This window comes from Nelumbo nucifera, chromosome 6 (assembly GCF_055504915.1).
Source record: "Nelumbo nucifera cultivar China Antique chromosome 6, China Antique-T2T, whole genome shotgun sequence".
In the NCBI taxonomy this organism is placed as follows: domain Eukaryota; kingdom Viridiplantae; phylum Streptophyta; class Magnoliopsida; order Proteales; family Nelumbonaceae; genus Nelumbo; species Nelumbo nucifera.
The window spans coordinates 66,349,053-66,420,625 of NC_142654.1; the positions used below are offsets into that span (position 1 = coordinate 66,349,053).

The 71,573-nt window shown below is 38.6% G+C and overlaps 5 protein-coding genes and 1 pseudogene across 7 annotated transcripts in view; 2 read left to right on the forward strand and 4 right to left on the reverse strand.

Moving 5' to 3' along the window:
* The window catches only part of LOC104606843 (LOB domain-containing protein 4-like), a 7,199-nt gene extending 2,865 nt beyond the window's left edge, over positions 1 to 4,334 (reverse strand). The window contains exons 1-4 of one of the 2 annotated variants that reach the window (XM_010272239.3): positions 4,154 to 4,334; positions 3,960 to 4,055; positions 3,655 to 3,785; positions 2,939 to 3,245 (exon numbers count right to left, since the gene is read on the reverse strand). In XM_010272239.3, coding sequence (XP_010270541.1) covers positions 2,939 to 3,245; positions 3,655 to 3,785; positions 3,960 to 4,055; positions 4,154 to 4,253 — 634 coding nt within the window. In that variant the 5' untranslated portion in view covers positions 4,254 to 4,334. The remainder of the gene's footprint in view (positions 1 to 2,938; positions 3,246 to 3,654; positions 3,786 to 3,959; positions 4,056 to 4,153) is intronic. The other variant, XM_010272240.3, reaches the window with a different exon arrangement.
* A 12,303-nt stretch (positions 4,335 to 16,637) lies between these two features.
* On the forward strand, positions 16,638 to 30,452 carry LOC104606844 (CMP-sialic acid transporter 2). Its single transcript, XM_010272241.3, has 15 exons — positions 16,638 to 17,058; positions 17,863 to 17,923; positions 18,057 to 18,117; positions 18,187 to 18,298; positions 18,398 to 18,477; positions 20,413 to 20,488; positions 20,582 to 20,682; positions 21,314 to 21,385; positions 21,821 to 21,869; positions 21,981 to 22,022; positions 22,290 to 22,411; positions 27,655 to 27,714; positions 27,806 to 27,854; positions 29,691 to 29,785; positions 30,151 to 30,452. The coding sequence occupies exons 1-15, from the start codon at positions 17,032 to 17,034 to the stop codon at positions 30,200 to 30,202; spliced, it is 1,059 nt and encodes a 352-aa protein (XP_010270543.1). The 5' UTR covers positions 16,638 to 17,031; the 3' UTR covers positions 30,203 to 30,452.
* A 3,526-nt stretch (positions 30,453 to 33,978) lies between these two features.
* Positions 33,979 to 35,843, forward strand: LOC104606845 (cysteine protease XCP1). The gene is made up of 4 exons (XM_010272243.2): positions 33,979 to 34,513; positions 34,610 to 34,845; positions 35,170 to 35,310; positions 35,444 to 35,843. Exons 1-4 carry the CDS (start codon positions 34,042 to 34,044, stop codon positions 35,654 to 35,656), a joined length of 1,062 nt encoding a protein of 353 aa, XP_010270545.1. The 5' UTR covers positions 33,979 to 34,041; the 3' UTR covers positions 35,657 to 35,843.
* A 921-nt stretch (positions 35,844 to 36,764) lies between these two features.
* Positions 36,765 to 52,051, reverse strand: LOC104606846 (pantothenate kinase). The gene is made up of 12 exons (XM_010272244.3): positions 51,745 to 52,051; positions 49,545 to 49,610; positions 48,624 to 48,690; positions 48,409 to 48,477; positions 48,176 to 48,316; positions 47,072 to 47,200; positions 46,858 to 46,944; positions 45,685 to 45,759; positions 45,519 to 45,596; positions 38,304 to 38,381; positions 37,219 to 37,281; positions 36,765 to 37,080 (listed from the first exon to the last, which is right to left on the reverse strand). Exons 1-12 carry the CDS (start codon positions 51,912 to 51,914, stop codon positions 37,000 to 37,002), a joined length of 1,104 nt encoding a protein of 367 aa, XP_010270546.1. The 5' UTR covers positions 51,915 to 52,051; the 3' UTR covers positions 36,765 to 36,999.
* A 17,545-nt stretch (positions 52,052 to 69,596) lies between these two features.
* Positions 69,597 to 70,745, reverse strand: LOC104606847 (putative inorganic phosphate transporter 1-9). Its single transcript, XM_010272245.3, is given in 2 exon segments — positions 69,597 to 70,621; positions 70,623 to 70,745. Coding segments are annotated over 2 exon segments (939 nt in total). The 3' UTR covers positions 69,597 to 69,805.
* Positions 69,597 to 71,573, reverse strand: part of LOC148791156 (putative inorganic phosphate transporter 1-10) — a 3,719-nt pseudogene continuing 1,742 nt past the window's right edge. The window contains exon 1 of the transcript XR_016077207.1: positions 69,597 to 71,573. This exon is cut by the window's right edge and continues 1,742 nt beyond it. The product of XR_016077207.1 is annotated as a putative inorganic phosphate transporter 1-10 (transcript).

A 71,573-nucleotide genomic window follows, 5' to 3' on the forward strand; every position in this document is an offset into this window, starting at 1 on the left:
ACCCAGGTTGGACACTTGGCAAGAAGGTTCAATTTCTTGTCTACACAGAGAAATGGTTTTTCTTTTTAGTGAGTGAATTTTACAGGTCAAAACCTAGGTGGCCCTTGTGTAAAATTGCAAAAAGAAGTAGATGACTAGTACTATCCATCAAATGGACAAAATGCATTAAAAGATACAAAACCTGCAACTTAATTGTCCAATTATATGGCAGTTTTACATAATAAGAAAAAACAAATTGTGAGCTTGGGGAATGGCCTGGGAGCACAATTCATGTCCTATTCAAAGAACATCAATGGTCCCCCCAAGCCAATATCCTTAGTGTTGCAAATCAAAAATATTGTAACTTGTAACAATTTAATAGAAAGGGTTAAGAGGGAACTTACTATCCACTCCTTGCGATCAGGGTCATAAGTCTCACCACTGTTTGGATAAATAAGTATCGGTTTAGATGTCACTTGTGGGGTTAGCCAGTCAAACAATGAGAGTTTATTCTTTCTGTTAAAGGAAAATGTTTTATTAAAAAAGAAAAAGGTGATAAGGTGTCACCCCCAACACAACACACAGAAACAAACAAGTATTTATTATTTCTGTTAAAGGAAAATGTTTTATTAAAAGAGAAAAAGGTAATACAAAGAAGAGGTGATAAGGTGTCACCCCCAACACAACACACAGAGACAAACAAGTATTCAGCATAGTGCTATCTGGTGAACAATAACAGAGCTTTGGCTTTTTTGCGAAAAATACATGCATTGTTCAATGAATTCACACATTGATTGCAAAGTCATCTAAGATGAAAAGGAAAATAGCCACATCTAGGCCAACACTTTTTGTGGCTGCTGGCTCTAAACCGCTGGCCTAGCCCTTTTTCTTGTAGTGTTTATGCTGAGAACTAAGCTACAAGATTTCTCATATTTTCTTAAAAATTTCCTGATATTTTCAATTATGAAGAACAAAATTTCCTTGAAACTGAAATTGCAAAATTCAAACCTTAATTAGATGAAAATAAATTTTAGGTTTTTAGCCAGTCTGTGTGCTCAATTGGTTCCACAAGCCAAGAAAGAGAAGGGATTAATAAACATATGGCTACATTAAGGGTCACTGAAACAGGTACCGGTGGAAAGGGAAAACTGGATAATTCATAGGGTTGTCATCATGGTTGTAAGCTATGGGCATTGGCATTGCATTGATGCTTTTTAATGCATGATTAGGGTTATGTGAAGGTTGTCATCTATGTTTTAGAGACCAGACAGTTTTTGGATAACTGCTACTCTCGTTGCCCATGTTATTGCTCAAAGGGCTTTTTTTTTTTTTGTAGCTGATAAATGCTGGTGGTATTCACCATCATCTTGGTTGGAACATCTAATTTGTACTATTTTTATTTGATTAGTGTTTCTCTGGTTTATCTTTCAAAAAAAAGGCAGCTTGTGGATTCTTTTTCCCTTTTTTCTAGATGGGATAACACTTCAGGACCTGATGCTTTTTGTCTTTGGTTTTATACTTCTGGGAAGAGATTTGGCTCAATTGAAGGATTTTGAATTTTATTGTGGGAAAGGATTTGTACTTAATGGTGCATGGGGAATTTTTGGTTGTGGTCAGTCATATTTCTCTCTTCCTAGACATTGTATGGCCTTTTACTTATATAATCTGTATACTTTTCATTTTTTCTTGTTTTAAACTTTTAATATAGTATCCTTCATTGATCAAAATATGTGGAACCAAAACCTGGTTTAAACAAGTCTATATGAACCCAGCCAATTACTGTGGTTCTAATTCTAATCTACCTAATACATTATTATTTATTAATCATACAGATGCCACATGGTATTTAGAAGATTCAATCAATCATGACTTGAGTGGACTCCAAGGACTTTTTATCTTTAAAGATCAAAGAGTTACTGCACGTTGTTCTCTATATGTACCCACTCAATATTCTATTGTATGAGCAATGAAATAAAAAATAAAATGCTTCAGTGTTACTGTTTGATATTTTTAATGCCAAGCCCATGAAGGTGCAGATATTTTTAATGCTTCAGTGTAACTAACTGCATTAGCCAAAACAGAACACTGTGCATGTGGGTGTGCTCATGCAGCCCAATACTCTAACAAAAGCATTCATCTTTTGCTACATAAGAATGCCCTCTTCATAGCTGGTTTGGTAAGACATCTGCCAATACTGTACTCATTGCCCTTCAGATCCATCTAATTAACCACTACTGAAAATGATGCCAAAATTCCTTAATTTCATTGAGATAATGAAGTATTTATCTTGGTCTAGAACAATATTGTACTAATTTGCAGTTAATTTCAAATCTATAGTAATCCTCTAGTTCCTTGTTTCGCTAATCTATCATTCATAGCAGTATTAATGATAGACCCACCAGAATTCTGACCTTCCCCTCTATCCTTTACACCTATTTTTCATGCAAGCACTATTTTTTATTGATATTTTTCATGCATGAACAATTATTTGTTCAAAAAAGAAAATCCATGTAACAGCCTTCATTTCTTCTTTACTTACACCTTCTAAGGAATCCAATTTATCCTACTAAATTTCAGATCATTTTCTCTTTAAATCCTCAAGGCTTATTAGCAAACATATTTATATTTGTTCAGACCCATGGCAATCTTTTCTTGAACCATTTTCCCAGATATACTTTCCTTGATTTTTGTCAACATTTAAAATTCACATTCTAGCCTCTTTTCTCTTCTTTTTCTTTAAGCAGCACTGTCCAGCCTGTGTTATTTGCTGATTTTATGACATTCACAATCAGATCACTTAAGACTTATTTGTCCATTACTAAAGACATTCATATAAAAATAACTAAGCTTATTAACACTTGTAACCAAGGCTTTACAAGACAAGTAAATTATGGAAGAATGGACATTTGGAGCTCAAACCCAACACTTATTAGTAAACAAGAAACAAATTACAGAAGACCTGGTGCTCGATAAAAGTCTAGCATGGACTGGTCTAAGTGAAGGGAGTCTTGTTGGCTTGCATTGAAGCACATGGTTTCATTGTACTGAATTCGGCTCTGGGTCTTCTGCTTTAGATCTTGGACTTGTTGTGCACCATAGAAGGCAATTTGGCCCTGTGTCTCCGCAAGCTCACGTTGAGTGATGATTATTTGTTGATGTAATTGAGATATAATTGCAACACAGCCATAAACTGGGTCTCGGACCCTTGTGCCTGCCTCAAAGGACATACAATCAGCTGCCACAGCACGTTGATGGACTGGTAGTTGCTGCTCCAACCAAAGAAGAAACAAATGCCATCTATCAAAATTGATGAAATAAGCATTTCTAGAAAAGTTCAAAATGGGTTTGTAACTCTATCGAAACATTAGGTCACTATGATGAAGAGAGCATCAACTCTGAAAATGTAAACTAGTTCTTTTAAGGAGCCAACTACAGATAAAAAAACTTGGCAGTAGTTGCTTATTTCACCTCCAATAAGTATTGGTATTGTGACTAACTAGTTAACTACAATGATAGGGACGCGTTATTTCAAAATCAAATATATAGATCAAAAAAAGTATTTATAAAACCATCAAATACGAAAATATTTTCCTCTTAATCTTATATTTCCCACTAAATATAAAAAAAAAGAAATAAAAAAATCATTAACTCATTAATGGTTAAATATCTGCTTACCTGTAGCATCTTAGTAATGTTACTGGCTCCAAAGATTTTGTGAACACAAGCAAATCTTTCTGGATTGGTTGAAGGGAAATAAGGGGCGAGAATGCAATCATGTAAGCACCTCCTACGAAGATATTTGCAAGCTGCACAACGAGTAGATTTGGCCATTATAGATTCGGTAGAATCTTCAGTATTTTCTTACTCTTTTTTATTTTTTTAAATTAAGATTTGGGATTTTGAAATTGGAAAGCCTATAACGGCTACATTTTAAAACGTTTACTAGAAAGAAAAAAAAAAAAAAGTAAGTCTCGACTTACCTGTTAGAGAGGGAAAACACATTGAGAGAGAGGGGGGGGGGGGAATTCCAGATACATTGGCGGTGAACCAAGCGGCAGGGCGACTGAGGGAGCGTACTGGATCATCACTTGGTTAAGTGGTTTTTGAAGGGAGGAAACAGAGAACCGAAAAAATCGAGGGATGTCAACCCGTAGGAAAGCAAGTCTCGACTTACCTGTTAGAGACGGAAAACACATTGAGAGAGAGAGGGAAGAGTTCCAGATACATTGGCGGTGACCAAGCGGCAGGACGACTGGGCGAGCGTATTGGATCATCACTTGGTTAAGTGGTTTTTGGAGGGAGGAAACAGAGGACCGAAAAAATCAGGGATGTCAATCGGTCGGGTCTGAGCCGGCCAGCCGGGTACCAATTTCGAACAGATTATTAATCGAACCAAAAATTCAAAATCATAAACCCATAACCGTGCCGTGGTTAATACTGGGGTCCATTTAGACCCCATAGACCCAATTATGCTGAAAACAATATTTAGTTATTTATAAGAACTTAAATTTTAAATTTTGATAAAATAACATTAATAAAAATTATAAGAATATTAAATTATTAATATGTTAATACATTAAACATTTTTAACTAATATTATCTAGGGGTGAGCAAAAACATCGAAAAACCAAAACCGAACCAATTGGTTCGGTGTTTTTAAAAAACTGAAGGTACTGGTTTGGTTTCGGTTAACCAATATAAAAAACCAGCATTTAACCAAACCAACCGATATACATATATTTTTATATTATATATATATTATAAATTAATAAATATGTTTTATATATATTTATAATTTTTTATTATATATTTTTATATATATATTGTAAAAACTAAAAAACTGAAAAACCGACAAACTGAATCGATGGTTAACCGAACCGGTTAACCAATTGGCTTCAATTCAGTTTCGGCTATCAGTTTGGTTAAAGAAAAAGGTCCACGGTTCGATTAACCGAACGATGAGCACCCCTAATATTATCTTATTTATTATCTATCAAATTTACCATTTTAAACTTAAAATATAATAAAAAGTATAAATAAAATAAAATATCATATATATTTGATAAAATAATTGATTCCAAGTATGAATTGGTTCGAGATAAACAAAAACTAGAACAGACCCAATTGTTAATCGGGACAACACTTGAGCAAGCCCAACCCATTGACAGTCCTAGAAAAAAGTTAACTTGATGGTGAGTGTCATTTTGACTCCAACTAAGATATGCCATGGATATTTTTTGGTTAAAAATATGCCACGTAGAGAGCAAGGTAAACAGAGGACCTAAACCTTACTGACGTCTTCACTCTTGATTGGTCCCATAAGCTTTTTATCATGTTAGATGTTGGTTGTTGGATTGGAAGATTTTATACATGACCTAAAACCAAGGTTCAAAATTTTGTTATGATACATATCATTGTATCTTTGAGGTTCCAGCACTGGGAACAGTACCAAATCCTTAGTACCATTCATTTTCATCGTGCCGAAAAGCGTATCATGCCCGTATTGGTAGCATATTGATTAATACAATGTGATATAATTTACTGTTGCGGAAAAAGTAATCTTCATTCGAAAAAGGGTTTCTAAACCCATTTCAAAAGTCCTCTTTCTTCCCCAAACCCTCTAAAAATCTTCATACCATTCCTAGATATTGAAATCAAGCTAAATTCCACCAAAACATCTACAAATTTGCAAGATCCAACAATTTTTTCAAGACTGTTAAAAAATGAGCGAAAATATGTATTTTTTCAGTTTTTTTTTTACAATCTCAGCTAATGTTTTTGTGTTTTTTTAGTTTGGATGCTTAAAAACATCTTTGTGTATGTTGATATGTTATTCTTGTGCAAAAGATCCCACTTATTTTGCTCCTACATTTAGATCTTTGTGAATATTTGAAGAAATTCCAAAATAGTAAAAAATCTGAAAGAAATGAATATTTTAGGTTTTTTCTTGTGATCTACCTCTAAAAATTGATTATGTTGTAGACCTATGGATGATCTACCATGTCCATAGATCAATTGAAATTTTTTCTAAATAATTGATTTTTTTTTTAATTTTTGAAATAATATATAAATAATTTCTTCGATTTTACATGATCTAACCCTATAGGTTGAGTATGTTGTAGAGGTAAGACTGACATCAATATACTGAAATATCATGTGAAAACTTTAATTTGTTTCTTTTTTAATTTTTTAATTTTTAGATTATAAATACTTACTTATTTCTCTATTTTTTTTTGCTATGATTTAAATTCTAATAATAAATATTTATAGTAAATATATGGATGATGTATCATGTCCATAAACCCATTCAATTTTTTTTGCTATACATTTACATTTTAAATTTTAGTTTAATTTTTAGAATAAAACATGCAAAATAATTATTTGAATAAAATAAATAATTATTTAGTTTTTAGAATGAAACATGCAAAATAAGTATTTCATCTATTATGTCCATAAATCCATTCAATTTTTTTGTTACATATTTACTTTTTTTAATTTTAATTTAATTTTTAGGATAAAAGTGCAAAATAATTATTTAGTTTTTATAATGAAACATGAAAAATAATTATTAATTTTAGAATAAAAATAATAGATGTCCATGAAGTCATTCAAAAAAAATATTTGTTTAATTTTTAAAATAAAACATGCAAAATAATTATTTGAATAAAAATAAATAATAATTTAAAAATACAGAAAAAAATTTTATTCAATAATTACAAATTTTACATAATTATTTGATTCAATAATTGTTTAATTGGATTAGATAACACTTGGCAAAACGTTTAAAACAATTAAAAAGAATTTTTAGTAATATTTAAAGATATACAAAATAAAAGTTATTGATATATTTCATGTGATAATCTATAATTTGAATGTGAATATAATTGTGGCCTCAAAAATATGAAAACAATTATTATTTGTTTAATTGAATATTTGTATTAGATGATCATTGAAAAAATAATTATTTTTTTATTTCATAATAACAATTGAAATTTAGTTTACTAACATATTAACACTTAAAATTGAGTAATTTATATAATAATTGTATTTTTATGTGATTCATGTAAAGTTGTAAATATCATATTGGGATTCAAATGTTGAACTTGTAAATTATAATAGATTTAAAATTTGAAGTTGGAACATGAAGATTGGAATTGAATTAAGTACTTTATTAGATAGTATGTTTTTGTTCCCGTTTGTTGATTATAATATGTTTTTTCACAAAACCCATTAAAACATGTGATGCTTATGTATAAATAGTTCATTTAAGCATTATATTTATTGATAGTGATGTTTATTTATGATTTATTAAAGTATTTATATCATTTTCATGTGTTTTCATGCGTATCTTAATTTTTCATCCATATCCAAAGCATATCCCGATACATCTTTTAAATTTACCTTTCCGATACGCATAGCATTTCTGGTACTTTAAACCTTGCCTGAAACTAAAAGTCTCATGTTTACATGTATAAAGTCGTCTATTTCTTCTTGGAATATATGAAGTCATTTGTTTTCTTCTTTGGTCATTACTTTCTTGTATTCCCATTTGCACTTGACAAATTTTTAGGCTCAGTTTGGAAGGAGTATAAATTACAAATATGTAGAGTGCAAAATCTTATATTTTGTATGTATTTGTATCGTACATATTTGCATTTGTACTCTTTCCAAACTGAATAGCTACAAAAGTATTTATAAATATGTAAAGTGCAAAATCTTATATTTTGTATGTATTTGTATCGTACATATTTTCATTTGTACTCTTTCCAAACTAAATAACTGTAAAAATGTTTACAAATATGTAGAATACAAAATCTTATATTATATTTGCATTTGTATTGTTTTCAAATTGAATAACTACAAAAGTGTTTACAAATATGTAGAATGCAAAATCTAAAATATATGTATTTATACCGTACATATTTGCACTTGTACTCTTTCCAAACTGAATAGCTACAAAAGTGTTGAAATGCCCATTTGGAACGGTTGAGTTTATAGCTTTGTAAGGTGGACCCCTTTGGGAGGTCTGCAGGGACTTATAACTTTGTAAAGTGGACCCCACATGAAAAGGTTAAAAGGTTTATTTAGTGAAGAACCCCGAAAGCCCAAGTACACATTAATTCAGCTAAGAAATTGACGTTTTAGTAAAGCTAGTTTCAGTAGCGTCTTCCATGTGGCACACTCAACACAGCTCAATCAAAATTGAAGCCCTCTCAATCAGGCACTAGTGCCCATTTGGGAGGGCTGAAGTGAAGTGTCTTCTAGCTTTCCAAGCTAGGCCCTACATGGACAATCTATAAGCTTATGTTTGATGAAATTTCAAAAAGCCCAAATCAATTGTTCACTCGTTGTCTGCTTCACCTCTCTGAATAGCTTCATCAAAGCACCTCAAAGTAGGGGTGCAGTAGAACTGAGCCAAGCTGAACTGCTTGTCATGTCTCAGTTTGGTTAAAATACTATTAGGTTCGACTTCAAGTTTGAGCTCAATCTTCGAAATCTATTTCCTGGTTTGAGCTCTATTGGATTAAATATTCAATGAGCTCTAGTTCAACTTGAAAGTTCACAAATACATATATTTTTATATTTTATAAATATAAATAATATATTTTAATAATATATAACACATTCTTATATTTTTATATTATATGTAGAATGTAAAAATATATTTTTATATAATATATGTATGTATATACATACATACGTGTGTATGTATGTATTAATCGATCTAGGCTCACAAGCTTTTAAGTTGAACTTCTTATTGGCCAAGTTCAAGTTCGAATAACTAATTAAAACTTAACTCGAGACTCGAACATGATTATATTCCAACTTTATTCAAGTCTAATCGAACTCTAGCCCAAACTAACCGGTTAGAGCTTAGTTAGATTGTAATTCTACCTCAAAGCAACAAACTAATTTAGATGAATTTTCAACTCAAACCCTCCCAAATGGAGCCTAAAGAGGCTGAAGCAAACAACCCTAAAAATGACTACATGTCAATTTGGGAGGGCTGAGGAAAAATAGCTTCTGGATGTTTGTGTCCACTTTAGCCTCTTTGAATAGTTTACTTGGAGCCCTTCAAAGCAACTAATTAAGCCAGCTTAGAGCCTGTTTCGGAGGGCTACTATGCTGATTGAATTGTGTTGACTAAGCAGCTTTAGAGAAGCTATCCAAACTAGCTTCACTTAAAAGTGGATTTCTTACCTCAATGATAAAGTTCTTTTGACTTTTTGGCTGTGTTTAGTTGCAATACAATTTTATTTGTACTAATACAAATGTATGGGAATGCAAATTCTGGTTTAATTTTGTTTTAGATTTTACTTTATTTTGCTTTAGGTCTTATTTTATTTCATTTGTACTACAATCAAACAAAAATGTGATAAATTTTGAAACAAAAATAAATCATAATTTGCACCGAGATCATTTGTACTATCATGGTTTTGCATAAGTGCAAATAAATTTGCCTTGCAAACAAACACAGCCTTAGGGTTTTCACCAAACACATATTCCTGGCTTTTCATGTGGGGCCTACCTTGAATAATTCCGATTTGGTCCCAACAACTTGTCCCAATAGCCATTGCAAACAACGTACATGGGGAACATCTTACCACATGAATGACTAGATATATGTTCCCAATGCATGGCTGCAATGGCTGTGGGACTAGATCTGAACTATACCTTGCAATGCCACTATGCTAGAAACCATTGTAGGAATGCCCTACCAAATGGGAACTTAATTGAAACATCAGCTCAGCCCTCCCAAAAAACCCAGACTAATAGCATTTTTTTTTGGTATTCGGTGCCATTCACCATTAATAATTTCCCCTTTACCCCCTTTTCCCCAAAATGCTGGTTGCAGGATTCGATTCTACATTATCGTTGGAATAAACCAACTAACACACCAACGAGCAAGCCCTTGATTGGTTAACTAATAGCTTATTTGGGTTGTTCAAAATTTTCCCAGAAATAGTTATGCTTTAATTTTCCCAAATGAGTATTTAATTATAATCTCCTACTAGGGACCCATGAAAAGTACACACTTTGTCAAGTAAAATTGGTGCAGTAAGAGTCTTATGACAATTAAAATTGGGCTGAACTAGTCTAAATCTAATAAAATTAGCTCACTTGAATATTAATTTCATTTTTAATTAATTACTTTTAAAGTTTTATTAATGTCATTAACTTTATATGAATTTTAATTAGCAATTATTATTATTATTATTATTATTATTATTATTATTATTATTATTATTATTATTATTATTATCGACGTATCAAGTGAATCGATACACATTTTCAAGCCCTTTTTTTATTTTTATTTTTTTTGCAATCAGTTCAAGGGGCCGGTTTAAGTCTCCTCTACCCCCTGAACCAGTCAAACCTCCGATATACCCATTGTAGAGATATATCAAAGGGTCCCAAAATGATACATATCGACCAATATGGATCAATACGTATCGATACTTTGAACCTTGATTATTATTATTATCCAAAACATACATATAAATACATGAAGTGACTTCTTCCTCCATGCATGGCATCTTGTAACCCACCAACATATGTAGTGGGCTCTTCTTCTAGTGTAGTTCATGGTCCTACTAGGCTTAGGCTTAGTAGTATGAGTAGGGGGACTAGTAATTCCCACAGGGGAGGTAAAGGGAGTATGGTTAACCCAAACATGCGATGCAAGATCCCCCACCAGATATACAGGTTTCCCCACTCATCTAATATTATTTTATATGCTAAATTAAGACTTGTAATATACATTAATCTCTTTGTATTGTTTACAGGATGAACAACCTATGAGGGGTGATAGAGGGAGGTTGCATTATCCATGTGGTCCCTCAAGCTAATTTTATGCTATATATCAAGTTAAGGCTTAAACTTTACAATAACTAATTCTATTTTTAATATGTGTAGGTCGAAGAATAATCCAAGCAAGAAATTAGATAATGTCAGCCATGGCCCAAAAGTGAAGAACATTGATTTTTTCAGGTTACATATGGTTTATAGTTGACAGACTTAGTAAGTATGTAGATTTAGGCCCTATGGAAAATGCACCAAAAACCCTCAATCAAGTAACCACAATGCACGCTCATTGCATCTATAAATTGCTAATAACTCTCACTGCAACTAATATATAACTTGAAGCCCCCCACAGTGCAATTCTACTTTCACCCTTGAACTACAACAGGTGGAGGTGGGAACAACTATGATAAAATGCGTTGACTAGCGCAGCATAACCGGGCCTAACCTGGACATTACCTAGTCCACAACTTAATACATTAGTGCAGTAATCTTCTACACTACAAATCAGCACCACTAAACCATTGCAACATAGTAACCTACCATTACCGAGAGAGATGCGATGACAAACCAATGTGTCAACACTTCAACTACATATCTAAGGTAGGAGAGGCTTCCAGAAGCAGGGCTGTAGGCCTATAGCTAAGTCCATGCTCACATGCGGACCCAAGAGAAAGGGCGGGAGCTTTGATCTGGGGATCCCCATAGTGACATGTGGTAAAACCTTACTTGTGAACCTTTTGTGGTAGATTTAACCAATTAACAAACTTTCTCCCTTTGGGGAAAGTCTCTTTTCTTATTACGTGACTTCCTATTTGATTAAGTGGTTCTTCTCTATAAATACAAGAGGCTTGAAGCTCACCTCATGTGTTACATATCACCCTATCATAATCTTTGCCATACTCTACTCTTAGCCTCCGGTCATTTGCAACTTCTCTTTTCCTCCCTTCTTCCCAAGGCCATCTATCATCTTTTAGTTAGACCTTAAGGCTCCGTTTGATTTGTGGGAAGATTTGGGTGGGATGAGATGGGAAAGTGTAAAGATTTACACTTCCATTGTTTGATTTTATATATGGGAAAATAATGAGAAAAGTGTTGTTTCACCAAGAGGAAGACAAACAATTGTTCGTGGGCGAAAAGCGAAGACAATGTACAGTGCCGCTAGTCACCATTGGAAAGCGAACAATGCCATCGGAGGCAGTAGTTTGCTGGCGGAAAGCCAAGATGATGAACAGAGAGGTACTAGAGGGTAAATGATCCTGGTCATCGCCGCCGCTGCTCTACTTCTAGGTTCGAACGAGGAAGAAGAAGAACGGAAGGGAGTGGTTGAGAGGGAGGAAGGGAGTGGCTGAGAGGGGGTGCCGCCGCTGCTCTGCTTCTGGTTTCGAACGGGGAAGGGGAGGTACTAGACAATGAACGAAAGAAGAAGAAAGAGAAGAAGAAGAGAAGAAGAAGAGAAGAAGAAAGGAAAGAGGGAGGAAGGGAGTGGCTGAGAGGGGGTGCCGCCGCTGCTGCTTTGGTTCCGGGTTCGAAATGGGGAAGGGGAGGTAGTAGATCGCCGCTGCTCCTCGCACAGGTTTTTTTGCCACCGCTACCTCCTCTGCCCCTTGCACAGAGCGCCGATGGTAACAGGGAAGGCACTAGTTCTCTCCCTCCTTTGTTCGGCGTCACTGGTACCTGTAATAGTGATTTCTCAAAATTTTCCACCGGGGCTGCACAGTTTTGATGCGACCCCAAATCCACGATGTTGAGATCTGACATTCCACATTTTTCTCATCCCATTCCTTTATTTCTCTCAAAATAAAAGAAAGAAAAAAAATATATTTTCAAAATATTCCCTTTTTCTCATCCCCATCCCACAAACCAAACGAAGCCTAATTATTGCCTTACCCCCTACCCACCTACACTTACATTGAGAACATTTTATCATTGAGTAAATTTTAATGTTGATGGTCTTACATTATCCCCTATACTTTTTTGGACAATTATTATTATTTTTTTGCATAGTTGACAGTTCCATGGACACAATCTTAGGCTAATTATCGTGTATTCGACAATGCCATGGATTGACAAAACCATACTTTTTTTCGTATAGCTATTTGATAAATCCACACCCCCATACTTTTAGTATATAATGACAACCCACTCAATACTTTTTTCTTTTTTTTTTCTTTTTTTTCTGAATGACCCTTTCGTGACTGGATTACTTTAAGATGGTGTGTAAATTGCATACTTTAGCTAGTTGATAGACCCATGCTCTAGTTGTTTATATACAGGTAAGTTGATGTTTATATTGTGTACTCTACTGTGGTTCAATGTGTACACTATGTTTTATGGATAATATGGAAATTTTCCAATTTTTAGTGAAGTTTACAACATTGAAAAGATTTCACTAATGTGGAAATTTTCCATTTTTTAGTGAAGTTTACAACATTGAAAAGATTTCACTAGATTTTTTTTTTATGCTACATGGATGCATACATGTATCTAACATAATATACTTGTGTAGGTTTTCTTATGGGATATTAATGTTTGAGCTGATTTAATTGAGTGATATACTTATACAATTTCCCTATGAGACTTGGGTGCATACATGTATCCAACATGATCTACTTGTGTAGATTTTCTTATGGGATATTAGTCATTGAGCTTAATTGTTTGATTGATATAGTGGGTAGAGCCTACTTGTGTAGGTTCTCTAATGGGATATCAGTGATAGAGCTTAATTATTTTATTAATATAATGAGTAGAGCCTACTTATGCAGGTTTTCTAATGGGATATTGGTGAATAAGCTTAATTATTTGATTGATATAGTGAGTGAAGCTTACTTGTCTAGGTTTTCTTATGGGATATTAGTGGTTGAGATTATTTATTTGAGTGATATATTCAATGGAGTTTTTGTTTAACTGATAATATATTTGACTAAGTAGAGTTTTCTTGTGGGATACTAGGTCTTCATATGCTTTTATTATCAAGGATAATATACAATAAGGTTTTACATATGATTTTTTATTAGTGATAATATATTTAGTAAGGTTTTATTTGGATGATATATTCAATAAGGTTTCTTAAGGCAATGGCCAAAAACTTATGGGATATTAGTAGAGTTTTACTTGAATGACAATATATTCAGTGGGGTTTCTTATGCGATGTCATTTTCTTATCAAGCCAAGGAATTTTGATATATCCAATAGAGTTTAGCTGATTGATATATTTAGATCCATGCATCACAATAGAATTAGTCTTTTGGTTTTCTTATCAAGTCAAGGAATGTTGATATTCAAAAGACCATTGCTGATATTCATACAGGTGTAAACAGACATTGAAACTACTTGTTTTAACTTTGGTGTCTGTCAACAAATGATACTTCACTAGGTTATTGGTTGTTCTTACTGATGAAAGGATAGCGATGATGCTTTTTGAAGACTTTCTTTCTGAAAAGAGAGCTCTAAAGGTAGGAACAATAGTTGTGGCACCCATAACTTCTCCCCGGAAAGGTCTGTTGTTAAGTTCCCCATTTCTCATACACATTTCATTCTAAATATTCAACACCATGAAAGGTTTATTCTTGGAATATTCTTTGTTCCTATAGCCTACATTCTGTGAGGCTTAATTGTAAGGACTCTATTTGTAATCAAATTAGCAAACTGGGGTTACAACTTGGGTACCCAATTTGATGATTTTCTAAGAGGACCCCACTAGTTATTCCAAGAGGACCTCATTGGCCCCCCACAAGGGTGCCCTCTATTAACTCCTTATTTTGCCAGGGCAATGACAGTGTGCACCCACGTGGCCTTAATCCTTTGATTCTATAGATTTCCATGCTTTACTACACATTTTTGTGGGATTAAAGTAATGAAAAGGAAATAATTATTAATTGGGTGTCCCAATTTATTTATTGTGGATGATTTTCCGAACTCCAAATCAAGTTTAATGGTTTAAAGGGAACGTAAATAGTCTAAGAGGAATTGTAAGCTCTAAATCCAAGCTCAATGATTTAAGGGAATTTAACTTGCATGTAGGTAAGATAGAGGTGTAAAACGAGCTGTGCTGGGCTGACATGGCATGGTCTATGGGCCGTGCCTCCCTCCCTTGTGATATTTTGGTGGTCGGTCCGAGCCCATGTCAGATCGGGTTAGGCTGGTCTGTGGGTTGAACCTTGGGCTAGACTGGGCCAAAGTTATTTAGTTAAAAAAAATTGAAAAAAACTTAATTTTATATGAAATTTAATGTATACAATTACTTATATACAATAATAAAATAAAATAGTATAATAAAATTAAAACATTTATTTATTAATATATATATATATATATAACCACGGCCGCTAAATATAGAAACATTAAACTGAAAGCCCAGACAAAATGTGCACATAGGAAGAAAAGGCCATATGCAGATAATGAAGAACCATAAGACTGAATTACCTAGGATGGAACTCTGCACAAAGTTTCCGCCCGTGATATGAGTTACCACCCCTTATCATTTATACTACCCCAAACATCCGACTGCATTTTCCAAATGAAATGGAATATATATATCCATGGGCCACGGGTGGCACGACATGATAGTGCGGGCCATGTCGATCTAGCCCATTGACCTGAAATCCCAAACCCAACACATTCCATCGGCCCATACAATTGTATCAGGCTGTGGCATAGCCCATGGACCACTACACGGCCTGATTTACACCTTTAAGGTCAGAGTTCAAATGTTATACACTATGTAACACAGGAGCTCTAAAAGAACTTAACAAACCAACCACAACAATACACTTAAAAGCTAAAGAGTTCAAATGTTATTTGTTAACCAGTTTTTACAACAATAACAAAACATATTAGGGTGTCCAACATATTATACATCTTTGATGTACACAATTTTTATATGCTTTAGCAATTTATCATAAAATTCAGACATTCTATCTAAGTTGTCATTCTCAAAAATATTGTTATAACTTTATTTAGTATATGTTTAGAGGACTTGTCATTAATTGCTTCCAAAAGGTCCAAATCCATCTCCTTTAATCCTTTAATGATTACTCTCCCTACACTACAATGTGTTGCATAATAGGCTTCTCCATTGAAGGTGTTTATGAAAAGAACTTACATCCATCTTACTCCTAGATAATAAAATGGGATTTGGTAGGTTGATTGATCTAAGTTAATAATAGTTTTGTACAAGTTATCTTACCTGAGGCATGACACAAACCCAAAACTGTTTGCCTTTTGTGCTAGCCTGTTTGGATGTGAACATTCCATAAGCCCCAATTCTACATAGACAAATCTTGTCTTCATCTTTCCACACAAGAAGAAGTTATATCTTCTATTCAGACGTACTACGTACCAAGAACGAAACACATGTTATCAATTTTCCTCCTAACCCCGAGAAATTATGTATATATCCCCTAAATTTAACTTACATAATAAAGACAATCACAAAATTCATGTCCAAAGTTCTCATCCTTTTCATCTCGAGAAACAATTATTATGCACTCTCTAAGTCTACATGGACATAAAATCTTTATAGTGCCAGTCCTAACCCTTGGTCTCTGACATTAATAGAATTTCACTGGGAAATTTTATCAAACATATTATCAAATTATCAAATCGTATTACCAAACATACTATCAAACATATGCCCTTGGATTTTTGGGAAACAAAAAAGATAACATTAGAGATATTTTATCAAACATATTAACTTCAGTCAGGCAGGGTGGTTGGGCTAGAAGCTGGGTAGGGGAATTGGGATTTATTCCTCGTAGAGCGTGCCTCACACTAATTTTATGGTCACATCCCACCTTTTATTGAGAACATCTTTCCATAAATAATAAATATAAGTACGGGAAATATCCCGGCTAAGACATAAAGTGAGGTCGGTGTGAGGCACACTTTGTGAGAAAATCCGGACTCTGGGCTGGGGGGCTGGGCGTGTGGGGTTGTCATGCGAGCGGGTAAGATTTGAAGTTTATCAAAACACTGGGAGGCTTAATGTAATTATGAGAATACCCGTTATACTTTAAGAAAATTTGTAGACATAGGACCCATTTCCTACAACTTAAAGGGTAAGATTTGGCATTAATCAAAATACAAAGGTCCTTGATATCATTTTTCATAAAATAAAGAAGTGTCGATGACAATTGCGAATTGCGAAAGCATCTGCATCACTGGAGAAGCACACAAGAAGAACTAACAAGAAGAGAATAAGAATAGGAGATCTTCGCTGAGGTTGCATTTTCGCCTTTTGGATTCACAATGGAGTACAGGAAAATCAAGGATCAGGTGTTAATTTCGATATTTTCCTTTCTGTGCGTTGATTTAAAACTTAGTTTAGTTACAATTTTTATTTCGTTTTATCCATCCTGTTTTTTTTTTTTTTTTTTTTTTTTCGCAATTTGTGCGCTATTCAAATCGACTTTGCATTTCCTAAAAAAATCGACTTTGCACTGTATACATCTTTGTGCATTTTTAAAAACAGTGAAGCTCTGAGTTGATCAGTTTTTTGGACTGTATACTTCATTGCACTGTATACTTTCTACGGAGCATGCTGTCGCCGGGGTATTGTTGAATTGGAACTTGATTTAGCAAACAACGCAAGGGGTGAAACTTAGCTTAAATTAACTATAAAGTTGTTTTCCACTTTCTTGGCAAGGCATGGAGTCCTTATTCCTAACTTATGGCTATTGATTTAGTCTACATCTGGGTTCATTTGATTAATTTCAAATCTAACCCTGCTTATACAGCTTTCCTTTTCAATCTGGCTTCCTTTGGTTAGTTTATTTCTATTGAATCTGCAGTACCGGCACTGAGATTTGGTTGGAATTAGAAAATTTTAAATCTCATCTGACCTTTTATTAACATTCTTCATTTTCAGTTTAAATTCTGTCTTCATTAATTTGATTTAGTCATATTATGAATTTAAAGCTGTGAAGTTGCATGGAACTCTATGTTGCATGCTGGTCGTTGATTTTATCCATTCCAATCAGTTTAACTGGGTTGAAGCTTTAGTATGCTTAAATCTTGCGAGGCTGTTCTGGAGTTTGTGAATTGTGATTGACTTCGGTTTTCCAATGATGTAACTTGTAGGATAAAGATGGGGATGCAGGTGAAGCCGATATAGAAATTTTGCGTGGCAAGCCTCTTTCAGGTGGTGTGCTTTATCTTTACAGTTCAACCTTGAACTTGAGACAGCATGAACTGACTAAATTGTTTATATTATTGTGGCTTTGATGCACCAGTCTGTCTTCTAGTAATTGTTATAGTATTTATTGATCATGCAGTTCCAGTGCATAACATGGCTGCCTTGGTGAGCTCAAGTGATCGGTCTAAATGGAAGATTAAGTAAGAGCTACCGAGAAGTCTCGAATGACATTTCATTTTGATTTCTTATTTCCATTTCTATTGCTATAGGTCAATGGTTACAATTGCATTAACTGTTCTTACGAGTTCACAGGCAATATTAATTGCCTGGTCTAAAAGAGCTGGAAAGTATGAGTACAGTGTGACTACTGCAAACTTCTCGGTGAGTGGATAATGAACCTTGTTGAAAATGTTATCAAAGCATTTAAATCCATGTGCATCTATTTGACCCTTGGATGCCTGCCTTCCTGTTTCAAATTAGGTGGAGGCTTTGAAATGTGCAATTTCACTTGCTGTCTTGTTAAGAATTTGGAGAACTGAGGGTGTTACTGAAGATAACAAGTAAATTTCTTCCACCACCACTCACCAACCTCCCTTTTATTTCAATATTTCTTTAATGCTGTGATAATTGTAATGTGGTTTTAGTTTTAACTGCAGTTTTGTAAATAACAATGGAAAATATGCACTTTGTCATACTTATGTTTGTGACCTTTTTTTTTCAAATTTGAAAAATAAATTGTCTATTTATTGAAACTTCATGTTGAGGTGGCATTAAACATACAACTTTTCCTCCTACATTAAACTTGGATAAATGATACACACCAGGGAAAATGTGAATGTTAACTTCTTTCTCATAACACCTTAGTCTAAACATTTGTTGTTGACTTCTGCTTGGAACATCATCAACATGTTATCTCAAACCATGCAGAGGGTATATCTTCATCAAATGAAATTGATGTACAATTAACAGGTCATATATATTTGCTGATAAAAAAAATTAACAGGCATAGCAGCTTATATGGTCATGGTTACATGGTGCTAACTCAAAGTGTAAGAACATATGTTCAACAATGTTTCAAAGCCTTATGATATATGATGTGATTCAGATCATGAACCCGACAGGTTTTAATTCGAATCTTATGATTGAACCAATTTCTGAAGAATCATAAAAATAACAAGTCCTGATAGAGCTAATGTGGTCCTGAACTGACAAGAAAATACACAGACCAATAAGCTCCATTATAATTATACTGCTCGATATCAACTATAAATCTCTTCGATCCTTGTCATTTTTTGATTAAAGAACATTATGATGAAAAACCAAAGTAACTAATAACTGATCAAAAGAAAAGGCAAACAGTAAACAAACTAAAACAAACAAAAATATATTGGTAGAATTGAATTTGAATTTTCATAACCTGAGAAGATGAAATAAATAAAGGGAGAAAATTGCATTGAACTTATAATATGACATCTTTATGACTTTTATTCTTAGGTCATATGCTGATCAAAAAATAAGATGAAATAAATAGCCAGTAACAGATTAATACAGATTGTTTTGAGTGTTTGGTTGATTCAGCGCATTAAAAGATGCAAATGTGAGGGTAACTCAAAGTTGGGATATATTTGCTCCAGTCCTGATGGTGATACACACCACAATGTCATCATTCTTTCCCTTTTTTCCCTATAGCTTAGCCCTTTGTTCATCATCTTTTTTTTCCCCTAATTTCCTAAAACATCATCAATCACAATAGAAACCTACTAAACAACAGTAACAATATATCCTAAAGATATTTTTAGAAATGCCAATTCAACTCAACACAACTTACCCTTAATCCCAGCTATTAAGGGTTGGTTATTTTTCATTGTCTATGGCCCTGCTTGGCACATCTTTCTGAGTTTCCGTGTGGGCCGTTGGCTGTTTAGAAGCGCAGCAGCCCGCGTTTTCATCTTTAACCATTTGGCTGGGAAAAGATCTAGCCGCCCTGAAAAGACGCGTGAAGCCCGTCTTGGGCTATTTTCGGGAAGCTCCAAATGGAGCTTTTCGACTTTTTTCATCGAGTCTTCGTGCGAAAAGACATGCAGAAAGACATGCCTTAACCAAACGGTATTCAGGCTGCTAAGATCTTAATGCAAAAGCTCACATCGTCTTTTGGCTGTTGGGTCTGCCAGAAGATCTTTCAAAAAAGACTTGCCAAACGGCCCCTATGTAAATCTAAAGAAATCCTCAAAGATACTAGAATGTTCCAAATATCTTATTGGGTCCATGGCAGCATGAGCAACCTCTGTCTTTTTGTTGGGCTATCTGGATTTGGGCTTATAGCAGTCTAAGTGTGAGTCTCATCAGCAGGCTGAACATCAGGTCCATCCTAGACCCATGTAGGCATCCAAAAGATGGCTATTGTTTTATTTTCATTGTTTTGCTAACTGGTGATGAATTGAAGTTGGCTTCTGGATATTTCTTTCTCTTATGCATCTCATAATGTTTTTATTCAGATTGAGCACATCATTGGATGAGGTTATTGTTTACCCTATTCCTGCAGCACTTTACCTTGTTAAGAACTTACTTCAGGTAGGTTTTCGGTAGGTCATGGTATCCGTCTATTATTTTGGATTGTTATAGTTTCAATTTTTATGAACTAAAAGATTTTGAATTTTATTGCAGTATTACATCTTTGCATATGTGAATGCTCCAGGATACCAGATACTGAAGAACTTGAATATCATCAGCACTGGTGTGTTATACCGTATTATTCTAAAGAAAAAGTAAGAGTGTTAGTCCATCTGATTTTATGATGGATGTTTTTCATTGCATTCTGGAATCTGAGTACTATGAGTTTTTCCTTCTTTTAATTATTTTTCATTTTCTATTTTTAGCATCATTCAATTCATTGTTATTGGTCAAGTAAGAGAGAATCAGAGTTGTTCTGGGTCATGATAATATGACAGGGCAATATATGTGATTCTTAAATCAAAACAAAATAAATATTTTGACAATTTATCAGAATGTTGCAAAATAAAAGTCATTTATGAACAACATGGAGAAGATTAACAAATAGAACTTAGTTGAGTATGAAGTGTGAATGACTGCTGAAAGTTTGATAATAATTTGCTTAGATGTGGTCTTGAAGGGAAAAAATAGTAACTCAGAAAACAAATAAGAATATCTGAAACTGAAATTAACTTGACTAGAGCTGAAGGCAAGATATAGGAGTAGGGGCTGTTAGCATAACTTCATTGCTAGTTACTGTGTCTGAGTAATCAAACAAAGTTTTGTCTATTATTCATATTTGGATACTTTGGTTGAACACAATAAATAACAACCAGATTATATAAAGAAAATTTAAACAAAAAAACTAATTCAATTTACTTTCCATGGCTTATTATTTCTTTTCAGGTTAAGTGAGATTCAGTGGGCAGCTTTTATTCTGTTATGTGCTGGATGCACCACAGCACAACTTGATTCTTCGTAAGTGTTACATAAATTTGGTTTAAGCTTCATTGGTGTCTGCAATACTTAAACTTTCTTGTGTCAAATGTATTAGTTGATCCCCAAGATCAGTCTGGAGCAATATCTTGGCTTCTGGTTATGGCATGTATCACTCCACAGCTTGACTTTTAAACCTTTTCTTATTTTTGATTGGTGAACTTCAAAACATTTTCTTTTTAACAATGAAAATTGCCTTTGATAGAGTTAAATGTCCAAACAGGTTCATGTAACAAATTGAGTTGAATAGAACTAGAGTAGTAATATACTTAAGCTCATTCAAACGATGAAATGAATGAACAATTTAATATAGGAAGAGAAAACTTGAATAACAAATGACCTAAATGTTTCACCAATCTCCAATAACATTTTCTGTTTTGGTTACCTGTGCCTTATAAGATAACATTGCTTGTGCAGTTCTGATCGTGTTCTTCAAACTCCTTTTCAAGGTTGGATGATGGCCATTGTGAGTTGTTGATATGTTTGATTTTCTATAAGCTTGAAGTAAGATAAAAAGATCTCCTTTAAGCTGATTCTTATAATTATAACAGTTGCTCAAAGTTCTTGGTTTTTTCAGGTAATGGCACTTCTAAGTGGCCTTGCAGGAGTGTACACAGAGGTATTTTAACAAATGATGATCTTTTGTGGCATGGGATTGGGTTAGGTGTAAATGTAGTCTTTTTGTGATCCGTAAGAACTTAAAATGGGAGAAGTATCACATCCTGACATCACTGCACTGCAAGTATTTCTCTTAAGTTGCAGTAGAAAATATCAACTGTGATAAATTTGATTAAGAAAAGTCACATACTGTCTTAGATTTTTGATAGTGATTAACACTTGCTTGACTATTTGTTTTTTACTAATTAGTTAAATTTTGGCATTACAGGCTATAATGAAAAAGCGTTTGTCAAGAAATGTCAACGTGCAGAACTTCTGGTTATATATCTTTGGGATGTTGTTCAATGCTATTGCAATATTAGTTCAAGATTTTGATGCAGTCATGAACAAGTAAGTTGGAGAATACATCTCCTTGTGATGTCAAAAATGGATGTGCCAGATAACAAATTCTTGAATTCAAGTAAACATTCAGATTGGCACCAGGTATACCATAAATTGTAAACATGAAAGGCTTCCTGTTTCTTAGGGTACAACTTGGGTAGGTTTGGATTGAGAATTTGTTAAAATTTGAATGGGCCTGGCCCAAGGGCCTAAGCCCGATGCAGTGTAAATTGTTCAAATTAGGTGCCTGATTTGCATCCTTAACATTTCCCCTTGCTTTTAATATCTGAGATGCACCGGTTTTCTTATATTTCATGGATTCTTTATGATAGACAACATATCAACAGGTTCTATTGCTGTCAGATTGCCATGCAAGTTAGGACTGCTCTAGGGTTAGATTAATAGCTATTAATTGAAATTTAAGGGGAGCTCATATACTGTTAAAACTAGGCTTGAGGACTGGAATTGATAAAATAGCAAACTAATTGGTGCACAAAGAGGTTCAACTACAGGGTAAACATGGTATCATGAACTGCTAGTTGTAAGAAATAGTGTTATATGTTGGGTATTGTGTAAGAGGCATCAATTAAAGGTTTCAGGGGGTTGTATGGGCTGAGAAGTGAGTTAGAAGATGGGTAAATTGTTCAAATCAGGTGCCTGATTTGCATCCTTAACATTTCCCCTTGCTTTTAATATCTGAGATGCACCGGTTTTCTTATACTTCATGGATTCTTTATGATAGACAACATATCAACAGGTTCTATTGCTGTCAGATTGCTATGCAAGTTAGGACTGCTCTAGGGTTAGATTAATAGCTATTAATTGAAATTTAAGGGGAGCTCATATACTGTTAAAACTAGGCTTGAGGACTGGAATTGATAAAATAGCAAACTAATTGGTGCACAAAGAGGTTCAACTACAAGGTAAACATGGTATCATGAACTGCTAGTTGTAAGAAATAGTGTTATATGTTGGGTATTGTGTAAGAGGCATCAATTAAAGGTTTCAGGGGGTTGTATGGGCTGAGAAGTGAGTTAGAAGATGGGCCATTTGAACCATGTTTAATGCATACAGAAATTCAAAATGACATGGAGAAGAGAATATGGGTTATTAAAGAAAACAAGATAAAGTAGAGAAGGACAAACTGTGTGAATTATCACCACTAGGCTGCTCTAGGCATCAATACCTAGATCTAAAGGCATCGCACTCACACCTCCAGGCTTGGGATCTTAAAAACAAGCAAAAGCTTAAAATGGAATTCTACCTTTCCATTAAAAACTCATAGGATATCCTTTCTACATGTTCTACCCTCTTTCCCAGCCCTACGTTAGGTAGGGATTCAAGTTCAAATAAAAAGATGTCAGACTCTAAAATAATCCCCCTCCATGCATGTGTGTGTAAATTGGTTACTTGCCATGCAGTTATTGTCCAAAATCATATTGTCTAGGGCTTTCATATAGGTCATTGAGCTACCTCTATAATGACATTAAGATGCAACCAAATGGTCAAGTGTGGGCTCAATAATAGTGACAAAATTGCTATCATCTTTTTTCTACTTGACATTGAAGTATGTAACTGACTTATTCTATTTACCTGCTCCCCTTCCCTGGCGGTGGGTGTGAGGTAGCAAATAAATCTTATTGATTTCTCTCAAAGGAGAATCTAACTTGAATTCTGTTTGAGTTTGGTCTAATAAAATGGGTTTAAGCTTATTGACCTTGGGTCTCACTGAAATACTTCTTGATTTGTCTTCACAGATACATTACCTTAGACCTATTTGCTCACCTAAATAATTCCCCCAACTTCTGAAAGCTAGAACTTATCAAGTTAGGAGCTTGATGTCGCTTATTATGTCTAAGCCTTTAGAAATCCTCCTTTGAAATTCAAGTAAAATTCTGAAGCAGTGGATTCTCCCTTCAACCATAGTTGTCAAAGGGATGTCGTCGCCTAGGCGTGTAGGCGCTTTTTGGGCATCACCTCACCCAAGCACCATATATTTATATATATAACCTCTTCAAAGTACACCAAATCATTATTTTTAGTTTTTTCATAAGATAATAATTTTTTTTATCAGTTTCTTATTTTGTTAGGGTTTCTGATAGATAGATATTCAAATATCCTGAAGAAGAAACGAGTTCGACACATATCCTTGTCAGGGTTCCAAGTGATATGCGTTCTATGTCTTTGAAGAAGCAAGGGAAATCAACCAATTGCAGAAGGTATGCTATCCTTCTTCTTCTGGAACAAAAACAGGAGCTCCGTCCCCTTCTTTTTCTTTTTCTGAACAAAAGCAGGGGCTGCCCCCCTTCTTGTTCTTTCTTTGGAAGAAAAATTCTTCTTCATCCTTTTCTGGAACTATAACAGGGGCTCTGCCCCTTCTTCTCCATCGTTTTTGAGATTTTTCTTTCATGTTTTCTTTCTTCTAAGACAAGAACAAGGGCTCTGCCCTTCTTTTACTTCTATTTCAATGGCAAAAATAGGGCTAACCCTTTTGTTTTGTTCTTTTTTGATACATTAAGCGATGCCTAGACGACCAGGTGACTAAGCGCTCCACTGTTGCCCAGGTTTGCCCTGGCGCCTTGAAAACTATGCTTTCTACTGTTGGCATATAATCTATACAAGGTTCCTTGGAAATGGATTTTGGACTCAGGTGCCCCCTCCAAGTTTGTGTTCTTTTGGGCTGCAATTCTTAACAGGATTCAGACCATAGATTACTTATGGCCAGAGGTATGGTGTTGGTGAACTGTTTCTCTCTTTTTAACAATGGCTGGGAATCAGTCAGTCACCTTTTGCTTCACATTGCCCATTCTCCTTCTCTGTGTGGATTCACTCCATCTGCCTATTTGGCAATGTCTGGGTCCCTCTGGATATCTGAACTTTGTTCTCCATTTGGCTTCAAATTGATCTCAGTAAAAAGGCCAAGTTTTTGTGGTACTCCTCCCCCTTAGTAATCTGCTGGGTGCTGTGGGGGGAGAGAAATGGTCGTATCTTCAGAGGTTCAGCATTGCCAGTTGAAGCAGTGATATGCAAAATGGAGAGTATCCTAGTTAAATGGTCTTATATTAAAAAGGAGTTCGAAGGCCTTTCATTTCAGCAGTTCTGCTCACAGTGGAGCCAAATTATTGGCAGTTGATTTTACATTTTCGAGCTTCCTTTATATGTTGTGAATAGCTTATACTTCCAGCCTGTTTTTCTTGAAGGGGTTTATATTGTAATTTTTGGGGTCTTTCCCCTTGTTTTATAATACACTCTTACTTTGAAAAGAAAAAGAAAATAGGAAAAAGAAAAGGAATCTAACAAGTCTTCAAGATGCTTGTTTGTCTTCAATACTTGCGGAAGTTTAATGGCTATCAAGTCAAAATTGAAGGCCACAATATTGATAGGCTGTCAAGTCAAAATTAAAGGTCACAATAACCTATACACCCAATGGTAACTACAGGTAGGAGCATAAAAATCCATCTTTAACAGTTCAGAAGGGCCACTTATCCACACATATTTTCCATCTCCCATCTCTTCTAGAAATCAAGTGTGTTTGGTGCCAATACATTTCACAAGTGTTCCGTTTCACCAAGAATCAGCAACGCTATCCCCTGTTTTTTTTTTAATAAACACATAAATGACTTGTTTGGTGGAGATGCATGCTAATTGTGTGTCTAAAGTGATTTGACTTTGTTTTTATAATAATTTCATTATAACAACTGTTTGATATCTCAGAAAAGCTGTCAGATTTTTCAAATTTCAATGTGTCACATCACTGGTGATTCAAGATTACCAAGGTGATTCAAGAAACATCAATTTGATGATTCAAGAAACTCCTCTCACAAATCCCAAGACTAGTCATTGCTGCAATGTTTAAAAAATGGCTTGTCAAATGTGATTAAATAGCATTTCGGGGTTTGGGGACTTATTGCTGCCTCATCATATACGAGACAACAGTTTTTTGAGGCTTGGTCTCCTCCAACAGAAGGTTGGAAGTAGCTGAACTTTGATGGGAGTAGTGTGGGTAACCCAGGTCCGTCAGGCATTGGGGGGGGCATTAGAGATGAAAATGGTCTCATTATTGCTCTGTACTCCGGTGCTGTGGAGGAGGGTGATGTGGCAAGGGCAGAGTTTCTAGCTGCAGCATATGGGGTTGAGAAGGCTAAAGAGTTGGGTATTAATAGACTGATCATCGAGGGGGACTCAAAAACTGTGATAAAATGGTTGCAGAAAGGGGAAGGGGTGACATGGCAGTTGAAGAATGATTTCCCAAGATTTAAATGGGTGTCAAGGAACATGTCAATTCAGGTGGGATGGGTTAGGAGATCTGCCAACAGTTTGGCAGATAGCTTAGCAAAGCAAGGGGTTCAAAGAACACATGTTTTGGGCACATTTGTAATTCTGTCCTGGGTCAGCTTATTAAGCTGATTTCTTTCACAACTTCTTGTTGTATCCTAAAGTTTTCTAATTTAATGAAATTCTTTCAAAGTTATTGATAAAAAAAATGTGATTAAATAGCATTTTTCTGATGTGGCAAGCTGGTATAACGGAACACTAGTGAAGTGCATCAGTGCCAAACACACTAAATGTATGGATGTGCCACAAAGGCTTTTTTGAGCAACTCTTTTTTTTTGAAGAAAAATAACAATTTCATTAAAAGCAAGGCACATGGTACATGAGGAGATGTACAATTGCAACAAGGACTTGCCAATAGAATAACATTGGTAACATGCAGTCACTAAACAGGGCGTTCCGGCTCTACTATTTATATTAGGGTGTCCCAACAAATAAAATAAAATGTGTACAAAGACAAAAAAATCTCCTGCGGCTCTAAGTATAAGTACTGTTAACAAATTTCCTCCTGAAAATCTCTTTCCAACCACACTTTCTTCTCTTCTGACAAGATAGGGCCACCCCAACTGCTAAGAAAAGGCCTTCTTTGCTTTTCTTTTGTATACAGCATCTTAAAATAATTTAGGATAGTCTCAGTGATCTCTTATATTATGATATGTTTGCTTATATATTCACCAAATTCTTTCTTTCTCTCTACATACACACATATTGTGGTATATATGCATGTATATGTGTGTGTGTGTGTGTGTGTGCTTAAGTTGATAGATGAAACTTCCCCTTGGAAATAAACTTGTTTTGTTTAGTATTTTTTGAAGTACAGTTATTTCTTTAATAGTACTTGGAATACTTTCATTAGCTAAAACAGTTTATTCCTTGTTCCACCTTCTCTTTCTTATGAGTTTGCATTTTCTTGTGCTTAGGGGATTCTTCCATGGGTACTCATTAATTACAACTTGCATGATTATCAATCATGCATTGAGGTATTTTTATTCTAGAAGCTTATTTGCTTGCTCCACATCTTTTCCTGAGTTGAATATTTTGCATGATTATTTACACAGGATTGTTTTGCAGTGGTATTGCTGTATCAATGGTACTGAAATATGCAGATAATATTGTGAAGGTAAGACAATGGTTGCATTTGGTCATTCATCAATTGAATAGAAAAATAGATAGTCTAAAATGCAATGAGACATGAGCTGGAACACTGCTGAAACTAAACGAGGTCCAAGTTGACCAGATGGAACCAAATCTAGTTTTCGAATTGCTCTGTTTTCTATACTGTAGAGTTGCTCTGTTCATAAAAAAAATTGTATCCTGTAGAATTTGCTCTGTTCATATAATTTCCAATGCCAACATCAGGATAGGATATTTGCATAACCAAGTCTAGTTTTCGAATTGCTCTGTTTTCTATACTGTAGAGTTGCTCTGTTCATATAATTTCCAATGCCAACATCAGGATAGGATATTTGCATCAGTAACTCAGGTTGTTATTTTATTATACTTAGACAGGTTAGCAGGTATTGACATTGTATCTACTTCCCCTTTATTTTTTATTTTTTGATAAATGAATGGTAATTTATTCAAAGATAATAAAGTGATGTTACAAAACAGACTGCCCGAGGAGAGGCATGAGCTAGTTCCTCTCCTCAACAACAACAAAGTTTACATTAGGCTTGGAAAAAAAAAAAGATTATAGAGCTGCCCAGAATAGAAGTTCCCTTGATACCCCTTGCTTAGCTAATCCATCCCGCTATGGCATTAGCTGTTCTGCCCACCCCTTGATACCCCAAGGAGAGGCATGAGCTACTTTCCCTTTCTTTTCTTGATTAAGGAAGTTAATACTCTTATACATATTGAAACCCTGAATGAAAGCGGAATTTTAAATACTGCCAAATGCTTGATGGTATCAAAATCTTGTCAATAATTGTTCTTGTTTCATTGGAAAAAACATAGCTTCTATAAGCTGTATCAATTCAAACTTTCATTTTCCAGAAGGAAACAAGTTGAATCCTTTTTATCAATTCATCCTGATGTTTTTTACATTATTTATTCAGGAAGTTATGGTGTTTGGACCTTGTTAAAGAATCTAAAATATGTAGGTCGTCACCAAACCTATGGATTTGTGGTCTTCATTTTGGAGATTGCACATGACTATTTAACATGTTGATGTGCATATTGGATGGAATCTATATTCTTAGATGGCTGCTCTGTGTAATCCCTAGGCAATCAGGTATAGGGGATGCATCCAGGAATGTCAATGTTGAATTCTCAAAGTCTTCTCCTACTTATTGATCATTTGGGGACTCTTACTAGAGAAGAAATAACAGTATTATGATTTATCAAAAAAAAAGAAATAACAGTATTATTGAAGGGCTTGAAGGTGGGGGTTGCAATGAACAGTTTTTTTTTCTTTTTTTTTTTTTTTTTGAAGGGGTTCTCAAATTATTACTAGCTGGATAGGTTCTCAATCAGAAGATCCATGAGTCATTAGACACCTCTTGGAGGAAGCAAGTCTTTTGGCTACCAGGTTGAACTCGTTCAGGTGGATACCAAGATTAGCTAGTATCAGTGGACAGTCTATGGTAGCATTATATGGTCTGTAAAGGTGGTTGGTGTTTCAGTCTTTGGAATGTGGTACCCTTCCTCCTTAAAGAGTGCAAGGGCTTGTATTCATTTTGTTCACTTTCATGAGAATCAACAAAATTATTTCTGGTCTTGTTGATTTATGAATTAAAAAAAAAAAACTAGGATGTAGTTCAGATTAGGAACCATGAAGCTCCATGGTATACCATATTACCATATTGCCAGTGTCTCCTTTTTTTTTAAAAAGAAAAAGATAGCATATATTGTATTAATAAGAAACACAAAATATATGCATGGTCCTCTGTACAAAGAGATTCTGTAAACCTAAATTAATTTTTGGTGATGAAATTCATTTTTATACCATTCTTTACAGGTCTATTCTACTTCGGTGGCTATGCTTTTCACCGCTGTCGTATCCGTCTTTCTTTTTGGGTTTCATCTTTCCCTTGCCTTCTTCCTTGGCTCAACGTAAGTTCCTGTAGTTCTATATAATGCCTGTTTTAGTGTAATTACTGATTCAGCTTAGGGAGTTCATTATTCCCGGCGGTTACTATGCATTTCACGTGGGGGCTTGACCAGACCCACACCGCTTGAGGAGCCCTGAATTGGTCCAAAATCAATCTGATTTTGTGTTCTTTAACTTTCCACTATATTGTTTGGATGGATATAATCATCCCACTTTAGGACTACCATAACTAATCATATTCTCTGTGCATTTATTGCACACATGACAGACATGGAGGGCAAGTTATTTAGTTGATGCCATTTTATGAGTTCTATTTTGTTCTCCAGAGTTCTTAGTCAAAGCTAACTAACTAGATATTATGCTTCAGGGTTGCATCTGTGTCAGTATATCTGCACTCTATTGGGAAGCTGCAAAGATAGTGTTATCACCACTTTTTTTCTGCCCAAGTCAATCTTTTGCTATCTGTATTCAAAGTTTTTACATTATACCTGTATTTTTCTTAGTCTTTTTTTTTTTCTCTTTCCATTGGTTTTCTCATCATAACCATTTGAGGTGCCTGTTTACATGGTCATTGGTGCAATTTTTATTAAAAGTAATTCAAGGATGATAAAATCTGCCTGTTTAGGTATTCTAATCCAATATGAAGCAACTTATAATTGCTGAACTAAATCACTTAAATTATTATGGACAATGGGTACTTCTGACTGGACTCGTACATTAATTCTTAAACTAGACCTACATTCGAGATTCAAAATATCGATACGATATGCTCCGTATTGTATCTTTTGGGTCTCGAGATACACCTGGGGATCCACTGCTTTTTAATGAAAAATATGGGTATTAAACTACCCAAAAAAACAAATTTTGAAAAAAAAAGTTATTTCCGCATGGTTCAAAGTACCGATATGCGATACTTTGAACCTTGATTCTATTCATAAAATACGATGAGAATCGGACATTATTGAGTGTGGTGTGTTGAAAATCCATATGAGAAAAAGGAATTTAAGAGAGACATCTTAGGCTGCAATTGGCATCTGTTTGTCTGACTTTGAGTCCAAATTGAATAAATGTGATCAGAATTTGATCGTTTATTGGATCAAGAGTCCGATATGATATCAGAAAGGCGTGATAACCAAAATACTTACAACCAATCAACCGGTATCATAAAATTGGTACCAATCAGTTTGGTTTTTATCAAATCTACTGGGGGTGAGGGAGGTTTGATTGGTCAAAGTTATTCCCTAATATCATACAATTCCCACATCATACATACTGTCTAGGATCAAATATGATCCACAACAATCAGATCCAATCTGATAATATTTAAGAATATATGTTTATATCTACCAATCTAGGTAAAATTAATGTGTATCTATTTGTATAGTTAGTTTTAGAGTTGCGTGTTTCCTAAGGCTTAGTTTTGAAGGAGTACAAATACAAATATATACAGTACAAATCCATACAAAATAATATACAATATAAGGTTCTGCGCTCTACATATTTGTATTTATACTCCTTCCAAATGAAGCTTAAAGAATAATACTTTTCCCTGGACCCCGTGGCTGATTCAGTAAAGCACTAACATTGTGGAGCATGCCCGAGGCATGTTCCAGGAGGTTTTGGAGTTGTAGGCTCCTGAGATTGGTTGGGACTTGGGGAGGGGGACCAGGAGAATAGGCCTAATGTTACTTTGTGATGTGAGAAGTGAGCTATGCAAGGTGTAGAGTATTGCGTATGTATTGGTTTTCAGGAATCAAGATTATGTTAAATACTTTGATTTGGGTGATTTTAAAAATTAAAATATTAGTAATTCTGTGTAGGTAGATGTCTGTAAATTGTCAGATAAAAAGGGTAAACCTCACTGAAAGCCACCTCACAAATTTTAATTCCATCCTACACCCACAACAATTCAACCCCACTTTGAACCTTTGATGCTATATCCTCTCGTATTGGCATTAATTCCTCGTTGTTATGAAGTTAAAATTTGTTAGACTGGGATAAGTGAAGATTCAAAAAAAAAAAAAAAAAAAAGAAAGAAAGATGGTATCATACTGTTTTCATGCTAGAACCTATCTTTACTTTAAAGTTTGATAATAATTCACAGAATTCGAAACCTTAGAGCTATGACGTCTACTGCAAATCAGGAGTCGTAGCTTATGTGAGTGTGATAATATTTCACAGAGGTGAATTTACGATGGCAAAAGGGAAGGTGGAGCATTGTGCTTTTGTGGCGGGGGCGGAGCCACGAGCAATCCGGATGGGTTCTGATGAAGCTAGAAGAATGAGGATCCAACAGGTGGAGATAAGATCTGACGCCCAACGGCCCAAGTGATCATCGCTTTAGTCATTAAGACTTACATCCACTGTTGCCTATTCTGGAGGACATTGATCGACACTGGACCTTCATGAGGCATTGCTCGTTTCGTTTTATTCCTCGTGATCGAAATCAGGTGGACCACGCCATTAGCCCTTTACTCAATGGAGATTGGAACTGATCCATTGCATCCCCCTTTTCATCATGGTTTTGAAAACCAGACCGGATCAGATGATCGGACAGATTGATTCGGTAACGGTCAGACAATCGGTTCTGTTTCACCCTAAAACTAAAAATCATTGATTTAGTCGGCGATTCACTGACTCAGGCGGTCGAACCATCGAACAATCAACCCAGACAATGGTTTTTGGTTGATTTTTTATTTTTTATTTTTTTATTTTTAATCAGAACTGACTGTTTGTTCGAACCGAACAGTCAAACTGTTTGACCCAGGAACCAGTAGCCAAAATGGTTCCATGTCCGACCCAGTTTTTAAAACCTTGCTTTTCATAGTACTGACCCAGTGACCCTTTCCTCAATGCCCTTTGTGTATGCTATCATACTTTTACTCCGCATTATGGACAATTGGGGCCATGTTGGGCTTCAGTCGTTTTCATTGTGGAATAAATTCTCAGTTCACCAAAAAAAAGTCTTTCACAAGTTAATTTTAAGTCATTTTATTCATGATATACAACATTATGATAATTTTTTATTAGTTTAATTAAATCAATGATAGCCAATATCAGAATCTGATCCGAGTTCAATCCAAATCTGATGGATCATCTGGAGTGGGTCTATCTCTTCATGGTTCCCCATCTGGGACTCTGATGGCTATTGTTTTTATTTTCTAATTTTTTGTCAGAGATCCCTATTGTTTTAGGGCTCTTATAATGAGTCTCCTCTCAGCAAAGTCAGGTGATAAAGTGGCCCAGGTGGCCAAACCATCCGTTATATGGGCTAGGCAAACCCTCTGCAGGTCTGCACGCGTTTTACTGACTCATTCTATGCCCTGCGTTCCCCCTGTCCAAGGGTGCAATTTTACATAGATTGAGCTTGGATTTTAGGAGTTTGGACTGGACCTGGACTCAAAAGTTCAGGCTTTTTTATTTTTGAGGTGGGTCCGAGTCTAACCCTTAGATAACTTGAACCCAGTCTGAGCCTGATTCTACCTTATCTTAACCCAAGCCCATCCTACCTATGTACATACATAAATGCATATTTTTTTTATAAACCATACATATATGCATATATACATACATTTATGTATATATAAAAGCCTTTATATTAAATTTTAATGTGAGCTGATTGATCAACCTGAACTCAACCCGAATGTATCAAATTTCAGTTCAAGCTCAGTCTGGATTGAAAAGTACAGACTTGACCTCAGACTCGGGCCTTATAACCAATTCTTAAGATTGGGCTTGGGTTAAGCTTAAACCCGGCCCAGTCCACCTGACTTGCACTCCTACCCTTGTCAATCACCAAAAAGACCCGATAATAATTAATAAGGTTTTGGTGCATGGACTAGACTTACGTTGGATAATGGATATACTTCACATTCAGTTGGAGGTTGGATCCATATTGGGCTTGGGCGTCACGCCCGTCACCATGGACTTCTGGTCTGGGGGGTATTTCCTCAATTCCTCGTCTACATTTTGCCTCCAGAAGTCCAGGTTACGTTTCAGCAATTAATATAAAATAAACAAAAGATGGAGGAAGGAAGCTCGCTTGGAATTAAAGCCTCTTTCAGAGGACTATGCTTAAAGATAAAGACTGGGTATTCTCGGTAGTAGAGAGTAAAAAGAAAGTTCAACGACCTTACTTGAAAGCAACATCAATGCATTACCAAACAATACCTATAAAAAGACCACCCATTCCTCCCTCTATGTCATACCCTTCTGTAATTTCCTCTGTAAACTAAATCAGTTTGAATCCCAAAAAAAGATGGCTCTTCCCTCACTCCTTAAGCTCTTCCTTCTTCTCTCGTCCTTTTCTTTCCTTGCCTGTGCTAACTCTGTTCTTGCTGGTGATCGGGATTTTTCCATCGTGGGCTATTCGCCTGATGATCTAACGTCCATCAATAAACTCATTGATCTATTTGAGTCCTGGATGGCGAAACATGGAAAAAGCTACGAGAACATTGAAGAGAAGCTGCACAAATTTGAAGTCTTCAAGGATAACTTGAAGCACATAGATGATACAAATAAGAAAGTTAGCAGCTATTGGCTTGGACTCAACGAATTTGCAGACCTGAGCCACGAAGAGTTCAAGAAGATGTATCTTGGTTTGAAGGCCGAGTTGCCCAGGACAGAATCCTCCAAAGACTTCAGCTATAGAGATGTTGTTGATTTGCCCAAGTATGTGGACTGGAGAAAAAGGGGTGCTGTTACTGATGTCAAGAACCAAGGTGCATGTGGTAAGTACATTACACAAACCTCTCTCTCTCTCTCTCTCTCTCTCTCTCTCTTCTCTGTGCCAATATAATTCAAGTGGGGTATATGCAACTATGCAGGTAGCTGTTGGGCATTTTCCACGGTAGCTGCAGTTGAGGGCATAAACCAGATAGTGACAGGAAATCTGACTTCCTTGTCGGAGCAAGAGCTCATTGACTGTGACAAACCCTACAACAATGGGTGCAATGGCGGTCTTATGGATTACGCATTTTCTTTCATTGTCTCTAATGGTGGACTTCACAAGGAAGATGATTACCCATACCTCATGGAGGAAGGCACATGCGAGGAGAAAAAGGTAAATCCATATCAAGGACTATACATGAGCAGGGCTTTGGAGTTTAGAGCCACTAGGCCTGGGATCTATGATTCTCTCTGTTGTTCTATATGGCAAGCTCAAGTTTTTAAAAAATGAAAAAAAAAAAAGGATTTTTATCATTATTCTTGGGCAAGTTATGACTTTGTTAGCTTGTAGCTGTTAATGCCAAGTGAAGTCCATATCTTGGTCCAGCCATGTTCCATATGGCCCATTGGCCTTTGCTACGAAACAGAAATTAAAGCAGAATACTACTTTGAGATGCTGTTGAACTATTATCATACACATTTATTTTATTTTCTTCAGGAAGATTTGGAAGTAGTGACCATTAGTGGTTACGAAGATGTGCCTGAGAATGATGAGGGAAGCCTCTTAAAAGCACTTGCTCACCAACCTCTTAGCGTTGCTATTGAGGCCTCTGGCAGAGATTTCCAATTTTACAGTGGGGTATGCTTTTTCAACTTCCCTTTGTTTTGGCTTCTTTTTCATTACTACATTTACATCTGAAGTTAAACCAGAAAACAAATTAAGAAATTGGGTACTGAGGATGGAGTAGTGATGCTGATGCTTGCTTTTACAGGGAGTTTTCGATGGGCACTGTGGAACTGAGCTAGATCATGGAGTTGCAGCTGTGGGATATGGTACATCCAAGGGATTGGATTACATCATTGTGAAGAACTCTTGGGGACCAAAATGGGGAGAAAAGGGATATATAAGGATGAAGAGGAACACAGGGAAATCTGCAGGGCTATGTGGAATCAACAAAATGGCTTCTTATCCTACCAAGAAGTGATTTGGTTGATGAAGCTAAGCGCCATGGGTTGGTTATGGCTATTCACCTTTCAACATTACCTACCTCTCTACCTGCGTTGTACTTTCTACTTTGACTTCTTGTGAACCTATTGTGGATTAACATAGCTCTCAAGTGATGTAAAATCTCATATATTACTAATACTTTTCAATAAAGGTTTAAACAAAAACGTCTATACTACTTTTTGGATGCAGGACCAGATTTAATTGTCAGGAACTCATGATACATTAGTCCAGTCTGACCAAATTGGACCGATTCACCCTCGCCAGAATGATCTACAGTCTGACCAAACATTTTTAGCCTAAGGCATCACGGACTACTGCATACAATATATTTCTCCCATTAATGAATGAATATAATAATCGATCCAACATAACATTCCTTTCTGCCATTTGAAAGCTCACAACCTAATTACCATGTCGACTTATCAAACAGCCCCGGAGGAGGGAATGTTTGATCGAGTTGCTTTCGTTGAATTGCTTTGGAGCAGCCATTTGGTTTGGTAGAAAATATCAAAATAAGAGAGAAACGAAAGGTAGGAACAAAGTTCTTGAACAAATATTGTAAAATTCCTTTAAAGAACATTCTCTCGACTTTCTGTTTCTCTCTTCTTGTTTTCATCAAGCCAAACACAGCCCAAAAGATGCTTCTTTTTATTTTTTAACTTTTTATTTCTTTCGCAGGCAAATGGGCTTGCGATGACTGATGAGGGCATGGTTTTGAAAATCGGACCGGACTGGACGGTCGGACCAGAAAAACCGGGAACCAGTCAGGTGATTGGTTCTGTTTTCCCCAAAAACTAGATTTCCCCCCAAAACCGTTGATTTTGGTCAGCGAACCACTGAACCGGGCGGTTAACCGTTCGAACAGTTTTGACCTTATTTATTTTTTTTGAATTTTTTTTTGTCAGAACAGTCTGAGCATTCGGCTCGAACCATCGGACCATTTGACCCGGTAACCGGACCCCTGACCGGTTCGGTCACCGAGTCGGTTTTAAAAACCATGGATGAGGGGTAGCCTTCCCCCACACCCCTAAATCCCCCAAATCTTCGGGTGAAGGCAGGAATCGATCAAAGATCTCCACAACCAGTTACAGCTGAGACTTCACCAGCTACATGATCATTAGTATAAATTAATACTGTTCAGGTTTTCATTTATTTAACTACCAAAACCCATCAATACTCTAGCACATTTAAAAAGTTACAGTCAAAGAGATGGATGAGGAATCCTCCTCCCCAACCTCAAACCAAAGTTTGACATAATAGTACTACAATGGGCTTGCTTACAGTTACAGGTGGAATTATAAGATAAAATAGTAGTAATAATCAACTCAAAACTTCGTTGTATTTGAAGACACAATCATAGAGCCTCCCTCCTAAGAACTGTGCAACTTCTGGATGTTTCACCTTCAAATAGAAAAAAAAAAAAAAAGAAATAAAGAGACAATATAAGAAATTAGGAAAAAAACGAACCAAGAGAACAAGGGAAAGTAAATGATAAATTATAAATTTGCACCAATAATAAAGTATGAGTAGTTCTATTACCATGCCAATCTTGAGGGAATCACATTTAAATTGGGCATAAAGGTTTGTCTCTATTCCACGACCCTGCAGGGAGAATAAGTATTAGAACTACAGCATGTTGAAAGACTTCAATTGGCACTGAACCAAATATTCAGTTCATTTCAGCTTTAGGCAATGCCATACCTGGCACACACGGATACCTGTACTTGCTAACATTTTCTAATATGGAGCCAATATAGAATTTATAGGGTATAATACACACATAAATAGTATATCCTTGGCATTTTTTTTATTTTTTTCTTTGTTCTTTTTGTGTGTGTGAGATCTTAGGATACATTTATCTTTCTATGATTTCTGCAAAGGCTTTGTAGATATTAAAGGCTTAGGACTAAAAACTGACAGAATTAGCTAAAGTAACAAGTTGTTCATCTGTATCAGCAACCTAGGTCCAAACTGACATGGCCAAAGGTTCAATCCAAATCCAATGGTCATCTTCATACAAGTGATGGAGTGCATAGAGTAAAATGACAAATCCCAGTTATGCATTGTAATTAGAAAACTCTGTTTGAAATTCTCTGATCTATTTGGCACGTGTTTTTATTGTTCTGAGAAAAATGCATATGATTTTTCCAACTTAATTAGAAATAAATTATTATGTTTTTTTGCAAAATATCTTAAGGCTTTGTGAATTTGGTGAAAGTTTTCTCTTGTTTGCATTGTTTTTTTTTTTTTTCTTTTGAAAAGGTTAAGTGAAGTATTGTATTCAGTATGAGATGTATAAAGTCTGTACAGCTCATACAGTCATACTGTTTGCATTGTTTCTTTTCTTGCTATTTGAAAATAATTAATATAATAATTAGAATTTGTTTTTTTTTTCCATTAGTTGCATCATAAAACACTTTTGCAGCTCAGCTCAACTCAGGATCCCTTTGGCAAAAATTTATTCTAATTGCAAACCCCTCTGAAAGCCCTCCTTTATCTAGGCTTAGGACGGCAGTGTAAGACAAACTCAACATTAGTGGAATTATTATGAAATACTTTAAACACACACACACACACACACACACACACACACACATATATATATATGAGATTGGATAATTTACCATCCCTTCCAAGATAACTAGGTCAGCATCACTTGCCAGGTAAGCAAGTTCCTGTGATACTCTTGAAAGATCAATGACCTGTAGAAAGTAAGAAAGAAAATTGCCTTAGTAGCAGAAAACCCAAATAAATTCAGAAACTTTTTCTTGAAGGTAAGGAGGTCATGGTGGTACAACATATATAAATGTACTAAATACTAATAGCCAAGAGTTGAAGGGTGACCACCTGAGTAAACTGACTCACCCATCCAAAGTACACAAAGTCTCCTACAGCCTATCCCAGAAGTGCAGACCCCCAATACAACTCAACCCAATGGACTCCCCCTCATGCAAGTAGGTCTTACAATATAGAATTTTGACAAAGTTTCACTGCCAAGTGAAATCTAGTTTCACCACCCAATAATTGTGTCACACGACCTACACTTCAATGCACAAGAAACGGGGGTTTCATCACAAATAATGGTGAAGTTGCAGAATAAGAGGGACCAACAAAACAATATTGCTATTTGCAGGCAGACCATAGGCAGAGTGGTTTCCCTCAGTTGCCATTACAATTTGCAGACTGGAGATTCGGAGAAGAGAAATATTGGATGATACTTAAAAAAATGAAGAAAAGAATGCAGCAATAAAGAACTGTTTGGTTAGATTTACCCAGTTTGACCTCCCATGTGTCTATCATTTATTGGGCTATCTTTACAGCAGCAGTGCAGATAGCATTATTGACCAAAGTACTTACCAATCTCTTAACACAGCTAAATGAGCTGTACATTCTAAGGCCTAAGATCTAGCCTGCCCCCAACTTCATATTAACATCTAAAATAAGAAGACAGTCTGACCATAGTCCACATAATTCAACTGACAGATCACACTGTGCTTTGATCTAGGATGTCATAAATATAATTTAATACTAATGGTTGTTCCCATTTTAACGGAAGCTATCCTATCATCTGTTAACAATATAGTAAATAATAAACATATAAGTGTGTTGTGTGAATCCCACTTAAGAGATGTGAATCCCTGAGGGATGTAATGCTGAAGAAACAGATTTGCAGTTGTGCAAATAACAGAACACACTGCAGATTCACAGTTGCCAAAAACAGTACAATCACAGAGCGCTCAAGGGTGCCAGCTTCACAGTACACAAAAAGCAGGTTTGCCAAGTGAATCCAAGCAACACAGATTATGGAGTTAAACCCCAGAAAAGCTCCAAGTTCTACAGACAACCAAGAGACAAAAATACAGAGATACTGAGAACATACAAAATAAGAAAGAAAAACAACCACAAGATTTATGTGGTTCAGCCTTTGGCCTACATCCACAGGCGATGGCAGGGCAGATAATCCACTATACATACAAACAAATGTGGAGATACAAAGATGAGTAGCTTCCTCATACACAAACTCTATCTCTTACAAGGCCTCACAGAAAATCCTTGCACTGAGAATACACCCAGAGATCCAACCTAACCCACTCCCACACTCTCACCTAATTTTTTCTTCATGCACACAAGAAGCATATAGTGCAAGATATGAAGTGTGTATTTATATGAGTGAGAATGACCCCTAGGAACATAACATGTCAGGTCAGATCTGTAAATTGAATTTTTTTTTGAAGATAAAAAAGAAATTTCATTAAAAAAAGAAAAAGATACATCCTCATAGGTGATAAGGCATCACCCTCATACAACCAGAACAAAAGCTAAACAGAACAGCATACTACAAACCATCCAAGTTACAAATTTGATATTTCAAAATATCCCCTAATCTGTCACTTAAATCTTTAGAGACTTGACTAAAAGCTGGAGAGACCAGAATCCAATCTGCAACCGAGTTACTGATAGCTGCCACAATCTTTTCCATATTCCAATGTTTGTCTTCAAAAGACTCTTCTATTTCCCTCTTTCCAGATGTTCCATAAAATAGTGAAAGGTAAGCAGCTCCAAAGAATTCTTGCTTTTTTATTTCCTCTTAACTTTGGCCAAGAAGAAAAAAAAATTCCACGGCATTTCCTGGTTGAGAATTTGGAAATCCAAACATTGACGTGAAGAATCTCCACAAGAAACCAGCAACCTTACAATGAATAAAAAGATGTGTAACAGTTTCCTCCTTTTATTTGTAGAGAAAGCACATATTGGTCATGCAACAACCTCTGGACTTCAGGTGATCCACTGTCAAATACTGTCCATAGCCACAAGCCATGCAAAAGCCTCAATCCTTGGGGGGATTGGATTTCCCCAAACACCACCTATCTGAGTTTGATCTGAGTCGCCCTTAACAATTTCCATATAAAAGGATTTAACAAAGAACTTCCCATTTGACCACTCCTTCCACCACAGTTCATCCCTTGTTTGTGAAGATAACTTCATCTCCTCTAATTTCTCCAGAAGGTGCAAACATTCCTCCACCTCTCTATGTAGTAGAGGCCTTCTAAACTTTGGACACAAAATCAGTTGATCCCCCCTTCTTTCATAGCAATCCTTTATAGAAACTTCTGCCTCAGCCAGCCTATACAACCTTGGACACGTATCACATAATTTGCCTATCCCGCATCACTCATCTTCCCAAAACCTCACCCTTGAACCATCTCCAACTGAAAAACTAGTTAGACTTCTGAACTCTTTGTTAAAAGTCATGATTCCCTTCCAGACACTCACCCCGTAAGAAGCTCTCACCTTTTTGGGTTCCCACCTGAACCTCACTATCCCATACTTACCCACCACCACTCTTCTCCATAATGCATTCTCCTGCTTTTTTAAACCAAATCTCCATAACCACTTGCCTACTAGAGCCTTATTAAAATCCTTCAATTTCCTAAAACCCAGCCTACCCTTGTCCTTTGGTTTACAAACTCTCCCCCATTTCACCAAGTGAAACTTCTGCACCCCACCCTCCCCACACCCCTTCCCACAAAAAATCCCTCTGAATTTTTTCAGGGTCCGTTTGGTTCATAGACGGAATCGGAATCAGAATGGCCTATTCCCATAGTCTGTTTGGTTCAGACAGGAATGGGAATGGGAATTAGAATCAGCAGGAATGGGATTTCATTCCCAAGGGAGGGGCAGGGAATGGCCATTCCCTCAAATGGGGGAATGCCATTCCAGTAGGAATGGGAATGGGATTCCGATTCCGCTCAACCAAACAATTGGAATCGGAATAGCCCATTCTGTTTCTGATTCCAGACCCCTATTCCCATGAACCAAACAGGGCCTAATTCTTTCAGCCACTTGAGAAGGAATCCTAAGTAAAGATAAGTAATATGTTGGTAAGCTTGATAATACACTTTTAATCAAAGTTATCCGGCCTCCCAAAGATAAGTATCTTGCTTTCCAACCATCCAGTCTCCTTTACACCCTGTCCACTATTGGTTTCCATAAAACTTCTGAAGCTGAAACACCCCCAACTGGCATCCCTAGGTAAGTGAAAGGCAATACCCCAATTCTGCACTCAAAGGCCTCAGCGCACTCTAGTAATAACTCCCTGTCCACTTCCCCTACTCCAATTATCACACTCTTTGAGAGATTGACTTTCAGCCCTGTCATCAACTCAAAATTCGCCACAACAGCTCTTAGATTTAAAATCTGCTCTGCTGATGCATCCAAAAAATTGAAGTATCGTCTATGTATTGCAGATGAGAAATACAAGGACCTTCTCTTCCTACCTTAAAGCCTTCAATTAGACCCAACTGCCCGCTTCTCTCCAATAACAGATTCAGCACTTCCATTACAATCACAAAAAGCATAGGGGATAGTGGATCTCCCTGTCTTAAGCCTCTAGAGGCTGGAAAGGACTCCACAGAAATGCCATTTATTAGAATTGAATATGAAATTGAGGAGATGCAAGCATACATCCAGCTCCTGCACCTCTCACCGAAACCCATCAATCTTTGAATCTCTTCCAGGAATCCCCATTCCACATGGTCATAGGCTTTCTCTATATCTATCTTACAGACCAAACCAGCTGTTCCACTCCTTAATCTGGAATCTACACACTCACTTGCCACTAGAACTCCATCCAGAATTTGTCTCCCTTCCACGAAAGCCATCTAAGACTCCCCCACTATTTCATGGAGAACACTCCTCAATCTTTTTGATAAAATCTTCACTAACAATTTGTATAGACTGCTGATCGGAACAAGGCACAGGAGAAGGTGCCCGAGGGAGAGGGGATCCAAAATCTAATGTCTTCCTTAGAGGGATCCAAAAAAACATTTTCAAGAGTATATAACAAAGTTATCAAAGAATCCATATCTGTATCCCTAATGGCCCTCCTCAATCCTAGGTTCAACCCAAACCCAGAAGAAGAAGTCTGATGGAACAAGAAAAGAAGAGATAGGTTCATTATTGAGGCTTGGTAGAGCATACAGAGAAGGGAACTGTTCCATTAGAGGGGAATCCCCAACCCAAGTTTGTTCCTAAAACTATATTAGCTTACTTGAGTTCAAGCCATACCTAATATAAGGGGAGAAAGCTAGAAGGATGTCATGGATGGCTCTCCAAGGAGATGCACCTGTAGACCTTGCCAGAATTCCAAGATCCCAGCCATTGTCCTCAAAACCATGAATGCTAACCACAATCTTTGTCCATAATTTATCCTTTTCCAAAGGAAACCTCCACAACCAATTTCCCAACAAAGCCATATTTCTTTTCCTGACACCCCTAGCCCAAGACCTCCTAACTTCTTACTCTTAGTCACCACTTCCCAACCCACTCTATGGTCCCTTTTCTCATCGTGTGGCTCACACAAGAAGTCCCTCATCAACTTTTCCAACCTATTGGAGACCTTAGTGGGGATCTTAAGCACAAACAAGAAATAAATAGGTAAATTAGCTAGGGTAAACCTAATCAGAGTTATCCTCCTCCCCCCCTCCAAAAAAAGAAAGACAGTTTTTCCTCCAAGAAGCAAGTCTTTTTTCGAATCTTTCCACCACCAAGTTCCAAAAGCTTTCTTTCTTGGGGTTATCTCCTAAGGGGAGGCCTAAATAAGTTAAAGGCCAATCCAAAACTTCACAACCTAGCAAACTTGCACATTCTCTTACCACCCTCTCCTCCATGTTTACCCCCACAGTGCAACTCTTATCAAAATTCACTTTGAGATTAGACATTTGCTCAAAGAGTTGTATTATCAATTTTAAACTTCTAATTCAATTTATGTCCCCACCTTCATAAAAAATGATAGTATCATCTACAAATTGCAAGTGGGTGCATGGAACTTCCTCCCTTCCTACTCTCCAACTTCTCAATAAGTTTCTTGAATCAGCTCTTTGAATTAGTCTTCCAAGGACATCTGCAATCAGGGTGAACAAAAAAGGGGAGAGAGGGTCACCTTGTCTTATCCCTCTCAAGATAGGGAAGAAGTCAACCACAGTTCCATTAACCAAAATAGAATAAAGGCAGCTTCTAACACAGCCCCAAATCCATTTGCACCATTTGTTCCTAAAACCAAAACATCTCAACACCTCTAGAAAAAAAGACTAATCCACTAGGTCATAGGCCTTCTCTACATCTAGTTTGCAAATTACACCCTTCTTCTTTGATTTCTAAAGCTCTCTAGACTCTCATTTGCAATCAGGATTTGATCAGTGATCTGTCTTCCTTCCACAAACGCACCTTGGTTGGGTGCAATAATAGAAGGGAGAACTCTCTTAATCCTAAGAGAAAGAACTTCTGCAATTATTTTATACAAATTGTTTATCAAGCTGATTGGCCTAAAATCCCTCGGGTGTGAAGCCTCTTTCTTCTTTGGGACCAAAGTAATAAATGTGGAATTCAATCCCGGATTAATTACCCCCCTTCTATGAAATTCATCAAAAACTGACATCAGATCCTATTTCAAAATTTCCCAACAGTCTTGGTAGAAAGCCATTGTAAAGCCATCAGGGCCTGGAGCTTTTGATCTGTCCATTGAGAAAACTGCTTCCTTTACTTCCAATTCAAAACTCCTCTCTAACCACTCCCTTCTCTCTTCTCCCAAATTCGGCCAATCCAGTCCATCTACCCAAACCCTTCCATTTAAAGGCCTTTTGAAGATGGATTTGAAGTGATTTACAAAGGCATGGGCTATCTCTGCCAGTTTGGATAAAACTGCACCCTCAACTTCCAATTTTGAAATAAAATTCTCTTCTTCTTGCATTAGTATATGCATGAAAAAAAGGCTGTGTTTTTGTCTCCTGCTTTCAGCCATATCAATCTTGGCTTTTGTCTCCAAGACTCTTCCTCTCTAAATATTAATCTTCTCAATTTTGAATCTAACCTGTCCCTCCCCAACTTCTCCTCTCTTGTAGCCATTCCTTCCTCTTCTAATCTGTCAAGAGTAGCTATCTTCTCTAAAATCTCCTTTTTTCTTCTCCCTACCTCCCCTAAAACAGACACACTCCAGCCCTTTATCTCCCCCTTCAACAGCTGCAGTTTTCTAATCAGCCTAAAACCTACTGCCCCTTCTATTTTCAAACCATCCCACTTTTCTTCCACCCACTCCAGAAAATTTGGATGATCTAACCACATGTTCTCAAACTTAAAAGGTTTAGCACCCGAAAACTCCACAACTTGCCTAAGCAGGATCGGTTTGTGATCAGATAGGAAAAAAGGAAGAGCTTCTTGACACAGGTCTCCCATGTGCTCCTCCCAATCTCCTGAATAAAGGAACCTATCCAATCTTCTCAGAATAGGAGATTGGCCATTTGTCCAAGTGCATCTGCTGCCACTTAAAGGAGGATCAATTAAACCATTTATTCTAATAAAATCTGCAAACCTTTTCATCCCCACTCTTTCCCTATCATCCCTCTCCCCTTCATTTCCCCCGCCCTCCCAAATGGCCCAAGGCTCCAATCCCTCTGCATCCACCACAGACCTCAATGAAATCTTCCTTTTTGGGTTTTTCTCCACAAAAGTGGGTCAGAACATGGAGTGGTGGAAAATTTTGAAAAGTAAACTAATATTGGAATTTCCAATATAACTGTTTTAGGAGAACAATGACCAAGGTTTCTCACCATTATGACCAATATCTTCATTTCTTGAAACCTTGAACAAACCAATGGCCAAAATAAGTTAGTAATACCAGCTTGGTTAGTCTAACTTGCCCAAGAAATGTGGCCCAATCTGGACTTATAATATGGTGAAAGCTTCTCAGGTTCAAGGGTTCAACAGGTCATACCAATCTACAATATAAGTGTGTTGGGAGTACTTTGGAACTTGTGTGAAATGTAAATGGTACATTTTCTTACCGGCAAATCATTACCAGAATTGGCAATCAAAAGATTAGATGTGTCAACCCCCACGAGCTGTCCATTTTCATCCTTCAACTGATAACAATGCACTTCAGATATAACAGTTGAATAATAATTAATACATAAACATCATACTAGAAATTTAAATAAGTATGTTCATCACCTTGGCAATAATCTCAAGCAGTTCAGCATAGGTTACATCATTGATGGAAGGCAAGTCATTCGCTGCTAGAACAACCTAAGCATTAATCCGTTAACAAAAAACTATACTCGATTAATGAATAAAGATGGTTGTATTATGAAGTTAACCAAAATAAATTGACATAACTAAATCTTTAGTCATTAGTTGCTAGAACAAACTAAGCATTATATTAACAAAAAATTATACTCAGTTAATGATAAAGATGGTTGTATTATGAAGTTAACCAAAATAAATTGACATAACTAAATCTTTTTTTATTACTTAAACAGAGAGTTGTACAATCCTCGGGGATAAACATTTAACTAATGAGAATGAGCAAGAAAACTGGGTTTAAACTTCAATTACATAAGGTTTGCAGTGGTAATATCTCTCTAGCCTAAGGTAGCCAATGAAAAAGCAGCTAATGTCTTCAATTTGCCATTTTCACATTCTTCTAGAGGATAACTACCAGATGAGAACTCATTTTCAAAAAGTTCACATACTGCCTAACATTTTAGTCACAAAGTTAAGCAATTTCAGCTTACATTCAGTTTGGAAAGAGTACAAATACAACTATGTATGGTACAAATACATACAAAATAATACAAAATACAAGGCTTTGCACTCTACATATTTGTACTCCTTCCAAACTGAGTCTTAGTTACACAATCAACAGAGTAACCCATCCTTGTGTGTGTGTGTGTGCGTGTGTCAGTTTAAATATATCCCAGAAATGGGCCATGGAGATTTCATTGATTATCAGTCTTTCAGTGCAGTTGGATGTATAATCCTATCCGACCAAGGTACTCCTATTTCAGCAGGATGGTGGTCAACAGTAGGGGGGTGTAGGGCTGGCTGCAGTCATGGACATACCAATGTAATTCAGTTAGGCCTAAGAAAAATCATTGTTAAAGCAGATGGGACAAGTTATGAAAAACATTAATAGCGGGAAACTACATGTAGAGTGGCAAGAAAGGAATAACTGAAGAGTAACATAAAGTCAAAAATACAAAGTACAAACATCAAAGAGCTGACTAATAGTTTTCATACCAATACCTTGTATTCAAGTAAAATTGAGAAGTACAAACACTAATCAATATTGTATCCTTCGACAATCAAATTTGCAGTAGAAATCTTGATGGGTTAAAAGCAAACCTGTGTCCCACGACGAAGCAACTCCCTTGCAAATGGCAAAATGCCCAAGATGATATCAGCACCAGAATTGTCAACAAAAATTACAGCCTGTCACATACACCAAATGATCTTGTTAGTGTTAATAAATCAGAAAATAAATATTTAGTTCTTTTCAGTAATACAACCAACTTGTAAACTCTAGTAACAGGTCAAAACTCAAGAAGATAGGGCATACCTTTTTCCATGGTTTTCTACTCCATTTAAGCTTAAGAGTGTCCAAATCATCAATAACCCAAGGTCGAGGAACAATATTCTGACAACTAGCCAAAAAGGACATTCCATCCTTTGCAAATATCTCTGCTAGCTTCAAAAATGCAAAAAAGGTACATTTTAAAGTAAGTACCACCAGAAGGCAAGTTCTTTGAACGTTAAAAGCATATAACTACAAGACATTCAGTGAAAGCATGAATGCTAGATATCATCAACTATAAAGCTTAAATCTATTAGAAAGCTTAGGATCATGAAGCAGCCTTCCATGAATTTCCTAAATAAGAATTTGCATATTTTTTAATTGGACTTTCTGCGTTCTTTGCTAGAGAAGCAAAATCAATATGAAGAAGTCTGAACTGCTCATTCAGATGGGTCCAAAGGACTGCAAATTGTTTGGTTGGCATTCTGCCAAAACAAGGATAATGAGGCAGAATCTTCTTTGGGGAATTCCAGGACCTGAGAGTCATTTGTTAAATTGCAAACAGAAAAATTTGCATGGCGTACCAACTGTAAGCTGCTAGTAACTTTCCTTGCTATCAAACATTTTGGTTAGTAAGGCTTATCTTGTCAATAAATGCAGGTATATTTTGTTGACGATGGAAAAAAAATTACATATTGGTTCATTAAAACAGGACTTCATGGTGTTATTTATGGCCTAGACATGTTGCCAGCTAGGGTTGATACTTCATTATTGTAATTGGAATTTTGTTGAAGAATTATCAATACATGCAAATATAAGTTCTTAAGTTTTTCTTAAATATATCCAATTGCATAAGGATAGGAAATTGTAATAAGACCGAGATATGTTCTCCAATTGGATCTGAGCCACTGATAAAAGTGCAAGTTTAAAGAAAGTTAAAGGTATTACTGAATAAGAAAATATACAAACAGTATTGACCAAAATTGCTCCAAGAAGAGGAAGAAGTAATCTTTATCAATTCATTATTTTCGTTCTTGTAACTCTCTATTGACAACCAAGAGTTAAAAAAATTAGAAAATGAAAAAACAAAACAAATAAAATATTTTTTTTTCATTCGATGATTCATGAGTTACAAATTAGACTACTTACCTTTGCAGAACCTAGATCAAATATGTTCCCTGCAAATATGCCCCTAACCAAATTCTCTAAACGTTGGCCTTCGTCTTCAATGGAATCATTAAGACAAACTACATCTTCAAATAGCAAGATAGCCTTTGCATTCTCTTCATCCTAGTACATTTCAATGATAAAAAAATGAGTAAATTTGAGTACACATCAAGAAGCTATAAAATTACATGATACAACTTAAAGTTGACAATTACCTTAACTTTCTTGAATATATCTCTGAATCCTAACTCTCTGAGGACTTGCTCACGGATCCTACATAGAAGCTAAAATTGTACAAGAAGCAAATACAAATTTAGCTCCTCTGTTGTAAAATGTCCATAGCTATGAAAGAAATATAAGAGCACACCATTTCATGAAACTCTATAAACACAAAGGGGTCTAGATAAGGGTTCATTATGAAATTCCTTACAATGCAATCAGGGGGCCCTCCATGACTTTCAGGATCCTTCTTTAAGTCTTCAAGAATCTCTGTGTACCTTAACACAAAATAAACATATCAACAATATAATCAGAAAAGAATACATTAAAGTAGTTCCTGCAAATTTACTTGACAAGGAAAATAGAGAAGAAAATAATTGCTTTATTGTACTGTGAGTGCACATGATGTTGGTGAAACCATACAGGGATGTGGTAATGAGTCTACTTTTGATAATATTATCAAGGAAATGAAGCTAAAAGCATTTACTTGAACTTCAACCAAAGTCTTTTGACACCTGACAGAGACAAAAATTACAAAATCTCTAACAGATTTTCTCAAGTTTCAACAGCCTTGAGTAAAATGTTACATTCACAATATAAAATGCAATTTTCTTTTGTGAAATATTTAACTGAAAATTGAAAATACAATTAAAAACAAACATGAAAAAGAGGATGAAAAACTCCTCATAGTAAAGTTTTATATTAAATAATAGAATTTTGAATGGCTGATATTAATTGTGAAAACCACCAATACAGGGTGGATTACATGGCTGATATGAGCCATGGGATTGAGTATGTGGCCAATCAAGTGGGTCATTGGCCACAGGATCCTTCCACATGGCCAATCAAGTGGATTCCTTAGGGAAGCTCCCTACTTGATCCAACTAGTGAACTTACTTTGCCTCTTCTAAGATTAGGAAGGATACGAGGAGATGAGTTAACTGATCATATGACCCAGAAATGTTGAGAAGGAAGTGGGAAAACTAGAAAAGATAGAATCAGAAATGAGCATGTTTGTAGGAATGCATTATGTCAACTCTGGAACAGTATCATTGTTAAGAAGGGAACTAAAAAAAGATAAAATAAAAGAAATCAAGGAAATGGATCAGGTGTATTAGTAAAACAGAAATACCTTTGAGCAAACTTTTCAGCTCTACTATGAGCATCAGTAACTGTTATGTCACTTTCTGCACGTTGCCTGCATCATACAAAAGATAATTACTAATATGTGTTATTTTCATAAAAAAGATGCACAATCCAATAAAATTTACCATTTACAAAGCATTTAATTTATTGAGTTGTTATGGACCATTAGGTAATCATGCTACCATAGAGCTGCCAAAGACCAGATGAGTTACAACATCTTTCTTTTCTATACTTTGTCACTTATCTAAAAATGATCCATATACAAGGAGAGAAATCTGAGAAATTTGAAGAAAAGAAAAGGTGCAAGGAAATGCTGATAGAACAGATTATGATAAAAGTGACCTCGTGGGTAAAATCTTTGGGATTATTCTCAGATTTTACTGCAGATGATATATTCAGAAATTGGAGGACAGTAGCATCCTTGTCATCGGAAAAGAAGAAGGTTTTAAGAAACTGGGACCCCCTTGAGTCTGGTTTCCTCAAATTAAACTTTGATGGGAGCAGCTTTGGTAACCTGGGTATGTCTGGAATTGGAGGGGTGATAAGAAATGACAAGGGGATTGTGGTGGGTCTGTATTCGGGCCCTATTGGAAGGGGAGATTCCATTACAGCTGAACTAAAGGCAGTAGTTTTTGGGATACAAAAAGCTATGGAATTAGGAGTGAGAAAGCTGGTTGTGGAAGGCGACTCCAAAGTGATTATGAGTTGGCATTTGGCAAAGGCAGAATGAAAAGACTCCCTGGTTGTTCAGAAATGAAATCAAGAAGCTTAATCATCTAGTCAAGGACATGCAGTTATCAATTCAGTGGACTTCAAGAGTAGCAAATGGTTTTGCAGATCAGCTAGCGAAACAAGGGGTTAACAGGGAACATTGTTTTTGGGCTCAGTTGTAAGGCTGAAAATCAAAAGCTGATAGGTGACAAAGTTTAAAAACTAGTGGGGTAGCTGAGGGTACTCAGTTTCTGTACTGTTTCTCAATTTAATTTTCTTAATGAAATTTTCTTTAGTCTTTCCTGATAAAAAAAAAAAATGCTTGGAAACATCCCAATAGTTATACAAATGGATATTACCATCCAAGTCCATTATCAAAATTCCTTTACCTTAAAAATGAGATATAGATAAAAAAAATGCACCAAGAGGAAACAACCAACTCATTATGTCCCAGATTCACAAGTGATTGAAGAAAAGTAGTTAAAAATACACTAGCTTCTGAAAGAAATATAATGTCAAGAAACAGAAGAACTTTATGCCTAAAATTTAAAACAAGGAAGAAAAAATGAGAGAAATGAAAATCCAAGAAGGGATGGACATGCTAGATGAGTTGTCACATAAGGGGTACACAACCAGGGCTTTTTTTTCACTTAGCAGCTTAAAATGGTTCCTCTGCATCCTCTTCTAGATCAGATTTCAGCCTGATGTCTATCCCCACCCCCAATCCCCGAAGAAAAAAGATCACCACCACACCACATGGAAAAAAACGAAAGTCTTGTTTTCTGCAATTTTCCCAATTGAAGATTTGAAACTTTAACCACTATATTCACCGGGAAAAAAAATCCAATTCATGCTATGAGACATAAGACATTAAAACATGTGTGAGGAAGTGCTCTCCCGTCCGAAGAAATAGGATATGGACACGAACCAAGGAACCATTTTCCCAGATTGAAAGTAAAGAAAAGCACAAAGTATCATCTTAAATATTCCATTCCGATATTTTCCCTATAATAAATTAGAGACGATGTTCAAGTTAAACAGGAAGTCAACGTCTTAGAACTTTAGCAGATATAAATGGGAAACAAGCACTAAACTGCATAGAATTTAGAATCACAAAAGGAGAGCAGCTAGAAAACCCATCCCCCGACGAAAGCTAAATAAGAGCCCGGAAACTAGTATTGCTTAAAATGACTAACTCGTACACCGCAAGTAGACCTACAAACTTATAAATAACCGTCAAAACGACCCAAGACCAAATGTAAGATTTCTCGGGCCAGTCAAGTGGAGAAAATTAAATTGTCTACCAATGTCACTCTGTAAAATCAAATTCATTTAAAACTACAAACTAAATTATGAGTCTCCACCTAAAACTGCAGCAATTGACTTTCTCTATAAAAAGAAGAAGAAGAATATACGGAGTTCACGCAATTGAATTACTTGCAGGAAAGCTCAGAAAAGGGATCGAGAATGAAGACCTGAAAGACGGTACAGAGCTCAAGAAAAGGTCAATCCAATCCAGCTCAGTCGATGTTGCCTTTCGGGGATTATCGGATGGGAATCGGTAAGGAATGGTGCAAGCTCGATAATTCGATTCTACTGGAGTCATCAACAGCGGAAGTGGAACCATTTCGGAAAAGCTCTCCATGAACTCCGTCTGCTTCTCTGTTCTCTGATCCTCCCTTTCCCTTTTTCTTTTCGTTTTCTGTTTATTCTGGAAAGCTCAACGAGTGAACTCAACCAGGAAGTACGAAAACAAGAAAACAGCGCACGGGGAGGGAACCAACTGATGCGCAGAGCATATATATATATATATATATAGGTTTTTCCTGCTCGACAAACACATGGAACGAAGGCCCCTCAAATGAGGAGTGCCTCATTTCCGTCGGATTGTAATCTCCGATGCACATAGGCCCCACTTTGAATGGCATGTTCAAAAACATGCCGATTGATTTGGTTGTAAGTTTTTTCGGTTTCATAGTCGAACAAAAAAAACGTGTACTTTGTGATGTATTTATTTCTTACCCATTTATAAAAACAACGTCCATCGTTAAACACCCTGATTTTACATTTTCAATTCTACCCCTCCTTGCCAATTCTACCCCTCCCTTATTTCATATTTATAATATATTTCCAATCCTATCCTCTCTTAATACGCTGATTTTATATTTCCAATCCTATGTCCTCTTAAAATGTTGATTTTATATTTTCAATTCTGCCCCTTCTTTGATTTTATATTTTTACTCCTATCCCCTCTTAAAATGCCTGAATTATATATATTTATATATTTATATAATATATTTGTATTAAAGGAAAAACTAAAGGGATCATCCAACTGAATGGAATTTTCTTAGGCTGCCTTTGGTTGCAATGCAAATGTAAATATATACACTCCATATTTATCCCCTTTTTCGGGTCATGAAAGCAAGCATAGTTCAGATTTTAAACCGTTTTTGTACTTATTGTTTGTTTGAAATCAGTGCTAAGTATGGGCCCCATCATTAAATGCTCCAACTACCTTATGCTTTAATGCCTTAATTATGGTTAAAAGGTTGATTATCAAAATAATACAAAATTGTATCCAAAAATAGGTAAAGTAATGCTCTCTTTTCAGAGTACAAAAATGTCAGAAAATATATTTTTTATTTAATAATCATTACTTTTTTACATGCCAAATAAACGCTTACAAATGTGAACCATAGTACATAAATACCCTGATTTGGCATTTGTACTGCAAACAAGCGGAGCCTAAGGAAACAACTAGTGGGGACACGTACGATGCACAAAGATTGAATTATTTTATTTATTATTAATTAATTGATAAATTAATAATCATAATTTCATGTTAATTAACTAAAAGTATTCAAAGTTATTGTTAATATTTAAAATTTTAATAATTGTATTTTTCATTTAATGTTGATTTACGAAAAATAATTATTATTAATTTAATATGAAGAAATATTTTTTAATAAATTTAATTTTATTAATCATTTATAGTAATTTTAATAACTATTATAATTTTCATTATTTTTAAATGAAAATTTGATTGATTTTAAATAAATAAAAATAATTACAGAAGCTAACATTTATTAATAGATAATAATTAAAAATTATATATGAATGGCAACGAGGCAGGTTCGGGGTGGGACACTCCATCGCTGTCCCTACCCTATAGTCAAGACACTTTACCCCATTCCTACCCTATTCAAGCAGGTTCAAGGCAAGGCATCCACTCCTCCATTAGGGACAGATAATCATCGAATTTCCTTGCCTCGTCCCCAAATTTCAAGCGGGTTCAAAACAAGGCACCCACTCCCCATTAGGGATAGAGAATCCTCAAATTTCCCCACCTTGTCCTCATTGTCGGGTGAATTCAAGGCAATGTACCCACTCTTCATCAAGGATGAAGAATCATTGAATTTTCCTACCTTGTCCCCAATGTTGGGTGGGTTCAAGGAAAGGCACCCACTCCCCGTCAACCCAATATTCAATTTGATGACAAAAATGATCAAAATGATATACTTAGTATCAGCCACATGGTAAATTTCTAAAAGTACACTAAATTGTCTTTAATTTTCAAAAATGTAATTTTATGAAAATTTTGAAAAATTTATTACTTTTGTGTAATTTTGAAAATTTATTCAATTTTATTTTTAAATTGTTATTAAATAATTTATTTCATTTTTAAATGGTTTACTTACAAAACTACACTAATTTAACTTATATTTTCTAATATAAACTAACAATAATTTTCTTTTTCCAATATTATACTAATTTATCTTAATAATTACAGTTTTCCCTTTCCCATACTCATTTATCTTCAATAACTTTTGATGGTGCGCAATCCGGTCACTCCTAGCTGGCACTTACGTGACTCCTGGAAGGTACCTGAGATGGAGAAGAAGAAGAATCCCCGAGGGCTTGCCCGGCGGGAACACTCCGATGCTTAAGTTAGTATTTTGTAGGAGAAGCAAGGAGAAGATAAAGGCTAAGAGTGCAGATAGCGCGAGAGTAGAAGATGATACCTTCGTTCCTTGATACTAGCTCCTTATAACAGAAATCCATTGTATCAGGTCCACTAGCCTCCGACAGGGCAGGTATAACTGCCACTGTCAGCCTGCCGCAGCCGTTACTGGCTGGGCTGAGGTGGCACGCGCGGGGCCGTCACCGCAGGGTACGTGCCTATCAGGTGTAAGGCACCCTCTAAAGGTGGCAGGCACGACGCTGTCTGACGAGGGATATGGCTGTTGTCCTCAAATTTGTCAGGTACGGTGGTCGGGCAGGAGATCCTCCTGCGATATGCCGAGCTACCCTTCCGCGAGTTACCCTATACCGGGCTATCTTGTAAGCGATGAGCTGCCTGTGGCAAGCTAAGCCGAGTTGTCTAGCCCGAGGTGTCTTCACCTCGGGGTATCTATAAGCGAATCAGTGTGTTCCTATCTAGGAGTGGCCTGAGGTCCACTAGGAGGAGCTCGGATATTAGGAAAGGTCAGGGGGCCCCGAGCTCGGTGGTAGCTTGGGGTACCTTAGCCCCGGGGAGGAGGTGCGGGCTAGGCGGCTCCCGACGAGTAGTCTATCCCACCGATTTGTCGGACTGAACTCGGTGTGACTTTCCCACCGAGTTGCGGCTATGTTTGCTGTGTTGTCACGCTGAGTCATCGCTTGAGCAAGGTCACACCCACGTGTACCCCAGCTACGAGGTCGGGCCAAATCGTCCTCCATCAATTGCCCCCCACTCCCCGTGTTGGGGACGGGGCCCCAGTGCGAGGAGTTCATGGTTTGCGGGGTGGATTTGGCTCGGTCCTCACGCCGCGATGTTGGGCGGTTTAGTGGCTGGACCGGTTGGGTATTCGGTTTGCGTGGAGGGAAAAACCCGTGTCTCGTGCAATTCACACACGGACGTCACGTGCTTTATGCTGCGCGGACGCCAAAAAATGTGCTAAACCAAATTCGCCTTGAGAGTCCCGCAGTCAGTTTCTTTGAGGTCCGTTGGATTGATCCAATCTTGACCGTTGGCTACTGGGCCCCGTGGCTATAAATAGCGGGATTCTGGCCATTTTCCTTCGTCGCTAAGTGTTTTTCATCTTGAACTCGTGTCTGAGGTCTCCAGCTCGGTTTCGTCTCTTTCTGGTGAGTCCCCAAGTCTTCCCTCTTTTCTTTTTTCTCAATTCGTTCTTCCTTATGTCTAGTGGGGGCAGTTTCTCGGATGAACTCGAGGCGGACACCTCGGGTCATGGTGACCCTACTGTTGCCCAGCCTTCCCACGAGGCACGGGCAACCTCGGGTAAACTGGCGTCCACCTCTCATCGAGGTCGGATGCTGGACCAGTTCGGTCCTTCTACTCTGACGCTGGAGAGGCTCCAAGACCTCATTCAGGGAACAACTCATCGGTGGGCTTCGTCTCCCTCTTCATCCCCTTATCCCCGAGGTGTTGGGGCATTTCAGCATCACACTGGATCAGCTTCACCCCAATTCCATTCGGAATTTGGTGGGAACCATTTCCCTCTGTCGCGAACGGAAGTTCTCTTTGGACGCGGACATACTTTGCTCCATACTGCTAATAAAAAAGAGCGCCTCTAGCGCTCCCCCGAGCATGGGCAGGTCTACTACTTGTCTCCTCGCCCAGGCTTCAAGCTGTTGCATAAGTTCCCGACCAAGGTCCCGGCCTGGAAGCGGGACTATTTTGTGGTCCGGGCCAGCACGGGGTGGCTCTTCCTTACTAGCTAGAGGGTGACCACCCAGGCTACCAGCATCGCCCTCAACCAGCAGACGTGGGAGACCTTCCATTCGTGGGCTCAGGCTGAGCTCGATCATCGGGAGTACATCACCGAAGAGAAGCTCGTTCAGGCCGGTTTGAGCCCGGGTAGGTCTATTTCTATCTTTTGGTGCTTTGCTTTTATCTGCTTAGTGTCTTCAGGTTCACTGACGCCAACTTTGTTGCAGGTCCCATGGACGAAGAAGAAAGGATTACAGATCCTAGGCACCTCAACCAAATGAAAAAGAGGAAGAAGCGGGCTGCCAAGAAGGCTCGTGAGGAGCCGCCGAGGGCTCCCTCCCCCGATTCCGATCATCCCCGGGTTTCCACCCTTGAGCCCGAGCTCAACAATGCCCCTCCAGTGATAGATCTGGAGGATGATTTTCCACCCCAAAAGCCTGAGGCTGCGGAGGGGTTGGTGGATGAGCCAGCTGAGGCTCCGAGTTCTGCCGGGGCAGCTGCCGAGGCCACCAAAGAGTCGGCTCACCGCGCTGCAGATGCGGCGGCGTCCAATTCAAGGACTGGAGAGGAGGAGTCCATCTTGGATCCCGAGGTCAGCCTCGACCAAAGTAAAAGGGGCGTAATCAATGCAAAGGTCGTGAGTTGGGCTGAACTCTCCCCAGGTCAGCTCGGGGGCCGCGCTGCAACCCACATCATGGTGGTAAGTTCGTATTCCGTGAGCCAACACTTTATCCCCCCCTTTTTTTACTAACCAGTTTCCTTCTGCTAGGCGAACACTGTCGTGCACGCCTTGACTTTCCAATCTGACAAACACCTGAGGCGCACTTTGGCTGCTGAGGAGTCGTCCCGCGTGGCTCATGCTGAGCTGAAGGCAACACAGGACAAGGTCCATCAGTTGGAGAGTGTTGCCGCTGCTTAGAGGAGCTTGAATGACGCCTTGGCGTTAGAGAGGGAGAAGCTGGCCCGTGAACGAGACAAGTTGAAGGCCGAGGTGACCGGGCTCCGAGTTGGTCAAGAAGCCATGAAGCTCGAGGTGGAAAGCCTCAAAATGGCCCAGAAGGCTTCGCAGCTCGAGATGCAGGCCCTCAAGGAAACCAAGGAGGCCTTGGAGCACGAGGTGGAGTCTCTTAAGGCTGATATCAAGGAGAAGATGGAGATCTTCGACGATGCTGTGGAGCAGACCAAGGTTCAGTCCGTCATCGACTACGTCAAGTCATCGAGGTTCGATAACGTAATGTCAAAGGCTTACCGTAGGGGGTTTAAGCTCGGCCGATGGTGGATAAGGCATGCCTACCCCAACCTGGATATAAGTGCCTTCACTTCTTTCAACATCACGGATGACATGGCACGCCAGGCCATGGATGACCCAGACTCTGAAGATGATGGCGACAACAGGGAGGTTGATGCTACCGATCTGATTGATTCTTCCAAGGAGACCCCTGAAGAAGCCCTGAGTAAGGCTGATGAGCCTCCCAAATAGTCAGGTGCTCCTTGTATTCTAGGCCTACGAGCTCGACTTCCTTCTCCTTTGTACTGGGCCTACGAGCTCAATTTCCTTCTCCTTTGTATTGAACATATTTAGGTAACGAAATTTATGTAATGGAGCTTATGTAATGAAGAAATATTTTTGCCAAGTGCTTGTGCAATTTACTTTTGTTGAAATGATTGTCTCACCCCAAGCTGTTAACCTATCGAGTTAAATTCCCGAAGTGGGTGTTCCTTAATTGCCATCACCCCGAACTGTCTCCTAATACTTAGTAGGGGTGATGTAATAGGGAACACCGAGGTGAGTGACATAGTAGGGCATATGCCTGACTTGTCTTCATCTAGGTTAGGTGGACATCGGTTGTCCCTTCCGAGTTCAACCTGTGATACACCAGGGCGGGCTATGCACCGTAGGGTTTACACCCAAGCTGCCTATGCCTTGGGTATTTAAGGTACTTAGCCTATGCCGTTAAGGAGGCTAGGTCTTATGTAGTGCCGAGGTTTTCTTGTTAGCACGGTGCTTTGGCCCTTGGGCTAGGGGAGTGGCTCGTGGCCTACTCAGTTGTTACAGATAGTATTGTCTTAAGTTGACAATATTCCATGCCCGAGGTACCTGTTTCCCTTCGAGGGTCTCGAGCTCGTACGTTCCTTCCCCGAGCACTCGTTTCACTCGGTAAGGTCCTTCCTAGTTAGACCCGAGCTTGCCAGCGCCGGGCTCAGGTACCATAACTTTACGAAGGACCAGGTCGCCAACGCGGAGGTTCCGCTTCTTGACCCTGGCGTTATAGTACCAAGCTACTCTCTACTGGTAGGCTACGGTCCTGATATACGCGAGGTCCCTTACTTCGTCGAGTAGGTCAAGGTTGGTACGCAGCTCATCTTCATTCGTCTGATCACTGTATGCTTCTAGTCATAGTGTGGGTACTTCGACCTCTGCGGGGATAACTGCTTCGGTGCCGTAGGTGAGATTGAAGGGGGTTTCTCCCGTGGAGGTCATCTCCGTGGCCCGGTAGGCCCATAGAACACTGGGTAGCTCATCTGCCCACAACCATTTAGCTCGGTCCAACCATGCCTTCAGTCCGCAGAGGATGGCTCTATTCGTGACTTTTGCTTGACCGTTTGCTTGGGGGTGTGTGACTGAAGTAAAATTATGTCGGATTCCCATGTCTTGGCACCAGTCTTGGAATTTGATGTCCTCGAACTGCTTGCCATTGTCAGAAATCAGTAACTGAGGTAACCCGAAGCGGAACATGATGTTCTTCCAAAAGAAGTTTTGGGCATTCTAGGCTGTGATCATTACAAGGGGTTCAGCTTCTACCCACTTGGTGAAGTAATCCACTGCTACTACTAAGAACTTCCTCCCATCCGTTGCTGGTGGGAATGGTCCGAGTAGATTGATGCCTCATTGTGCAAAAGGCCACAGACTAGTGAGATACTTGAGGTCGGCAACGAGTTGGTGGTGAATATTGGCATGCTTCTGGCATTTGTCACATTTTCTAATGAGCTCAATGGCATCTGCCTTCATCATTGGCCAATAATACCCCAGTCGAAGTGCCTTTTGGGCAAGGGCCCTACCCCAAGTGTCCGCCGCACAAACCCTCATGAGTATCGCGGAGTACGAGCTTGGCTTCGGTAGGTCACAAGCAATGCAGGTAGGGGAGTGTGTAAGATCTCCGATATAGCCGTTTGTCTATAATGATGTATTTGGCTACCTGGCACTGCACCCTTCTGGCTGTATTGCGATCTGTAGGGAGGGTCCCGTGTAGCAAGAAGCTCGCAAGCGGGTCAATCCAGCTCGGCTCTGCTTGAACGACGGGAGCGACCTCCTCTGCCCCCCCCCCCCCCGAGAATGCTAGGCCGAGGCAGGTCCTCTATGTATATGGTTCTCATGGTGATGTCGCTGGAGATGGCTAACCTGGACAAGGCGTCGGCCTCAGCATTCTCTGACCTCGAGATTTGCCTGATGAAGTGTGACTGGAAGTTGAGCAAGGCTTCTCTGACTTTGGCTAAGTAGGCAACCATGGTTGGCTTGCGAGCTTCGTATTCACTAGTGACCTGGTTGACCACGAGCTGGGAGTCGCTGCAGATAACGATGTGCTTGGCTTTTACTTCTCTGGCTAGAGCTAGTCCAGCTATCAACGCCTCGTACTCTGCTTCATTGTTAGATGCCGCGAACTCGAAGCGTAGCGCATACTCCAGTGTCGTGCCACTTGGGCCATGCAGAACTATTCCGACTCCGTTGCCCTATTGGTTCGAGGAGCCATCTACATGAAGGATCCAGGGCTCCTTATCCCAGCTCGCGCTTGGCCGAACCAGGAGAGATGCTATACTGGCTGCTACCTCACGGGGCTCAGACTCAGTCGGCCTAGGGGCTTCGGGCTCACCCGAACTGGGGACCTCGTGCTCAACCGGCCTGAGAATTTCGGAGTTGAATGTGCATTCGATGATGAAATCTGCTAACGCTTGGGCTTTAATGGCAGTTCGCGGCTTGTACTGGAGGTCGTACTCATTGAGCTCAACGACCCATTTCGTCAACTGACCAAAGACCTCGGGCTTAAGTAAGACTTGCCTTAGAGGTTTTTCGGTGAGGACGATAACAGTGTGAGCTTGGAAGTACGGGCGGAGCTTCCGAGCTGTAATTACCAGTGCGTATGCTAGCTTCTCTATCTTCGGATATCTTGTCTCTGCTCCCTGCAATGTTTTACTAACATAATAGATGGGTCGCTGGACCCGATCTACCTCCTTTATTAGTACCGAACTGACCACTTCGTCGCTCGCTGAGAGGTACAGTTCTAAAACATCACCCTCCTCGGACCGGGTTAAGATCGACACGCTAGTGAGGTATTTCTTGAGCTCGTCAAACGCGAGCTGGCAGTATTGGGTCCACCCGAACCCTTTGCTCTTAATTGCCTTAAAGAATGGCAGACAATGGTCCACCGATTTGGACATGAAGCGGCTCAAGGCGGCTATGCGGCCATTCAACCTTTGAACCTCCTCGTCGACCGCTTTCCACCGCTCCGGGGCTAGGTTTTGTTTCTTCTGTCTAACGGACCTAACTACAGGATCAGTATTCAGCTTGTGAGTTATAAGGTCGGGGTCTATACTGGGCATCTCTGCCGCGGACCATGCAAAAACATCTAAATTTTGAAGTAAGAAACTTACTAGTTCAGATCATAGAGGTTCCTGGATGGAAACACCGATCTGAAGCATCCGAGCTGGGTCTACGGCTGAGGTCGGAATAGCGATTGTTTCTTCCGTGGGTGCAGCTCGTTCTTCGCCTTGCTCTGTAGGCCGCTCCAGTTCGAGGTCGTCGGCCACCTTGGTCTTTCCCTTTAGGGCGGCGACATAGCACTTGCGGGACTCGAGCTTGTCGCCCCGCACTACCCCCACACCGAAGTTTGTAGGGAACTTCATTGCCAAATGATAAGTGGAGATCACCGCCCATAGGACATGGGTGATCGACCGACCTATTATGGCATTGTATGGGGAGGGGGTCGTGACCACCAGGAAGTCATGGTTGAGTCTGACTACACAGGGCCATGTGCCGACTTCCACAGGTACTGTCACTTTCCCAAGGGGCCTGACTTTTTCTCCGCTGAATCCCACCAAAGGAGTGTTCGCGGGCTTCAAGTCACTTCCCTGCAACTGAAGCTGGTCGAACACGTTTTTGAAGAGAATATCTGCCGAGCTGCCCGAGTCAACGAGTACGCGCCTGACCTCGAAGTCGTTGATCCTCAGCTTTATCACAAGCGCATCGTCGTGAGGGTAGTGGACCCCTCGCGCATCGTCTTCTGTGAAGAAAATTGGCTCTTCTGTCTTCGGCCGCTTTGGAGGATTCTGTTCTTCCCGACCAGCTTCACGAACTGACGTCCGAGCTGCCGCTGAAGTACAACCTGTGACGATCGAGCTTCCCACTATCACGTGGATGGTGCCTCGAACTGGCCTCTCTTCCGGAGGCTGCTTTTGCGACTGTTCAGCTGGCCTACTGCTGGACTCGGGAGCGTCCTTACCGTGCTACCCTTGCCGACCTGTTTTATTATTATCATTATTATTATTTTGTACAAAGTTCCTTAGATATCCACGACGGATGAGCTCCTCTATCTCGTCGCGGAGGTTTTTACAATTTTTGGTACTGTGACCGTGATCTTTGTGAAAACTACAGTACAAGTTCTTATTTCTCTCATTGGGATTCCCCCACAAACGGGGTGGCCACTTCACATACGAGGCGTCCTTGATCCCCATCAGGATTTCGGCCCGCTTCGCGTTCAATGGGGTGTAATCAGTTCGGTCCGCTACTGGAGCTTGGAACGATTGACCCGACTTTGCCCCTTGAGCTGCATCTTTTTTCTTTCGGTTGTCCCCTTGACTGGAAGGCTCTCCTTCCCTTTTCCTCTTCTCGGGCGCTCCTTCACCCTTCTGGTTGATCTCTTCTTCCGTGGCTATAAACCTGTCCACGAGCTTAAGGAATTCGGTTATGGTCGCCGGTTGGTTGACGACCATGTGCCATTTGAACTCTTTATGCGTCACGCCTTTCTTGGCTACTGCGAGGCGCACGGCGGGGTCCAAGCGCGGTATCTGCATGCACGCATCGTTGAACCGCTTGATATAGCCTCGGATGGACTCTCCTTCTCTCTGCACTATGTTGAGGAGGCTTTCTTTAGTTCGCGAGCACTGCTTGCTGGTGACGAAGTGGGACGTGAAGGCTTGCGCGAACTGCGCCCAACTTCTTATTGATCTAGGTGCCAGGTTCCGGTACCATGTGCGGGCTACTCCTCTAAAAGTGGTGGAGAAGGCCACACACATGCACGACTCATTGGCTCTCGCCAGGTGCACCTGCGACTGGAAGACATCTACGTGGTCATTTGGGTCAAATGACCCGTCATACTTGTCAAGAGGGGGGAGCTTGAAGTCTTTAGGCATTGGAACTACTAGGAGTTCAGAAGACAGGGGGGATGGAACTGAAAGGAGGGGAGCCTTAGCTTCGCCCGAGCTTACCTCTTCTCTGCCTCCGAGCTCGAGCAGGTTGTGGGTGGCAAACCGGCGAGCTCGGCGGTGGCGTCTCTGCTTCTTGGTAGGCTCCACATTCGTGCTGCTCACCTCCGTGCTGTCAGGAATGGTTTGTGCGGGAAGTAGCTCGGGCTGCTGGTGATGGCTGCGGACAGAGGGATCCTGCTTGGAGTCTGCAGCCAAGATCTCGAACCGGTTTTCTAGGTGCGGGGTTTCAAACTTCGACTGCCAAGGTGATGTAGACCTGGCGAGTCGGGGTCCTCCCGACCTAACCGCCTATGGCGAGACTGGAGTATCCGGTCTCTCTTGTCTGTCGTGGGAGGAGGCCTGGCTCTTAGGAGGGTTTTGGGAGGCTTCTCCTTGGTGAGAGGGGCGTTCATCCTGGCAGCGAGACCTAGCTCAATGTGAGGCTGGGTGCCGAGGAGGGAGCTACGGCTGCTAAAGTTGAGGTTGAGGCAGCTGGGGGAATTGTTGCTAGTAGTGGTACTGGGAGACGTGGTGTAGCACTTGCTGCTGGTAAAGCTAGTGTTGCTGGAGCTGCTACACTTGGCTCTGGCTGGTCGCCAGAGGGATGATAGTTGGTTCAGCAAAGGTCATTTTGACCGAGGAAGGCAGGGGAACACCCACAGGTGCTGTTGTTCTCGGCATGCTCAGGCTGGGGACTCCGTCCACCGAAAGAGGGATGGTGAACTGCCCAATGCAAACCGTGGGAACTTGGGGTTGTTCCCTGGAGTTACCCATCTCCATGCTTCGTCCGACGTTGCTTGAGGAAGCCATGAGTGCCGAGTTTTTCAGAGAAGGAAGAACTGCGAAGGTTTAGAGGAAGGCTTTTAGAAGTGGTTCCCACAGACGGCGCCAAATGATGGTGCGCAATCCGGTCATTCCTAGCTGGCACTTACGTGGTTCCTGGAAGGTACTTGAGATGGAGAAGAAGAAGAATCCCCGGGGGCTTGCTCGGCGGGAACACTCCGATGCTTAAGTTAGTATTCTGTAGGAGAAGCAAGGAGAAGATAAAGGCTAAGAGTGCAGATAGCGCGAGAGTAGAAGATGATACCTCCGTTCCTTGATACTAGCTCCTTATAACAGAAATCCATTGTATCAGGTCCACTAGCCTCCGATAGGGCAGGTATAACCGCCACTTTCAGCTTGCTGCAGTCGTTACTGGCTGGGCTGAGGTGGCACGCGCGGGGCTGTCACCGCAGGGTATGTGCCTATCAGGTGTAAGGCACCCTCTAAAGGTGGCAGGCACGATGCTGTTTGACGAGGGATATGACTGCTGTCCCTAGATTTGTCGGGTACGGTGGTCGGGCAGGAGATCCTCCTGCGATATGCCGAGCTACCCTTTTGCGAGTTACCCTGTGCCAGGCTATCTTGTAAGCGACGAGCTGCCTGTAGCAAGCTAAGCCGAGCTGTCTAGCCCGAGGTGTCTTCACCTCGGGATATCTATAAGCGAATCGGTGTGTTCCTGTTTGGGAGTGGCTTGAGGTCCACTAGGAGGAGCTCGGATATTAGGAAAGGTCAGGGGGCCCCGAGCTCGGAGGCAGCATGGGGTACCTTAGCCCCGGGGAGGAGGTACGGGCTAGACGGCTCCCGGCGAGTAGTCTATCCCGCCGATTTGTCGGACTGAACTCGGTGTGACTTTCCCACCGAGTTGTGGCTATGCCTGCTGTACTGTCACGCTGAGTCATTGCTTGAGCAAGGTCACGCCCACGTGTACCTGTTCTACGAGGTTGGGCCAAATCGTTCTCCATCAATTGCCCCCCACTCCCTGTACTAGGGACGGGGCCCCAGTGCGAGGAATTCATGATTTGCCGGGTAGATTTGGCTCGGTTCTCACGCCGCGATGTTGGACGGTTTAGCGGCTGGACCGGTTGGGTATTCGGTTTGGATGCAGAATCCAAAACCTGAGTTCAGAATGGAATCTCTCGTAGATTCTTTCTCTATAGAATCCAAAACCCAAGTTCAGCAGAATCCGTAGATTATTTCAAGCTTCAAACTACGAAAGGGAGAAATTTCTCAGATTCTCTGCCTCGGATAATTTGAAGCACGCCTGTATTCTCATACTCGGAGAAGAAAAAGAAGTGAAATACCTTGGATCAAATGATCAAGATTTCAACAATTTCAAGAAACTCGTATGACGAAAATGTAACAGAACTAGTTAACAGAGACAAAATATGAACAATGAGAGTCAACAATTTTGATCAAGAAAGCGACCTGTAATTAGTTTTCTCGTTGTACTCGCTAAATCACGAGTAATTCCCACGTACTTTGCTTTATTTTTTGGATAAATTTCTTAAATTACCTTTATGATTTTAGTTTATTGTTTGAAAATTGATTAAATGTATCTTTACTTTTTCTTTTTGTACCCTTAACCGTAAAAATATGGACGGAAAAAATAAAATGACCGTTATGTCTCTATGCGAAATTACATTTTTAATCCTGTTTTTAACTTAACTCAAACCCTCTCAGACAGTCTGCCATCGCCATCGCCATCGCCATCGTCACCGACGGCGGTCGCTGCAAATACCGAACGGCGGAGGTCCGGGGGAAGTCGACTTCGGCCGAAGACGAACGGCGCTGGAAACACCACGGACTTCCGCCGGAGGTCGGTGAGTTTTTTTCTCCTCTGTTCTTCGTTCAAAGTCATTTCTTCCTCTATCTAATCTCTCTCTCTCATACGTCCCAGATGTATGTGACGGAGGAAGAAGAAAATAGGAGAAATTGTCTCCTTTTCCAAAGTCGTAAGTCCCAGATCTGGGAGGAGGACGGAGCAAGAATAAAATAGTGAGATCGACTCCAGCCGACGACGAACAGCGCTAGAACCACCACACGGACTTCCGCCGGAGGTCGGTGAGTTTTTTTCTCCTCTGTTCTTCGTCCAAAGCCGTTTCCTCCTCTGTATCTAATTTCTCTCTCTGAAATGTCCCAGATCTATAGCACCGATCGGCTTCCGTCTATGAGTCTGTTCGTCCCGTTTGCTAAAGCCACCGGATTGATGCAGCCAGACTTTGAACAAGTGCTCCAAAGTCTTCCAAGCGTCAGCTGCATCATCTCTGACGGCTTCCTTTCCTGGAAACAAAAGTCTGCGTCCAAGTTCGGAATACCCAGGGCTATATGGGATAAACAACTTCGCCGCGAGCATCTTCCATGTCGTGATTCATAATCGATTCATCGCAAATGTCAAATCAGATGACAAGACCTTTACCATTCCTAATTTCCCTTTGCTCAAATTCACTAAGAACGATTACACTCATCCCTTTGACATGGCTGAGCCCAGCGGTCCCCATTACGAATTTATTGTAGAGGATGACATAGCGGCTTCTGAAAGCCAGGGTATAGTGGTCAACAGCTTCTGCGAATTGGAGACAATATTTATAGAATACTGGGATCGGGAGCACTTCTTTTTCCTCCGTCACACCCGTCTGTAGATGTGGGACGTTTCAGAGAGAGAGAAATTAGATACAGAGGAAGAAACTAATTTCAATGAAGAACAGAGGAGAAAAAAACTCACCGACCTCCGGCGGAAGTCCGTGGTGGTTCCAGCGTCGTTCGTCGTCGGCCGGAGTCGACTTCTTCCGGACCTCCGCTGTTCGGTATTTGCAGCGACCGCCGTCGGTGACGATGGCGATGGCAGCCTGTCTAAGAGTGATTAGGTGGATAAAAATGTAATTTAACATAGAAGTATAACGGACAGTTTACCTTTTCCGTCCATACTTAACGATTAAGGGTATATTTAATCAATTATCAAAAATAGTAAAGATACACGTAATCAATTTTCAAACAGTAAGAACAGTAAAGATACAATTAATCAATTAATTAAATCACAAGGATAATTTAAAAAAATTACCTTTTTTTTTTTCGAATTGAACTAACTCCTACGGACTTTCCTTTTTTTTGGAATTGGACTAACTCCTACGAACTCACTACGAGTCCGAAGAATACTCGTGCTCGTCTGTGAAACAAGAACCGTAATCCGCAACCTCTGTAATCGCCAAGAGAGCAATATTTATAAAGAGTGCAATTACATTAAAGCTTTATCAACTACAATTTCGAGCTCATGTGTGGGGGAGGCATCGTTGAGGAATGACAACTGGTCTTGGAGCTGAAGCTCATCAATCAAATTGCTACCACCACTGTAGAAAGGAGAAGCAAAATCCTGTGTGTGGGGGAGGCATCGTTGAGGAATGACAGCTGGTCTTGGAGTTGAAGCTTATCAATGAAATCGCTACCACTGACGTAGAAAGATGATTCGGACAGAGGAGATCCCACGACCATGCTGTTGATGCCATATATTTCCATTGAGTAGGCGACAAAGGAGCTGGAACTAAGACTTGTAGAAGATGATCTTGAAATTGGTGGAGATCTGTTAACCAGCGTCTTAACTTTGAAGAAGTAGTTGAATATGTACACAGCAGAGGTAGCAATGGCCAATACCACGAGCCCTCATGGGCTGACATTGTTCTGGGTTCAGATCTACAAGTGCCAGTTGCTCGACCAAATACACATCACTCTAGTTGGGATAGGAGGATTGGGAGCTGGGAGGTCTCATCAGATACACTGAACATGAACTCTGGGGTCACTAAAAGCAAAAGTTGTAGGACGAAGAAGGAATAACACCATTAAGGTGTTGTCTTTTTCAGTTGATTTCCTGTTATGTGTACAAGCATCAAATGCAATGAACTAATTGCTTCATTGATCTTTATGTTGATATAGAGGGCTTTCATTAAAGTCTTCTGGGTAGAAAAACGACAATGGAAATTTATACAGTGGAAAATCCACAATGTTTCCGAGATTCAGAGTCTGTGTGGTATGTTGATCAAGAGTTCGATTGCAAACAAAAAGTTAGGATTCGAGCCAAATCCTTAATGGCAGCCGTATTGTCTGTTGCAAAATAGGGGAGAGTTCCCTGGAAATCAAAGCACAATGGAAGATAGAAGGAAGAGGAAGAGCAAGTTGGGTTTGAGTTTGAATGATTGAATTAAACCTGCGAAAAAAAGGAGTTATAATAGAGGCGGTTTTTACAAGGTCGGCAATGTTCCCATGCGGATTTCTCCCATAGATTCTTTCTCTACATAATTCAAAACCCAGCTTCAGAAGAAACTCTTCCAGAAAATGCCTCCTAAGAATCCCTAGCACTAGTTCGGTGATGATAGAGGAGACTAGAACCGAAGAAGGAGAATAAGAAGAAGAACGAGAAAAAGAGGAAGAGAGAGAGTGAGAGAATTTACCGGAGAAGTGATTGGGAGAGGGAAGATTACCTCCTGTGTGTCAAAATCGTGGCGAATGAAGTGTGACAGAATGTTTAGGAAGATTGTCAAAGGGTATTTTAGAAATTTAAAAAATATTTTAGTCACGTGATATTATGTGTAAATGGAATGTAACGGAATAAATCATAAGGATACTTTAAGAAATTTGCTCAGACTTCAAACCTCAAAAATAATGAAAGAGCCCACTATGAGAATAAGAATAAAGAAAATAACATATTATATATAAAATATATTTTTATTATATAAATATATTATTAAATCGGGCTTGGAATTGGACAAGGATTTTTGAGAAAGCTTGAGTTCAACTTAAAAAAAATCGGCATTGGTATTTTGGGCCTGAGTTCAAGTCCACAGGCCTAAATTCATGTGAAAGCCCAACTATGAATGGGTTAGGCTAGTTGGCCAATCCGGCTACGTGGCCCATGAGCAGGTCTACCAATCACTCTATTAAGTTAGCAAATCAAAAAAATTACGATGTATAAATATAATACGAATAGAAAAAAAAAAGATTGAAACGTAGAGTCAGTTTGAAAAGAATACAAATATAAATATATACAGTATAAATACATACAAAATACAAGATTTTGCACTCTACATATCTATTTACACTCTTTCCAAACTGAGCCGTAAGTCCTATCAAAACATTGAACTAACAACAAATATTACAATATGACTTTGGCACCCGTAGGGATGAGGTGCTATATATTAGATTTGTAGTTGGTAGGTTTTAATGGGGTTAGTCCTAATATATAGCTCTTGAATAAAAAAAAATCCTAATATCATTCTCGTCACCACTACCTACCCCTCCTCTTCCTATCTCTTTTGGTTTTATTTTTAACTTTTCAGAAGTGTCAAAAAAGTTTTCGAGCAATTTGGTAGTTATACATAAATAGAATTTCTATGTTAAGTTAAAAATGAGATTAGCCAAACAAATTAAATCCAATCATTTTCAGGAAATTCCATTAAATTGGAATATGTAGAACTTAATTCTACTTATTTTCTAATTATATATGTATTAAGGCTCTGAAAGGAGTATGTACGGTATAAATACATACAAAATAATACGGAATACAAACTCTACAAATTTATATTTATACTCTTTCCAAACTGAGCCTAAACGATCTAATACTAAAAAGTGTCTCTGTATTCTCCTAGGTGCCGCTTTTATTCAAGATGGAGTTAGACCAGCACAGATGCTCAACAATTAACATCCTCTGATGTAATTGATCTATTTGGTCTGAATTAAGCGGATGTTTGGCTTAACCATTTTTCTTCCATTGCATTTGGATGACTCGTCAGATCGATGCTTTAGTATGAATTTGGTTGTAGTACAATTATATTTGCACTAGTACAAGTGCATGGGAGTGCAAATAAAAAGAATTCAAGTTTTGGTTTAATTTTGTTTTGGGTTTACTTTATTCTATTTCATGTCTTATTTTCTTTCACTTGTACTGCAGTCGAACAAAATACAGTAAAATTAAAAACAAAAATAAATCAAAATTTGCACCAAAATCATTTGCACTACCATACACTTTTGCATCAGTTCAAATTTATTCGCAGCCCAAACACAGTGGTCAAAAAAGCACTACGATGCCAAAGACCCATCAAAACCCGTTTTAATCAGGTCAAAGATGAATTTAACAATTGAACTGTTGAATAACTGGTCAAATAAAGACTCTCAGTTCTCTAAAATTTGCCAATTTCAAATGTACATTACTCTTAAGTCTTAAGAAGATGGTTTACCATTTGTCCAACTGTTAATCTGATGCAGTTTTTCAAGCATTGATTCAAAACTGGCAGGAGAATCGTGGGCCCTGTTCACCACGGATTTGTTAAATCAAAAGAGAACAAGATATAAACCTGGAACTTAGGCTCAGTTTGCAAAAAGTATAAATACAAATAGATACAGTTCAAATACATACAAAACTATACAAAATATAAGGTTTTGCATTCTACATTTTTGTATTTATAATTTTGTACTCCTTCCAAACTTGAGCCTTATGTACAAATACGATGGGTTAATGGGTGTCAAGTGTTGTCGTTCATGTGTGAATGTGAATCTCCTCACTCATAGAGCACACCGTCACAACATGCATTCAGCATCTCATCAACTTCCTCATTCTGAGCAACAGCACTACCGGGACGTGGATGAGAAAGCTCACTTGAATTGGTTCTCTGTGCATTCTCGTTATCCTCTAATGATGTTCTCATGGTTTCAGGTGTGAACAAATAGGTGAAGATGGCGCCCATAAAACAAGTCCCACCAAGAATCATCAATGAGCTTGTCATCCCAATCCCTTTGTATTTGCCGAACTCAGGATCGTTTCCATCTTGAGAAGCCCATAAGAACCCCACCGATCCAATAATTGCTCCCAACTTGCCGGCAGCCCCAGAGATTCCATGACATGTGGACCGAAACCTTGCCGGAAAAAGCTCTGCAGGCACAATGAAGGTAGTTGTGTTTGGCCCAAAGTTTGCGAAGAAAAGTATTAATCCATAGAGAATTAAGAACCCCATATTGGTATGCTTATCCCAATACTTATTGTAAGGAACCGCGATAGCAAATAAGCAAATGGCCATACAGAAGAAGCCTAGGATTTGGATTTTGACTCGCCCAATGCGATCGATGAAGAACACAGTGACCCAGTACCCAGGAATCGTCGAACAAACTGCAATTATTGCCTGAAATCGAGCTACATGGAAGGCCTCTTGATAGGCATTCACAGAGATGCGATTTGGGAGGTATTGCTTACAAATCTTCGACTGGAAGAGGTTGATACTGTAGAAGGCAATATCGACAAGGAACCATGCGGTGGTACAAGCAAAGAGATCTCGGCCATGGAGGCGAAAGAATTGCTTAGAGATAAGCCTATAAGATGGGTGGATTTGGTAGCACCTCGAATTCTTCTTCCATCTGATTCACAGGCACATCTAGGACCTTCCCCATGTCCTTCACTGCTTTTCGAATGTTTTGCTCCACCAAATCACCATGAATGATGACCATATGAAGTCTATATATAAGCTAAACCAGTCTTCTAACAAACAGTAACAAAGAAGAAGTAACAACGAAGAAGAAGAATAAAGCTTGAGGACCTCAACAGTTCAACTTTCCTAGATAAATGTTATATTTTGACCAGAAAGATATCGCATGTAGGGATGATAATAGGGTGGAATGGGCGAGGGTTTTGTAAATTCTATACCTAAGCATATTGGATTTTGAGAATTCAAACCCTCTCTACACATGAAAATGTAAAATCATCCTCAACCCTACCCTCCTCTCATTTAAGGATAGGGCGGGGTTGAATAGTTTAGAATTTGCATCTAACCTGTTATGATTTACTTGTTATGTATAAATAAAATACATTAACAAACAGCAAATTTTTTAATTATCTTATTAAGACATATAAAATACATAAAATATCAATTATATGTCCTTCACATAAAATGTAAAATATTATTAAAGTCAACACCAAATACATATAGAAAATTCATATGATATTCAAGTTAAATCTAATATCATACCTTACCTGTACCGCTTTGGATTGTAGAATCCTAAAACTAGTCTCATACATCTCTATTATAAATTGAGAGATGTGTGGCAGTGGGTTTGGCTGTTCTGAGAACAGTCAAATTAACCTCACAATGGCTCTGACCTCCTTAAAAGGGATGTAATTGTGAGAAACCAAATATATACCAGATGACATAGTAAAACCTAGGCCCACACCAACAGATCTACGGCCCACAATGCTTCACAGAAGTCAAACTAATGTTGTCAATATAATATTATTAGGTACCCTAAATTCTAATTAATAATTAATTTCTTTTGTTTTAT

Excerpts from the sequence above, each read along its gene's own strand:
- LOC104606844 (XM_010272241.3), top strand. The coding sequence starts at position 17,032 with ATGGAGTACAGGAAAATCAAGGATCAG. Across the intron at positions 20,489-20,581 it reads TTGTTAAGAACTTACTTCAG|TATTACATCTTTGCATATGT; the intron begins GTAGGTTTTCGG and ends ATTTTATTGCAG. Across the intron at positions 22,023-22,289 it reads TTGCAGGAGTGTACACAGAG|GCTATAATGAAAAAGCGTTT; the intron begins GTATTTTAACAA and ends TTGGCATTACAG.
- LOC104606845 (XM_010272243.2), top strand. The coding sequence starts at position 34,042 with ATGGCTCTTCCCTCACTCCTTAAGCTCTTCCTTCTTCTCTCGTCCTTT. Across the intron at positions 34,846-35,169 it reads GCACATGCGAGGAGAAAAAG|GAAGATTTGGAAGTAGTGAC; the intron begins GTAAATCCATAT and ends TATTTTCTTCAG. Across the intron at positions 35,311-35,443 it reads ATTTCCAATTTTACAGTGGG|GGAGTTTTCGATGGGCACTG; the intron begins GTATGCTTTTTC and ends TTGCTTTTACAG.
- LOC104606846 (XM_010272244.3), bottom strand. The coding sequence starts at position 51,914 with ATGGAGAGCTTTTCCGAAATGGTTCCACTTCCGCTGTTGATGACTCCA. Across the intron at positions 45,597-45,684 it reads TGCTTGAGATTATTGCCAAG|TTGAAGGATGAAAATGGACA; the intron begins GTGATGAACATA and ends CATTGTTATCAG. Across the intron at positions 37,081-37,218 it reads ATTCCCTCAAGATTGGCATG|GTGAAACATCCAGAAGTTGC; the intron begins GTAATAGAACTA and ends TTCTATTTGAAG.